The following is a 70,573-nucleotide window of genomic DNA, read 5'->3' as shown; positions in this document are numbered from 1 at the left end:
GATTGAGGTGAGAAGTAATGAAGAGGTCCTGGGACAAATGTCGAGGCTCCCAAATGCCCAGAAACACCCATCTGGATTCCCGGCTTCTTTACCAGTCAGCACCATGGACAGCGATTGTTCTAATTTTTTTTTCCCCCAAAGACTTGGAGCTATACATCAGGGAGGGTCTGAAACCCGCCGTGGAGTCCATTCTGTCCTTTGACACATGAAGACTCTGAGTCCCAGGGGGTGGAGGGGATTGTCTAGCATCACGCGAAGCCCACTTTCCCTGAAAATGCAGGATCCAGCCTCCCTGCTCTGTGCCAATCTGGGACACTTCCCCTCTGCCTGGACTCCAGGTTCCCTGAAGGCAGGGCAGTCCCCAGCTCCTGTGTCTCTCCAGAACCCAGTACAGGCCAGGGGCAGAGGACGTGCTCAGTGAACACAGCCATGACTTCTCTGCCGATCCATCCCAAGAGCCAAGCCCAGGAGCCCGCCCCTCGGAAGACAGCCCAGCTACAGCTGAAAAGACGCCCGTGTTGAGAGCTGGCATCACCGTTTCGCACACACAAACCTGTGTGTCACTGTGGCTTGTTTCAGCTGTGAAACAAACAGTTGTCTCTGCAATAAGACTTCGGATTATGAATTCATGTTCTCTGACTCCTTAATCATGGCACAGATATTTGTAGGGAATCCACGTGCAGTGCTGTCTGGAGGGAGAGAGAGAGGAACAGTTGGAGGGATGGAGACTTAGACAAAGATACTAACTGAGAACATTTTGTATCACTGAGTCACCACTGTTGTTTCTCGGCCTGCAAAGGAAAGAGGAACCACTTGAGCAGGTAGGGCTCCCTGGTCAGACCGCACCTTATTTAGTCTGATCAAAAGGAGAAAGCAAACATCTTGATTCACCAGTGGTTTAAAATCAGCGCCCCCCCCAAACCCAGGTCACAGGACACATTTTGATTCCATTAACCTCCAGCGTAGGTTCTGGGCAGAACCTTCGCATCCCCATGTAAGTCACTGGCTGTCGCGTGTCTTCAGCAGAGGAACATGCTACTCAGTCAAGCTCCACAGCAGGAGGCTTTACACCACATTTGCCGCTCCGTCCCCGTGAGTCACAGCCAGGTGCTCAGGCCTCTCCAGCAGGCAAACTCCTGGGTGCTCACATGCAGGAGCTGACCAGCTGAAGGATGGTAAATTCAGGAGAGGCAGGTCTTCTCCCACCTTTAGGATACTCCCACCTGTAGTCAAATAAAAGTCTTCTGGCTCCAAAGAGGGAGTGTGCTTTTGTAATGACACTGATCTATTGTATTTGGTTACTATTGGAGACCACCGTGGCTCTGCTTGGCTCACCAAATCAAGTCCAGGCTGCTTAACCAGAGCAGCAGGGCACCCAGGTCTGGACTGCTCCACCTTGAGCTTGCCTTTTATACCACTTCAGTCTGTGTCTTTTGCTCCAGCCCCCCAACAAGCCACTCAGGCACGGGTAGCATGGCCATTGAAGCCACTTACCTTTGCCTCTGCTCTTCCCTCCTGGGAATGCTTTTCCACCTTCTCTGCCCTCCTCTGGCTCCCCAGTCAGCTGGAGAGTCCTAGGCATTATTCAGGACCCCAGAGGGAGTCATCCATGTCTCCCCTATCCCCTGGAGGCGAGCCCTGTGTGTCCCTTCACCAGCTCCTGTATTAAAGCGATTTACTTACTCCCTCCATTTGGTTGTGGATCCCAAGGACACAGGGCCTGTATGACGGACACTGTCACTGATTGGCCAACAGCCCCTCCATTGCCCATCCCCACCTGTACAGCAGGATGAAATCCAAGCAACTGATTGCAGCTCTAGTGATGGGCTCGTGTTAGCCCAAGCTAATGAGGCAAACTTGTCCTCACCAGTGGAAAACAGTTGTGAACCCATACTAAGCCAATCGGTGCATGGCGTTGCTCTGAGGATGGTTGTTAGTTCAGGAGGAGGCACAGGAGGTGGCCCAATCAGGAAGAAGACAGGGGATTTGTCTGTAGAGTCAGCAAGGAAAATCTGTATCTATACATGTATCTATGTATCTATCATCTATCTACCTCCGCCTGCACTGGCCATGAATGGAGCAGCACACTGGCCCAATGGCCCCTCGACCACCAGAGCCAGACCCAGCAAGTCTGCAGCATTGTGGATGCCAGGAGAGAGAGATGGGAGAACCCACATCCCTGATGACACCAGAAGCCTCTGGAGCCTCCCGTCGTGGGTCTCTGATGCCAAGAGCCGTGCCTTTCCCGGTCGTGCACTCCCATCTCAGCCAGGCTGTCTGTTACTCACAGTTAAAACCCCTTAACTAACACAATGGGACCTAGTCACCTTTGTATCCCAGTGCCCAGGGCCTGGCAGGAAGCTGCTCAGACACAAAAGTGTCAGAACTGGGAGCTCCAGTTCTGTAGCTGATTAAGAGGAAAAAATGAATGGGGAAGAGGTGAAAAGTCAGCGGAGGGAGTGAGTCCGTCCACCAGCCAGGTGGGGACGGATCAAGGGCAGTTGGCAACAACCACCGCACGGAGCCAGCATCCAACCTGGTCCCCCGGGCTCCAAGGGCCTGGCTTCTCTCCACCCTTGGTCCTGCCTGGTGGCCCAGACCCCACGGAGGGCACTCTGAGGATGCCCCACACACCCTACATCCAAGGTGCTTAATCAGGAAACGCTTTAAACGTGTGCTTTAAAGCTGGCCCAAGTACTAGTTTTTCATATTCTTCTTTATGCATCAGCATTACATAAAAATATGAAACTCCGTTATCTTCACAAAACAACCAGGCATCTCTCCTCAGGGCCTCTGCTGATCATTATCACGGTGTCAACATTGTTTTTATGTCTTTGTAATCAATATCTCTCCCTGCTTCCTAGGGTTTTTCATTAACCCTTCCTTCCACAGACAGGTCTCGCCTCCTCTGTATAATTGTCACATTTATCACCCCCAAAGTCTGCATCCCATCCCGCCATGACGATAGCTTGACTTCGCAGCCTCAGGTAGTTGGGCATATGGACTGTCTGCGGCTTCTCACTGGACTAATCCAACTACATGGGAAGAGCTGCTACTGCCCTCAAGATGCCACCTGGCCAGTACTGTTCTTTTAATGACCCCCCAGGGGGCAGGATGAGAAGTGGGGACCTTAGGCACCTGCCCGCCATTGCTTTCAATCAGGGTGCATTCGTTTCTGAGGACTGAAACTCAGCTATGAGAAGTAAAGGAAGGGGAGTTTACCTTAGGGACAGAGCAGGGCAATTGGGAACCAAGAGAGAGCCCACCCAGGGGAGCTAGTAGGGATCTTCTATACATTATTTCTGCTCTCCCTCCACCCAACAAGTCTCTATGACCACCAGGCCCCAAGTCCACACTGTCCTTATGATTCTCTGTCCATCATCAGTTGACCCTGGACTGAAGTTCCCGGGGGATTGTGTTTATCTGCGACCAGATGTGGGGTGGGGGGTGTCATGTGTTATAAACCCACCCATCAACTTCTGTCTCTTCACCCAAGACGAAAGGGAGGGCAGCTTTCTCCAAAAGCAACCTCCCGAAGTTGCACCCAACTCCTCCATCCGTGGCCCTCTGACCTCAGGAAAGCTGCGCCTCGGTGGTGAGCTCCCCATCACGGGACCTATTCTACTCAAGCTTAAAAACATCTGCTGACTGTGCCCAGCTGGCATCGGTGGAGGATTTAACAACTGCAGGGCATGGCATGAGCACTGTACATGGACCAGACAGCTAGTGTTCAGTAGCCAGAGAGATGCCCGTTGAAATGAGGTATCGCTTCACATTTGTCAAGTCATGAGATGAGAAACTTGGGGGCTGTAATGAGGCGTGGGTGTGAGCAGAGTGGAGTGCTCACGCAGGCTGACCCGTGTGAATGCGTGTGTCAGCCAGCCTTTCTGGAGAGCAGCGGCCTGGGCACGTCTCTCGGCGGTGACCCGGCAACCCCGCCTTCACAGTCAAACCCCGGAGAACCCCCGACACGCAGCCCCTCAGGACCACCAGAGACATCCACGGCTCCGCCGCCGACTGTAACTAGGCTTCCGTCACTGCCGGGGACAGGGCTGAGGATGGGGGGGGAAGTGGGGGGGGCGGCGGGTGGAAAATAAAATGTCATGTCATGACAGCCATTTGATTCAAAACCAGAATGTGGAGTGAAAAATGTGAAGAGAACAGAATCTAATTTATTACCCACTTTATGAATGACACACGCATACTCTCAAAACATCGCTATGTCCTTTCCCTGTGACATGTGCGTAAATAAACGTTTGGAAAAACATCCAGTGCGTGAGAGTGGATGCACAGAAAAGGACAGGACAATTGGCCTTGGAATAGAGGGTGAAGGGGAAGAAAAACTGAAAAGGAATGATAGGAAATGAAGTAGACCAGGAATCACCCCGAAATCTTAGCTGCCCAGGGCTTCTGAGAGGGACTGCAGACCCCAGATCAGCCTGAAGGGGGCGATAAGGGGCCGGCCGAGGCCCGGCGTCTCCGCCCCTCCCTGCCACCCCCCTGAGCAGCAGGCATCTCCAAACTCGTCTGCCATGCCAGCCTGCCCCATCCTCTTATTTCTACTCTTTTGCCCATGTTTGGCATATTTAACAAACACTCAAAAACCGACCTGGCATTTAGGAAAGGATGGAAGCAGCTCACTTTTCACATTTTACTTCTCCCCCAGGTCTGGTGGCAGGAGAAGCCTAAGGGGACAGTGAGTCACCAGGGCCCCCTAACACTACAGGACGGGCGTTTTCAGGGCGCAGCTGCCCCTCTCTGCCCTGGAGGCAAAGCTCAGGGCTCACCCAGCAGGGCCGGCTCCTGCTCCAGCCCCCACCTGGTGGAAGCCGAGGCCCTAAGAGGGGATGAGGGTTGTGGTGGGGTGGATGGTGGCCCCTTCTTCAGAAGATAAATCCACCTGGAGCCTGTGAGTGGGACCTTGTGGAACCCACTCCTCCTCTGCGCCTCTCCAGTTAAGACCGCCTTGGCAGCAGAGAAGAAAACTCCGGGGCAAATGGTCTCCAAGAGTCCAGTCCCCTTCAGCACACCGGTCAGCACCCCGCTGCAGACAGGGCCCGCCCCTCAGCCAGGGGTGCAAGGTCCTGCTGACTGGAGACCCCGAGTCAACGCCCACCTCCCTGCCGCTTCTCCGGAGAGGGATCGCAGGCCTCGCTCTGGCCCAGGGGCAGCTCCGTGTGCCCTGGTCCCGTACCCTGTTCAAAGGGCACGTGTGCGCGGAGGCGTCTGCGCAATGCCTGCCTGTTCGGCCCCACGTGGGTGTCGCCGCAGCAGACAGCTCTGTCCTCCCACGGGAGCTCAGTGTGGACAGGGGCTCCTTTTCGCAGGATGGACCGTACCCCCAGGCATGGGATCGCTGGGTTAAGGTTTCATTGAACAGAGGCAGGCGATCTGCTTTCCTGAAAGGCCGTGACAACTCGCCCTCCCACCTCCAGTGTGAGCAGGAGCTTTTCCTCCTCCTGCCCCCAGGCAGCGACGGGAATTCTTAAATTTCGCCAGGCTTTGGAGGGAAAAGTGACAGTCCTAACTTTAATTTGCATGTTCTTGGCTGTGGTGAATTTCCATATGATCTCTGGCCATTGAGGCTTGCTTTTGTACACAGTGCTTCTTCATTTAACCCTTTTCCTACCTATTGTGTTTGTGTCAATTTTTAAAGCACTGTGTATATATTGTATACAAGTTAGCTGTCACCTGTGCTACAAATATTTTTGCGAAATCCACCCTTTACATGCTTACTTTTCCCATGAGGACTTTGGCCGCGTGTGTTTTAAAATTTCATATGTCCACCTTGTCTTTGGGGACGTGCAGGTTTCTGGTCTTGGTGCCGGAACATTTCTCCTACCCTCTGGATCACACGTAGAGTCTCTCTTGCACATTTTTCTCTTTTTAGAGCAAAGTCTGTCATCCAGCTACATTTTTTGTACGATCTCCAACCGAGACCCAGTTTTGTCTCCTTACAAGGGGACAGCCAACCGTGTCTGCGTCATCTGTCCTACAGTCCGTCTCCCCACCTGGCCGAGCCACCGAAGTGCTGTGTATCGAAACCTCTTACCGAAGGTACCTCTATCCCCTGTCTAGTTATCACTCCTGCCCAACCCAGACTAGTTTGGCAGCAAAGACTTCCACAGGAGAGTCTGAGGTCTGGGGAAGGGAATCATTCACCCTTCATCTCTACCTCCGATGTATCTGGTGGGTGGTCCCTTCACAGGTGCACGCCCACGTGGTGTGTGTGCGGGGCTCATCACCAGGCCCTTAGTTTCCCATAGGCATCTACATATTACGTTGTTCAATAACAAACCCCAGAAAGAACACGCGCTTTGAAGTCGTGTTCCACTTCCGAGTTGGTTTTAGTGGAACTCACGTTTTTATGATGACAGAGCCTTCTCTACCTCACTGTGTTCTTTCATTTGTTCAGATCTGGTCTTCTGCCCCTCAGTGTGATTGTCTGATGTTCTTCATGTAAACCCTGTCTCTTCTTCTTATATCTATTTCTAAATATTTTAGAGGCTTTATCACCACTATACATGAGATTTTTCTTCCTATTTACATATTATTGGAACAGACCAAGCATACCAATTCTTGTATTTCATCTTATAACCACTCCATCATTGCCATTGTCTTTGTTTTGAAGCCTTTATTGCTGTCTTAGGCACAGCTCTCTGAACACAGCCCGTGGTGGGACTTTTTTTTAAACCCGGTATGAAGACCTCTGCTGGGGGGAGGGGTGTGGGAAGGTGGAATCCAGCCATTTGTGTTTAGAGGCTGTATTCTATTCGTTACATTTATTTTATGTTTATTATTTGTTTCTCCCTGTTTTGTTTTCCTGCTTTCTAATTTCAAGTGATGTGATCGAGAAACGACCATTTGTTTTACTTTTTCCCACTGTCTGTGTGGAAGCTCTCTTGTCGCCTTCCTGCCTGTCTGTGCCACTTTGCCCTCCCTGCTCCCTTCGTCAGGTAACGTATTTGGCGACAAGCAATCGGAACTAAGACGTGAGCTATTCTGAGTCCCCACCGAGATGCTCTGCGTTGCCCCTCGCCCTATAAGATGGTTCTTGGGGATCTTTTCACCTTCCGCTTTCTCTGTGCCCTCCCCTGCCCATCCCGGAGAAGACGGTGGGGGCGCTCTCGCTCCCCCCTCCCCCACCACTCCCAACTCTTAGGTACTCCTGAGGTGGTTCAATACACTTTCAGTCCGTGAGAACCGTGTGGGGTAATGTGTCCTTTCTAGTCAAGGGTCCTTGCTGAACAAGCACATTACACTACCCCGGACAGCCTGACCTTGTGCTTCTACATTTCATTATTCACACACATGTGTGTATTTATTACACGTCGCTGCTCACCATCGCTCCCCTCCTCTTGGTCTCCCCCATTTCAAAGTTGCTCTTGGAGTTTATTTATTATTTAATGAGCATCATTAGCGAGTCTTCTTTCAGATGGACCACATGGGTATCTGCTTCTGGGGAAAGGGTGTCTTTGGTGGAGTCTAGGGTTTGGTGTCTCAGTCTTTTCACTCAGCTGCCTGGTGATACTCTTCCACGGTCTTCCCTCTCAGTGGATGGAGAGGAGGTATCTGCTGTCAGCCAGATTCTTTCTTCTTCGTAGGTAAGTTGTTCTTCCTGCCAGGAAGCTTGTAAGAGCTTGTCTTTATCCTCAGAGTTTGAGGGTATTGGCAGGATACCCCAAGTCTGTGTCTCCTCTTCCCAGACCAGTCTGAGACTTGGGGGGGGCGAGCAGAAGGGAGGCAGGAGAGAAGGACCCAGTCCGGTCACATGTTTCCACAGTCTCCTCTTTATCATTACTTACATGAAATACTAGCTAGCACAGGCAGATGAGCAAAAGGGAGAGGCATTTTGCAATTCATGAAGATGTAGAGAAACTTGGGACTAATATTTATGGAGCCTCTGTTACGTGCCTACAGGCAGACACGGATGCTTTGGGGCATTCTCTCATTTCACCCTCCCATCAAGCTTAGAATGAGATATGTTTATAACCAGTCATCTTAGTCAACTCGGGCTGCTAATAACAACATGCCACAGGCTGAGTGCAATAAACAGCAAACACTTCTTTCTCACTATTCTGGATGCTGGGGAAGTCCAAGACCGAGGTGTCGGCTGATTTGGCTCCTGGTGAGGGCCGCCTTCCTGGCTTGTAGGCGGTCACCTTCCTGCCATGTCCTCACACAGTGGAGGGAGAAAGTGCTGGGGTCTCTCCTCCTTCCACCCCACCTTCATGGCTTCATCTAAATCTAATCACCCCCCAGAAGCCCTACTTCCAAGCACCGTAGCATTTAGGGTTAGGGTTTGGGGGGAAGACAAACATTCGGTCCACAATTCAAATTACAGAAAATGATACACAAGAGACTCAAGTAGATTCAATTTGCTGCTCGAAGTCCAACAGCCAGCACAGCAGAGATGAGACTGAAACTGGGGTCTCCCTCGTTCCCAAGGTCATGATCGCTGTGCTACACCAGGCTGAGCACAGACATTCTTCTTAGAAGTTTCCTTTAAAAAGAAAAACACACACTCTCCAGGAGTGCCCGGTTATTTCCCACGGTGTCACAGCAGTTGCTTCTCCCCTCGGTGACACCGTCTGGAATGACCTTGCTGCTCCTGAGCCAGGGTGGAGGTTGTTTTCCTCCTCTAGAATCTGCCAGCGCCCAGAGTAGGCAGGGGTCGGTCTGCGCACCTGTCTGATTACTCTCCACCCTGGCAGTGCCCGCCGGAAGAAGCACCCCCTCGCCAGTGGGATGAGACTGGAGAAGGGGGGCAGGGAGGCCAGTGGCTGGGGGTCGGCTGGACTCCCCTCTCAGCGTTGTTGACCTGGCACACACACACACACACACACACACACACACAGTTGCACACGTGTGCACATACATACACAGGCACCCACATTCTCACATGCACACATACCCAATGCACGATTTAATACCTTCTCCAACTTGAATGTATGCTGGACTGTTTTGTAAAATGGCTTTAACGTGAGAATAAGGAAGAAAAACTTCCCAGCTGATGCCTTTGTATAAAAAAACCTGGTCTCTCTTTTAACTCCCGACTTCTATATTGCACCAGCAGCTTTGTGTTAGCGATAAGAAACGGGAGCAGTCGGCCAGAGCCCTCTTGTCCCGCCTGCCGCTGTGTCTTCATTCTCCCCTGTTCCTCCGCATCCCTTATGCAGATGAAGAAAGATTGTCACAGGGCTCCGATCCTGTTTCACTTAGTTTTTCCCTGTGTGGCAGATTGTTTCCAGAGTTATTGTTCTGTTCTCAGCCAGTGTTTATTTCATTAAGTGGAATTTTCTAATTCACTGTGTTGTGTGAACATCGCTGGTGCTTGCCAATTGCTTGCCATCGTAAACCACAGCACGAAGCACAGTTTCATAAAGGGGGTTCTGCCATTTCCGGGGTGTTTTGTAAGGACGATGAAAGGGTCGTTGAGTGGTGGACGGGAGAGGGAGGGCTAACGCTGTGTTTTATAAGCTTCATCTCTGCGCGGCCCCGGGGGGAACCCAGAGACGGTGCACTTGGCCTGCTGGAAAGCCAGAGCGCAAAGGGCAGGCTGAGCCGGGAGGGTCCGGCAAACCCGGGACCTCTCTCTCATCTTCGACATGTCAGACTTCTGCATTTCCCAATGAGCAGGGCACTGCCAATCACATGTCTGAAAGCCAGAGGTCAACATGAGTCCTCGGAGTATTCCTATTCCCCTCCCGCCTCTTCGCTAATGCAGATGTCCATTCGTTTAGGAACCCATGAGTGAGTATTTTCATTTGTTTCATCATTTATTCAGTTCTTTGAAGTTTTAACAAGTGTGGGATCAAAGGTAAAAACGTGAGTAGCAAGACCTGCTTTGTGGGCCCATAATGAGGAGATGGAGAGAGACACACCGGAACGCTGATCCTGATGAGGAGAACTCCTAACTCGCCCCTGTATCATCTCCTTTAATCCTCACTAGAGCCTTCTGGGAAATTCCCTGGGATACCCTGATTTTACAGATGAGGAGACTGGGGCGTAGTAAAAGGTCACCGGACTAATAAGTGCCACGCTGGACTCAAACCGATCTCTGCCCAGAGTGTGAGCTCTTAACCTCCACGCGCCCCGCATCTCTCAGAGAGGGCACGGGTCGAACCTCATGACAAGCACTGTACAGTGTACAGAAGGGGGTGGGGGCCTCGGGAGGCATGGGTGAGTCGGGGCGGCCTGGGGAGGCTGAGTGGCTCCGGCAGAACTGCACAGCTGAGGCAGAAAGGGCCGAGGCGGGGCCACAGGTCCCTCAGCTCCCGGTCCAGTGCTCCTGCCTTAGCAGCCAAGGAGAGGCCCTCCTGGCTCTTATGCCTTTGGTGAGGGCACAAGGGAGACTTCAGAGGTTCCAGTGACCCACTGGGCTGTCCAGGGCAACACAGCAGAAGTGACAACGAGGGGAAATTTTTCTGACAGGGGACGAAGGAAAGGTGGGGTTTTGAGCACAGTGAATTCTCTTGGAAAACTGGGTCAGTTCCAGATGCTGAACATCCCCTTCGCCTCGAGTTTTCTACCTGGAACAGCGTTTCACGCACCACGGACGTCATTACTGCGCCCCAGGGGATCAAGTGGTCTGACAGAGCTCCTCAAAGGTGATGACCAAAATGATGCCACATCTCAAGGAAACGAGAATCAGGGAGAATGTCCCTCCCTCCACGCCTCCTTCCTTCCCTCTGGGCTGAAGTTCTGAGACATGATAACCAATCCACGTCAACACAAGCCCCATCGCTCCACACACGGAGGAAGGGCTGTGCTCGAAAGGAGATGAGAGACGGTGAAGTGGGCCCAGGTTTCCTGCTGCTCCAGCCCCTGGAAAAGGCCACTTTAGGAGGTCAGCAACGAACACGACCGTGGGCCAGGAGACTGGGATCCAGCTTCCAGCTCAGAGTGTGGCCTTGGCCGGGTCACTCCCCCTTGCCGGCTCTCGCTCCCTCCTCATGGGTCAAGTGCAGGCCTTAGACAAGGGGTATCAGTCAGGGGTGTCAGGAGAAACAGACCAGTAAGAGGTAGACAGGTAAGTAGGTGGAAGGCTAGATAGATAGATAGATAGATAGAGGTATGAGATAGGTGGATGGAGATACAGATTTATCTATCAATATCTGTCTAGTATGTATTATTTCTGTATATCACACATTCGTATCCCTAAGTACAACAGAAATTAACAGGGGGGAGGAAGCTCTGCCGTAACAACTCACCTAAAATACGTGACACTTCCTTAGTGGTAGAGTGGAGGGCACCGGGAAAATAACACCTGAGGAGGGAAGTACGTCACCTCGTCATAACACAAACTAGCACAGCACATGGCAAAGCCACGGTCTGCAGTTCCTTGGGAAGCAGAGCATGGACTTACTGACTTGGCGGTTCTAGGACAGATGTTGGGAAAATGTGATTAAAAGAAGAAATGAGCACAGACAAAAAGAAAGGAATAAGGGAACAGTCCAGAAATCTGAGGTATTGCAGGGTTGAAAAAGTCAACTCCCTTTAGAGCCAAAACAAGAAGAAATGGGATCAGAGAGGCTTTAAGGTACGAAGTCCAGCAAACTTCCCAGGAAAGATCGAATCCACAGCAAAGATCAGAGTGAGGGTGTGGGTCGCTCACCAGCTGCTCCCCATGCCCTCAGTGGGGGGGGGCCTGGGGCCAGGAAGCAAAGCAGTAGTGTGGACTGGGAGCTGGTTCCAGTACAAACTGTGGGTGCAGCACTGATGCATGGACCGAGCCGGAAGCCTGTAGGTCAGACATGAACTGGTTGTGAAGGACATGTTACCAAAGAAACCCCACAACCTTGCACTATTTAAGTCTTAAGACAGGAGACTTCCGCCAAGATGGAGGTGTAGGTGGAACCACCTTGCCTCTGTGCACAACCAAATCTAAGAACAACTATTTTTAACAACAATAAACACAACCAAGCCACACAGAAAATCGACAATACAGAGTCCGAAGACAACGAAATGCTCAGCTAAACTGGTAAGAGGAGCGAAGCCAGCAGCAGAGCAGGTTGGCAAGAAAAAATCCCCGAACAGGGTGGTGCGTGGTGTGTGAGCAGCCGAAGGCGCAGATCGCGGGCTAGCTACGGGAGCGCACAGGGAAGAGGTGCGGCGGGCTGTCTGCGGTTGGTCGAGCATCTGCGTGCGGATAAACCAGTGAGGAGGGGAGCCTGCGCGGGGGCAGCAGGCTCGCACAATTCCGATCAGATAAACAGGCCCGGGGCGGGGTGAGTGGTGTGACTGGACGGACTGGGCTAGCGGAGAGGACCGCCATTGCTCCCTCTCTGACCACGCCCCTACACACAGCGTCACAAACCAGCGACCTGGGTCGCCCCATCCTGGTAAACAACTAAGGCTTCGCTCCGCTTACTTAACGGCATGAATAGACCAAAAATGGCTCTAGGACAACTCAGAGCCCCAGAACCAATAGATCTAAGCGATGAAGAAATAGCCAGTCTTTCAGATGCACAGTTCAAAACACTTGTTATCAGGATCCTTACAGAACTGGTTGATTTTAGTCACAAATTAGAGAAACATATGGAAGCTAAACTAATTGAAATGAATGGTAATACAAGGGAAACCAATAGTAATGGAAAGGAGATTGGGACTCAAATCAAGGGAGTGGACCAGAAGGAAGAAAAAAATGATCAAACAGAAAAGAATGAAGAAATAAGAATTCAGAAAAATGAGGAGAAGCTTAGGAACCTCCAGGACATCTTTAAACGTTCCAACATTCGAATTATAGGGGTACCAGAAGGGGAAGAGTCACGAGTGGAAACCTTATTTGAACAAATAATAAAAGAGAACTTCCCCAATCTGGCAAAGGCAATATAGACTTCCAGGAAATCCAGGAAGCTCAGAGAGTCCCAAAGAAGTTGGACCCAAGGAGGAACACACCAAGGCACATCATAATTACATTAGCCAAGATAAAAATGAAGGAGAGAATCCTAGAAGCAGCAAGAGCTAAGGGGACAGTCACCTACAAAGGAGTTCCCATCAGACTGTCAGCTGATTTCTCAAAAGAGACCTTACAGGCAAGAAGGGTCTGGAAAGAGGTATTCCAAGTCATGAAAACCAAAGACCTACAACCAAGATTGCTCTACCCAGCAAAGTTTTCATTTAGAATGGAAGGACAGATAAAGTGCTTCTCAGATAAGATCAAATTCAAGGAGTTCATCATCACCAAGCCCTTATTATATGAAATGTTAAAGGGACTTACCTAAGAAAAAGAAGATTAAAAAGATGAACAGTGAAAGGACAGCAAACTCACAGTTAGTAACAACCACACCTAAAACAAAAGCAAACTAAAAGGACAGCTAGATCAGGAGCGGAACCATAGAAATGAAGATCACATGGAGGGTTAGCAACAGGGGAGTGGGAGGAGGGGAAGGGGGGAGAAGGTACAGAAAATAAGTAGCATAGACAGTAGATAGAAAATAGATAGGGGGGAGGGTAAGAATAGTAGGGGAAATACAGAATCTAAAGAATTTGAGACACGTGTTCATGAACTAAAGGGGGAAATGGTGGGGGAGGGATATGCAGGGTGGAGGGGAATGGAGGGGGGAATAGAACAAATGTAATGGCATAATCAATAAAAAAGTTTTAAAAAAAAGTCTTAAGACAATCTCTGCACCACTGCTTCTAGGAAAGTGGGCCAGAGAGCCCAGCAGTTCCTAGGGAGGGCTCATTCCGCAATCACCATTTCCCATGACCAAGGTGAGTGGAGCAGAGCTAATGGCAAACAAGGAACAAGGAGCATCTTCCACAGGGCAGAGTAAGAGCCTGACTGTGGACCTTCTGTGGCCCAAGGATCAGGGCTTTGGTGGAGTCTAAACCAAAGGTGGGATCTCAGAACCATGATGGATAGAGACCGTGGTCTCTCTCCCACCCCTCCTCTCTCCAAGTGGGGGTGCTTATTGAGGTCACAGTGTCCCAGCTCCACTATTATATACTGGGGCTGGCATTGGCAAGTGACTTGGTTTTTCAGCTCACAGGTCCCTTCCTGATGAAAGATGGTTGAACATCATCAGGAAATCTTGGGTTTGAAACTGGATGTAGCAACTGTAAGAGATTTTGGAAGAGGGTTTAGTGAGATGGATGGATCAAAGAGATGATTGGAGCCCAGACCTTGGTAGAGATGGTGTTCACAAGTATTCTGTGTGTTTTCCTACACTTCCCAGCCTCCCTTGCAGCTAGGTTGGGGTCAATGGCCCGCGAATGAACTGACATGTGTCTTTCTCTCTTGCAGAGGCAGTATGCACCACAGAGCTACAAGGCAGAGGAGTACAATGAACTTTATATGACAATGAAATCAGAAATAAACCCTATTGCATTAAGTCATAGAGAAGCCTGGGTTTATTTATTTCTAGCACAGAGCTTAGCCTGGCTGCCATTGCTCCATTCCTGGCAGCTTCCCTCTGATTACTGAGGTTCCCATCCCAGACCCTCGATGGCTAACACCGTGCCTGGTACATGGCAGACAATGTTGGCTGGTTGGGTTGAGAAACTGGAATACCGCAGAGTTGATTTTCACAGGGAAGAGGGAAAGTAGCAGCTGCAAAGCTGAACTAGAGGTAAAAAATAAAAGCATAAGGTGTAGAATCCAGTGAACCTAGGTTCAAACCCCAGCTCTGCTATATTTGCTGTGGACCTTGATCCAGTCACTAAACCTGCAACAAGGAGCAAGACCAGCTTCCTGAAATTTGCACCGTCCGAATTGCCAAGGCTGGTCTCGGTCAAGTGTGAGACAGAGACCCAGATGGTCAAGTCCCCTTCCCATTTCAGGACGCTGCGCCATTCTCCGGTAAGGGTCTTTCTCATGCTCACAAAGCTGGCCGTTCTGCTGCCCAGTTGTCCAGAACCCAGCTGACCACACTCTGTGTTCTTTCTTCTCAGGCGGCCTGAAGACAATGGCTCATTCATTCATTCATTCATTCATTCATTCATCCAGCAAATCCTGAAGAAGTCTCTTGTGGTGCTGGGCGTCCTCGGGAAGACCCTAAGGTTACAATGACCAGTAAGACAGTGGTGCTATCTTTGGGGAGTGCAGGCTGCGGGGAGGAAGTGGACACACAAGGGCCCCAAAGGGGGCCCTATGACAGCTGAGGGGACAGGAGTCTGGACTGGTACAGTGGGTGTAGGGAAGGTAGAGTCGATGAAGTCCAAGGACGAATGACTCCAGAGAGGCTTCGGGGAAGAGACAGCAGCTCAAATGGAACCTGAAGCCTGCGCGGCCGGTTGGGTTTCCGGGAGTGGCAGTGGGCTGAGGGGCCGGTGTGGGAAACCACATTCTGGGGGAGGAGCCAGAGTGGGCACAACCACACAGGTGCACCCTCACAGTGCAGTCTCCAAAGTCCAGGCGTGGAGGGCGACAGGTCATTGTGTACAGTGTGTGGTGGTGGCGGTGGTGGCAGGGTGCACAGGGACACGAGTTAGGCAGGGGCCAGATTCTGCAGGGCTTGTAAGCTGTGCTGGAGAGAGGCCAGACTTTATCCTGTGGGCAGTGGTCTCACACTTCTCTGAGCATCAGAATCCCCTAGGGGTCGATTACATGCAGGTCGCTGGGCCCATACCAGCCACTTGGGCTCAGCAGGTCTGGGCAGGAGCCCGGGGTCTTCATGCTGACAAGCAGCCAGGTGACCCCCATGCATGTGGTCCCGGGAGCCCTGCTTGCTATGGGACAGGGGAAGCTCCAGGACCTGACCCCACGCTGGCTGACAAAGACATGAGGCAACCATACTGGACAGCTTCGGTGTTCTTGGCGACATTCACACCATCATCTCACGAAGTCAAATTCAGGGCCTCCAAGAACATGAGGGCTCAGCTCCTGTTAGGGCTTCACTCCCCATGAGGCTCAGGGAGAAGGAGTTTGCCTGTGAAGGCAATAGTGCTCTAGGGAGGTGCCCCCACTGCCAAGGCCAAGGCCACAGCACCACACACCTGATCGCATGTAAGCCCTGTCTGCCTCTCAGCTGCCTGTCAAGGGCTGAAACTGGTCTGCTGATGCAGCCCTTGCTGTTTTCCCTACAGAGCGTTTTGAATAAATAAAGTGCTCTTGGGAGCCAGCAGAATGAATCTATAGTGAGGTCAACACAGGTGTTGTGGCAGAGACTTGGGGGTAGGTGAGGGGTTTCTCCCCAGCCTCAAATCATAGCACAAGTTACTGGGTCCCTGTTGAGAACGTTTCATCGAGGAATGTCTTTGCATTTTATAAACTCAGTGCATTAGCGTGCAGACGCCCTGGGGCGCCACTGATGGTCGCACTCCGGGTCTCTGGAAAACTAATGGAAACATTTCTGGAGCCTCTAAGCCCTTCCAGCAACAGGAAACTCATTACTGAACAGACAGACTGTTCCCTGCGGGGACGATTGGAGCCAAGCACCATCCTCTCCACCAGACTCTGTAGGCACGACTCTGGCCTTTCTCACGCCATCACGCTCTCATGCCTAGGGCAGAAAGAGGCCTACCCTACAATGCCGCCCCTCAGCCCCTGCCCCTTGGCCCCAGCTAGCCTCTGGGATGTCTAGCTCTGGAATGTCAGAATTCATTTCAGAGAAAGCAAACCAAGCCTTTGGAGGAAGTTAGTGGATGCCTATTTCTTATGCACCAGAGCCCCCTGCTGGCTACATACGAATCACGACGGTTCTGCCCAAATCAGACCCTCTTAAAGTGGACAACTCCCAAGTTCAGATGTTCAGATATCTCACTTGTGACCTGAACTCACACTCAAACTCCGTGGAGAAGAAGGTGGCGTATTCTGTGAGTGGTGGGGGTCAGCGTTTTGGGGGGAGCTTTGATGAGCTTCCGCGTCCCACTCTGCTCCGGTATGAACTCCAGGTGAAGGAAAGGGCTGTGTGTAAGAAAGAGGGACTACGAAAACGACTAGGAGAAAACAGGGGTGCACATTACTCTGACTTGTGGTGGCGAATACACTGTAAATGCAGAGCCCGGGTGAGACTTCACTAAGGAAAGGGTTAATAGATTTGAAAGGGGAAACCTGTGCTCGTTTCCTCCTGGACGTCGTCTCAGGCTGACACAGACACAGGACAGACCTGCGTGCAGGTAGGGGAAGGCTCTCACACCCACACCTGTCCGGAAGGGGGTCAGGGCAGCCAGATCGGTGAGGGGAACGTGGACCTGCCACCGAGCTAGCTGATCACACAGAACTCTGGGACTGGGACTTGCTCCAGCTGTCCTGAACCCAGGTGAAGGGTCTGGCTCTGGTGTCTCGGTATGAACCCGTCACTGGGTGAGAGACGCTCAGCTGGGAGTCGTCAGTCGGAAGTTGCTTGGCTACTGGGGAGCTGGGCGCCTCTGTCCTCTGTGGGAATGTGCATGAGTGGTAATCTGTCCCCCACACACACACTACAACAATGTCTGACTGTCCATTCTCTCCCACCCGGGCAACATTACAACTGCTGCTTTTAAGTCTTTGCCAGTTTCATGGGTAAATAATTGATTACTGTTTTAACTGAAGGCATCTTTTGTCCACACAGTTACCAATGTCCCCATGTTTTGTGATATTCCTGTCACAGTCCTTGCTCCTTGTCTACAAACTATACTTGGCTTTTCTGCAAAGTGGGAGTTCAGATGACAACCCATCTAAGAAAGTAACTTGAGAGCAAATTATGAGTTGAAGACTTGTCTTCATCCATAATCATAATTACAAAGATTTAAATGTATCCTTAAGAACGTCAACTCTTCCCACCCTAGTTTATTCTCACCCTTCATTTCAACCAGCTCCATTTCCTGCAGATTCTATTCTCCGCATGTCCCTTCAAAGCCCCAAGGCAGTGTCAACCTGGATGAATGCGGACTGTCAGCTGCAGACACGATCAGTCCTTCCGAGAGATATTCACCCTCGAGCGAAAAGGCAGGTGGCTCCATCTCATGGTGCTCTAAGGTCTACATTTGACTACTGAGTCTGCTGTACCCCAAAAAGTGCACGTGTGTGCTAACCTCTAAAAGAAGCTGTACTTTTTTTTTAAGGATCATCTTCTAGGGGAAAAAAAACAACGAAAAACAAAACTCATCCCACTCTGAAGACATGAGACTTGTTATATAATGAATGTAAATTTCACACGTTGGGAACATGAGCATGATCAGAGAAACATTCTTGTTAAAATAGACCTGGTGGAGCTGAAACTTTGACAGTCACTTCCCTCTAAGTAAAAAACAACAGGCGACTCAAGAAAGAAACAATGGCTCTTCCTGTCACTGGCATTCATTTAATTCAGCATCACTAGTGACTGCTGTACGTCGGCCTCTTTCAAAGGCACCGGACTAAGCTTGGGTGGTGTGTGCCCGTATTTTCGATGCGGCATGCAAGGTCGTTCATGCGCTTGCTCAACCTACCTTTCTAGACTCTTCTCCAGCCGTACCCACCACGCCCCTTAAAGAGCAGCCTCACAGCCCCCGGATGGTGCCAGGACGTGCCTCCCTGGCCCCCACCCTCTGCATGTGCTGATGACATCCCCTCTCATGTCATTGTTCCCTGTAGGGTGACCTGCTGCAGAGACCACAAGTCCTCTTTCTGGGCCAACTGCTGACTTGCCCTGTCCCCAGAGGTCCCCCTTTCTTCTCTCAGTCCCCACAGCACTTTGTATGACACCAGCCACACTCATTCTGGAGTTTGGACGGCTGTTCTTTCCCACCACGAGCGAGGCTACAGAGTGTTCAAGGGCATGAGCTTTGCTCTCCAAACGGTGCCCTGTGCAGCCGGTGGACTTCGTTAACCCAAGGTCATGAGCAAGCAGACAGGCGGATCTGGAGAACACTTAGCACTTTACAAAACGTTTTCACAGACTTCAGGAGATTTAGTCGTCACAACAGTCCTGCAAACCTGGTGCTGCATCATCCCTTTTATGGTTGGAAAGAGGGAGAGAGAAAGAGAGAGAGAGAAAGAGAGAAACAAGTTCCTGCCCTCAAGTGGTTTACAAGCTGGCGAGAGAAGCTGGGATGTTACAAGCTGTCGACGATAAAAGAGGCCTAAGTAAGACCCTGCAGAATCATTCCTGGAGACCAAGAGGTAAAACAAATGAATTCCAATTTAATGGGGAAATAAATAATATTCACTTTGATGGTCCCATGATTTAGAAAAATTCTAGCAATAACTTAAACACACCACACAGGGGCAGAAGAAGCTCGCGAGAACTGGGATTTAATATTCTTCGGTGAATCTGTTGCTGTCCATAATCCCACACTGGGTGGAGAATGGAAAGAAATCAGGCATCTCACATTATAGTAAGTGCCCACTCTGTGCCAGGAAGTTACACAAGGTGAGTGAATTAATCCACTAGTGCAGTTAATACTGTAAGGGGGTCCCATCAGCCCCCCTAAACATCCCCACCTTCCCCACTCCCAGCCCCAGAGGTAACGTGACTTGTCCAAGGTCACACATACGGTGAGCAGGGAGGGTGGGACTCAAACCCATGTTGAATTCCAGAGTCCGTTTTCATTCTTTACCTTTCTTGTTCCTTTTTCAGGCTTTTTAGATCACACAAGTAGACCAAGAATACAGGCCGTTGTTAATAACAAACTTCAGGATAAAGCACACGGTGTCCTGGACTGCCCCCCCATCCTGCTGCCTTTTCAGGGGACAGACGCCTCTCCTGGCTGTCCACTGCGTCCCTCCCCAGACCTCTGTTCCTGCGCTCGGAGACAGAGGCGTTTGAACACGAGGGAATTGAATTACTTCACCGCTTTGGTGTATCTACTGTCTTAAGATACACCTCACAGTGACATTGTGTTTGCCGTTTGATGATGTGTAGGGTTTCCCGCAATTTCCCACTGGCAAGGGAAGAAGTGGGGTGGGCATAGATGGGGCAGGAGGGGTCTTGGGCTGACCGTGGCTGCAGCTGGCTGATGAGGTTCATTGTCTTACAGTTCACACGACAGTCGTTTAGATCCTCATAGACTTTCGCTACCGCCCTCACGTAGGATGCAAGAACAGAAACGAGGTGCTGGACTGCTCCCTGCTTTACAACAGAAATACTGGACAGTCTGTGCATTCATGACTCTTCTTGTGCCCTCAGAGAGCTGAGGTCAAAGGGCAACCAACTACTGCCCTCATAAAACTGGGGGTACTTTCAGACCCTAAAATTGGGAGAGACCTGGGTCTCTCCTTCATGGTTGGTCCCTGTGTTCCCCACACCAGCCCCAGGTGGCCACTTGTGGCAACAGGGTCCCAGCCTGTCCACTCTAGGAACACGGAAAATCTGTCTCTCACCAAGCCCAGAGCTACTCCGTGGCGGCCCTTAAAGCTCAGAGACAAACAGCCCCTCCCTCCAGAACCAGTTTAATCACGAAACACGGAAGCTGAGATGCAGGAGACGAGAGAGTTCCAACTTGGAACTCACTGGCTGCCTGTCCTGCTGGGGCAAGAGAGGGGGCCCATCCCCTTTCAACCTTCCTCAAGTGTCCTCAGCCGCCGAGGACACTAGACCCCAATTCGTTTCTCAGACACTCGGCACACCTGTCTCACCCACTGGGCATCTCTGAACAAAGTGTACCGAAGCTAAAAATGAGATGGGGAGACGATGGGAAGTGTTTGCATTTCACAGATGAGAGGCCCAGAGTGTCTTCCGAGGTCTCGGAGCCTCCAGAGAAGCTCATCGGACTTGTGGGTGTTGCCCCGCTCGCCCCGCTCCAGGCTCTGAAGGCCAGTGATTCTAGATGTTGATTTCAAGCCAACTTGAAGGCGCTACCAATGGACAAATTGTGGACAATATGAGCATCGAAATAACATGGTTACTTTGGACTATATTGTGCTACCCCCCCTAAAAATGTTGTATGTCAAACCCCTGAACTCCAATGCAATGGTATTTGGAGATGAGGCATTTGGGGGTTAATTCGGGTTAGATAAGGTCATGAAGGCGGCGCCCTTAGAAATGAGAGATCAGAGAGCTTCCCCTCCCTCTCGCTCTCTCTCCCCGCCCTTCCCTATGAGGACGCAGCAAGAAGAAGGTGGCTGTCTGTGAACCAGAAAGTTGGTCCTCCCTAGACATGGAACCTACTGGCACCCTGGTCTTGGGCTTCCCAGCCTTTAGAACTGTCCTTGAGGCCAGTGAGGACATCAGCCCCAGCAGAGACCATGTCAGCGGGGGGAGGCAGAGGCCGACGGTGGCCGGGCTGTGACTCAGCAAGTCCCCTAGTGACCCGCTGCTCCCAGGAGTGGAGCTATGCAGAGGCAGCTGTGGACAGATCACCGTCAGGTGCTGACCTCAGGCCCTGCCCTCTCACTCAGTTGGCTTTGGGGAAGTTGTTTCTCTTCTTGGAATGGCCACTCGAACACCCAGACAACTTGCCCTGAGGGGGTAGCTTAGGAGCAACCCCCTGATGGGCACCAAGAAGCTGGGAAATGTTCACAGGGAAACAGGTGGCCTGGTGGCCCCGTGACCGCTCTCATCGCCGTCATCGGTCATTGTCATTGCCGGTTACCGGAGGCAGCTGGACGAGACTGCCCTGGGCAGGCGGGGCTGGAGGAGGTGCATCTTCCCGCATCACAGTCTTGCCGCCGCCCCAGCAGACCTATGGGCCCCCACCACTTCCGCCCGATGTAATCAGCGCTTTAATTAAAATGAGTCCATCAGAGTCTGGAGGCGCAGCGAACAAAGACAGCAAAAACAGCCATTACTTCTGGGAACGGTGCCTGGAGCTTTGGAAGTTTCCTAGGAAAGGGAGCTGGTGTGGGTGGCGTGGGGGGATCCAGCCGGGGCTTTGAGGACAGGCAGACACCTTGCTCTCTGTGCCTGGATGTCTGAGGGGCTCATAGGATTTCTGAGGCTAAGCGTTCCACACCCCAGCTCCCTGTCAGGGTCCCTGATGTGGGTCTGAGATGCCAGAGTTGAGTGGGCTGTTATCTCCCCCAGATCATGAAATGATTGTGGCTAGACTTGAAATGTCTCTCTCTTCTGTCTACGTGGAGGTTATTCTGATTAAAACTGCACTCTGGCTGGAGGCAAGTGGTCTGTCCTGCTCCCTGCTTGCCCGCCCCAAACCAGCCCATCCTGGAAGGCGTGCCCAGACCCCTCTGGCCTTCCTGCATCACACCCAGCATCACAGATGGGCTTTTTGCTCCGAACTGTGGCTGCCGGTGCTCTCGATAGAAATAGAACACAGGCTATATTCGCAACGTAACATTTTCTAGAAACCACATTTAAAACAGCGAAAGACACAGGTGGCAGTGATTTTAATAATACACTTTATTTAGCCCAGTGTATCCCAAATATTATCATTTCAACCTGTAATTGATATTAAAAATCATTACTTGTTTATATTGAGTCTCTAAAATCCTGTGTGTATCTTACACACAATTCAGACTGAGCACATTTCAAGCACTCAGTAGCCACACGTGGCCAGGGGCCGCCCTACTGGACGGTGCAGGCCTGAACTGGGTAAACGTGGGTGACGGCCCCGTCTCCATTTATCAACCTGGCACCTTCTCCGCCTGAGAAACAAGGGCCCAGTGAGGGTGGGCCCATCCCTCCGGAAGCCTGGCACCCTGCCTGGCTCTTGGTAGGAGCTTAGGAATAGTCCTGCAGTGAATGAATGATTTGTGAGGCCCCTCTGCCCTCGTATTAAGAAATGGGGCTGGGAGGTGTGGGTGGGGCACACCTTGCTCTCCCCTTGCAGCAGGAGCACCCTACTTCCCAGGAAGGGGTGGGAGCAATGGGAGGGCTCTGGTGCCCGGCACTCTTTCATTTGAAATATCAGGCCTGGTGTGTGTGCCTGGGAAAGTGTAACAGGGTACAGCCAAGGGGGGGTGGCAAATAGGGATTCGTAATGGGTCCAGAACTCAGTGTCCAGGAAATATCAGAAAAATATATATGTATATAGGGTGTCCTCACCCCCACCAGTCTGAGCTGGGGGATGGGGTACATGGAGCAGGGCCATTGAGTTGTTTTGCATAGCAACAGTTTCCGCAGCTAACCTCTAGAATGGTCGTTTAACATATCTATAACCTTTAACTGGTTTCATAGATGTGTTAAAAAGCTGTGGCCATGCTTTGAGCCAGGGAGAAGGGAGTGACTTCCACCCAGGATATAACTGGAAGGCACTCCCCCCCCCCCACTGGTTACAGAGCCTGTGTAAGAGCTTGGAGATGATTGGCTCCACACCACAGGGCCACACCTGCCAGTACTTACTACGTAGCCCAGTAAAGCTGGAAAAATACGGGAATGCTGGCAGCTGTGGCCAATGGTGGGAGGAGTTGGAGATGGTGTGGCAGAGGTAGATCAGCGGGATTTAAACCCAGGAGTGGTGTTTTTTGGGGACCATGCGGCTTGGGCAGAGAAGAACCACAGGCTTCTACTTCCTTTTCTGAGATACGGTACCCTGGACTGGGCAGAGGGGGAAGGAAGGACTGTGCGTTTGTGGGTGTTCTAAAGGACTTTGGGATCTCAATGAAGACATTAAATCATTACCCTTAAGTTTGTATAACTCTTTAAATAAATAATCCCTTTCCTTTTCACCAATCTCTGGCATTGAGAATGTCTTTCCCTGGTGGCAGGCAAGGTGAACCTAGTACAGGGTGGGGGACTCTGGGAGCACAAGGGTGGGTCCATTCGGCAATAGGATATCATTTGCACGTCATCCCCGGTCTGTTCTGCAACAAGAGGAAAGCAGCTCAGGCCTTCGAGTGGGACAGCAGGACAGAAGGAGACGTCTTACCTCCTACACCCTCCCACTTCATTTCGCCCATTCTCCTAGTCAACCATAAATGCTCATTAGCTCAGTAGTTTGTTCACTTAGGAAACATCCTCACAGCACCTCACTGACGCCAGGCATGGCTAGATACTGTGCGTTTCATGGGTAAATAAGAAACCATCCTACCTCCCACTCCGGATCCTCTGGTGTGCTTGTTCTAGAAGAACTTGAACACACTCGAATAAACACAGCAGGTGAGCAACCACCATGTAAAACTCACACCTTCCTTCCCCCCTTCCATTGCCTGTGTATCTGCCACGTACCCGGGCATGTTGGGTACTCTTTCCATCATCTCACTCGACACCCCGCTTCTAGAGATGGAAAACCCAGGCACAGAAAGGTTAAGCATTTGCCTATGTCATTCTTAACGTCGGTGCTCAGTAAAGACCTTGTAAACAGAATGGAATTGGATGGTGATTCCATAACAGCATCACAGGGAAGCCTGGGGAAGAAGAGGTTCATTTTGGCTGGGAGACCAGCGCCAGCAGCATCTGGGGAGCATACGCCATCCTGATTGCACAGTCCCCTCCCAGAAAACCCGCCTCAGGGGAATCTGCCTGTCCGCAAGGTCCCCGGTGGTCTGCAGACTGATGTAGGGGTCACTTTCTGAAAGACACTGGGGGAGACCCTGTGGTGAATGGCCAGGGAAAAAAAGGGTCTCACTGAGAGATCTGACCAAGGGGGCATGTCAGGGCCGTCTCAAAGGACAGCAGGGTCTCCCGTGTACTTTGCTGTCCCTGCTGTTGCCCCCATTTTGTCTGCCTGATACAAAGAGGACTTCACTGCAGGGATGTGCCTTCAATAATCCACCCAGTCACTCAGTCAGGGTCTCATGAATTCCTAGTAAGGGCCTCCCAGAAAGGGAGGGCCTCGCCCCGAGGTCTCCGTGGCCCTTGCCCTTGCCATCTGAGTCCCAGATGAGGCTCTGAGGACAAGGCCAGGCCCTCCTGCTGTGGCCTTCAGGCTGGGAAGCTTTGAAGGAATAGAATGTTCCGCATCCCAGATCCCATGTGCTCTGTGCACATGAATTATGTATCCAGGACTTGGCACCCCATCAGCCTGGAGCCTGTCCCTGGAACCCTCGTTCTCCAAGTGGACTGTGCAAAGATGTGCCCCCTTTCCTGTCCCTGCGCCCAGCTGCCAGGACCAAAGGCCTGCAGACGGCCCGAAACCCTGGGTGCTCAGAGCCCACAGCAGGGTGCCTCTCCCAACCAGTAAATCAATTCCCAAATGGAGAACTGTTTTGGAAACGATAAAATAAGGTGCTTTTATCATCATCGTTATTATTTTGCAAACAACTTAAGCTAGAGAAGGGTTCCTGGAGGAGGTAGTTTTTGAAACTAACCCTGAAACATCAGAAGGAAGATCGTGAAGGAAGAAAGTTCCAGGCAGAAGGAAGAGCGCAGACTGTGAGCCTGAAGGGAAACACGCTCCGTGTGCGGCTGGGACAGAAGGCCCTGTGAGGCCAGAGCAGGGCGAAGCAGCGGGTTGGGGGCTGAGAGCGGACGTGAGGGAGAGAGAAGCCTGCAGCCTGACTCCTGGGTCTACCGGCCCTTGCGAGGCCTTTGGGGAACAAGCAAAGGCACCCCTCCTGTGGACGGGCATGGCCCCACCCCTGAGCTCAGCCCCGCCCCTGAGCACAGGTGTGCACCGGAGGAGCTCAGCTGGGTTTAACCAGCCCCTTGCCTGCTAGCCAGGACCCCCATGGAGTGTGCAACGTGCACCATAGTGCAACACCCACAATTGTGCAATGGGGCCTGGGTAGTGCCATTATCTGCAGTGATGCCTCCAGGTGGAAGGGGGACATCGTAGCTCATTGCTGCTGCCCAGGTTAAATCTGAGCTGCCACCAGCCACACAGGAGAAGGTGCTGAGTGGACAGGTGGCTGTGCCCGGCTGGAGCTCGGGACAGGGCTCTTCGAGTCCTCGCTGGATCGTTACATGCCTGCAGGTCACCCGGGCTCAGTTAGAGAGAAGAGAGTGACATTTATAATGTACAGATCTGTGAGGTGCTTAGGGGTCAATGGGTGGGGCCAGCAAGGCGCCTAGGCATCAAAATTTAAGGACACATGCACTCAGGGTTGCACAAGTGCAGAGTTGGCACCTGGGAGTGCGTGCCGCCTTAAATTGTGTGTCTCCTTTAATCTGGGCCTAGTCCTGGGTGATTCAGGACCATGAGGTGAGAGGAGAAGTCATTACAGTAAATGGTGCTGGCACAATCGGACATTCTTTTGGCAATGACAAAAACAGAAAAAGAACCCCAAGCTTTACCTCACGTCACACATAAAACCAAAAATAGGTCAGAGACACAAACATGAAGGCTGTAGCTATAAAACTTCTGGAGGGAGAAAATATGTTCTTGAGGTCGGCAAATATTTCTTAGGTCTCAAAAGTCATGAGTCATAAAAGGGAAAAACATCTACTGGATTTTATCAAAACTAAGAGCGTTTCTTTAAAAAACACCATTAAGAAAATGAAAAAAGCTGCAAGCTGAGGGAGAGTGTTTGAGGGACACAGATCTGATGGACGCCCAGGTTCAAAGACACGGAAAGACCTCTCACAACTCAGTCGCACACCGACCAGTGACCCACTGTTCAAAATGGGCGAAAGACCGGAGGAGACCCCTCACAGGAGAAAGTGGGCACGCAGGAAATGTGCCCAGCCCTCAGTCATCAGGGACACACGCTGAAAACGATAATGAACTACCAGTTTACACCAACTGGAACAGCTGAATTAGAACAATGAAAACATCAAGCGTTGGTGAGAATACAAAACAACTGGAGTTCTCATACACTGTTGGTGGGACTGAAAAATGTTCAGACACTTTGTAAATAGTTTGGCTATTGCTTCCAAATGTAAACCCTACTCCTACATTCCTACTTGAGAAAATGAATATATAATACCGAAACAAAGACTGGTACACAAACACTCATGGACACTTCATTCCTAATAGCTGAGACCTGGAAATACGTCCAAGGTCCGTCTGCAGGAGAATGGGCAGACCAGCCGCGGAGAACCCACACATCACAGCGCTGTTCAGGAACAAAAACAGAACTGGCAACACACGTGACAATAGGGGTGATTCTCAAACACAGCGTGCTGAACGAGAGAAGCCAAAGAAAAGAGCACGTCCGACAGGATGTCGTCTACAGAAAAATCTAGGAGAGACAAATCTCAGCCACAGTGAGGGACGCCCACCTGAGCAGAGGCTGGGCAACCTGGAGGCAGAGGTGGGGGTGGGACTACCCGCAAAGGGACAAGAGGGACCTGTAGGGCGCGTGGCGTGTTCTGCATCTTGAGCGTAGTTCCAGGTTACACGGGTGTACATATGTGCCGTGACTTTTTAACCTGTATACGTAAAGTGGTTACACATATGAAAATTACATATCCATAGAGTGATTTAAAGATACTTCACGCTGAGTTTTAGTTGGCAACTTTTGAAATCAGCTGGTCGTTCTCACTCTGAAGTGGCAACCAGTGGAGGGCATTTTCTCTCTTCAGGGACATTGTGACCAAACGGTTCTGCTCACCACCAGGACACGGCGGAATTTCTCAATGGACTCGAGATGGGCTGTGCTTGCTGCTTCTTGTAGAGACCGGGGTGCTGGGGCCCAGGGGAGGGGCTGGTCCAAGGACACACGGCTGGTTGTAGCTCAGGAGGGTTTGGGTCTAAAGCACAAAAGCAAACCAAGCAAACCGACAGGCATCCTCAGCTCTCCTCCTGTCCCCTCTCGCTTTTCCTTTGTGGAAGAGGGGCCTGGGGACCCCTGAGGAAGGACAGGCCTGCCATCTGGTCACTGTTCAAGCCCTGGGGACACTTCATCACAACGTGGACACTGAGGACTGCAGGAGTAAATGCTCTGTTTTTCAGCTGAGCCACCTCGAGCAGGTCTCTCTGCCCTCAGCAGGGCCCCACCTGCCACCCGGGGTCCTCGTGAGGAGCAAAGGAAGACACTGCTCACTGAACCTGGTCCTGGCAACTCTGATCACAGGGTACAAGACTGATACAATAAAATAAATAATGTTTCTACATACAGTAGCTCATCCACAAGGGATACAGTACTAAACCGTGTGTGTGTGTGTGTGTGTGTGTGTGTGTGTGTGTCCAGAAAGTATCCAGCATGTACTACAAAAAATAGAAACATTTATTGAAAAAGATACAAGATACAAGAAACATTGTACATCGGACAATGGTGCCTCAGGCCCTTCAAAGTAGGCATCTTGGGACCTCACACAATTCTAATCACCATTAGCTACCTCATCATGTTTTCCTGAGTTTCATCAACAGTCTGAAATCTCTTCCCTTTCAGAGGTGATTTTAGTTTTGGGAAAAGCCAGAAGTCGCAGGGCGCCAAATATGAGCTATAAGGGGGCGGAGTTACCTGGTGATTTGATGTTTCACCAAAACACTCTGCACGAGACGTGATGCATCATTGGGGGTATTGTAGTGATGAAGCTGCCAATCACCAGTTGCCCAGAGCTGCGGCCTCTGAGTCATCTGAATAGTTTCTGCAGAGGCACGTTCAAGCTTAATGCAAAATCTGATGCAGATTCATTGCTCTACTTGCTCAGTCATTTGAATGTGATGACCACACAGTACATATGCTCCCTCAACAGCATCTATCGCCCCCGCTGACTAGTGCAGTGAAGTCGTTGTTCACACATCATAATTTTGATTTCATCCAAATTTAAAACAGCTCAACAGGTCAGGCAGAGGGGGAATTCAACCTGCCTCTTCCATTTCGTTCTAATCAGGCCAACCAGGGCTTGCGTGAGGCCCTGCGGCATTGGGAGGGCCACCTGCTTTGCTCAGTCCACCAACTCAAATGCTCGTCTCCTCCAGAAGCACCCTCGTGGGCAAATTCAGAAATAAAGTTTCGCCAGCTCTCTGGAGTCCTGTGGCCCAGTCAGGTCCACACATAAAATGAACCATCAGGGCAGCAAACTCAGAATGGAATTAACGGAGGGAGGGATGAGCAACTAATGGAACAGAACAGAGGGAGGGTCAAGCAACTAATGGAACAGAACAGACAGCAGAGAAATAGGCCCGCCCCAAGACAGACACCTGGCGAGCAGAAAGGGCAGGAATGGCCAAGAAAGGTGCGGGGATCACTGACTATTAATATGAGAAAAATGAAATGGCTTCCTTAACCCATCCCAGAAAGATCAGTTACAAAAGGGCTGAAATGCAAAAAATAAAAATAAAGAATAAAAAACTGCAGGAGAGTATCTTTATGGTCTCCAGTTGGGAAAGGATTTCTTAAACAGGGGCTACTTGTACAGAAAAGTATTAATAAGCTTTGACAAAATTAAAATTAGGACCTTCTGTTCCGTGTTTCTTCCTACAGGGGCCTGGATCCCCCACCCGTGAGCCCCGCCCTCCTGACCTCATTACCTACTTCTCAAAGGCCCCACCTCCAACTAGTCTCACTAGGGAGCAGGGCTCCCACCCACACATTCTGAGGGGAACACAAACGCAGTCTCCACCACTCAGTGAGGCACCGGCAGCCCCTCACTGGGGCTGTCCCAGTCCCACAGCCCCTGCTGGCCCCCACCTGCTGGGTGGCCCTTGAACACCGCCCTCCCTCTCTCTCTGCCGCACAGCTTACTTGCCCGAGACAAAGCCTCCCAGTCCTGGGCCACCTCCCTCATGGGCACCGTGAGGCATCGCTCATGGTGACCAGGGAGAGGTCCAGGGAGGGAAACCACCAGGAAGGACCCAGTAATACTCACTGATCACCAGCCATCCCCTACCATTGGCTGTTTAGAGACACTCTTCTGAGGACACACACACACACACAAGGGAAAAGGGCCCTCTGGGCATCTCTGCTGTTGCCCTCACTTTAGCTGCCGCATCTGCCCGATTTGGGATCCCAGAGTGAGGTAAGGGAACATCCTAATAGCCAGAGTCCAGCTTTGTGGGCTGCGCCCTGTGCCATCCTAGAAGGCACCCTTCCCGGCCCAGTCTCTGTTGCCTAATTAGCCATGTTGCAGCTCACAGGTCTTGAAGACACCAGGTGTCAGATACATTTTGTCATTTAACTCTCAGGTTCTGCTGTCTTTATTTTGCTGATGAGGACGCCCAGGCTCAGACAGACGCTGCCTTGCCCCGGCCATTCAGAAGAGCAGAGCTGGCATTTCAACTTCTGCCCAGCGCCGGAGGCCCCGGCATGCGGGGCTGTGCGCTCGCGGTTGGCACGGAAACTGGGCCGCCCAAGTCCTCGTCTTCTGGCCTGAGAACCAGGCACGTCAGCCCCAGGAAAGCACTGCCCGCTGCGCCCGATGGGCTGGCCTCAGTAGCAGGGGGAGGGGGCACCAAGAGCCCTGGACTCGGGTTCAAGTCTGGTCCAGCACCGACTTACCTGGGCCAGGACGGGCCTCAGTTTCTCCATCTAGCTCACAAAGAGACGAGACAGCGAGAGCTCAGGGATTCCGCCGCCCCGCTCTTAGGGGTGGGGCTGGAGGTGGTCACGTGGAGGGGCACCCAGTTCCCCCGGAGCCCCGCCCCGCCCCGCCCCCGCACTCCGGGCCCTCCGCCCCGTTTCTGTCTCGATTCGAGAGCGCCGAGCCAGCCCAGCCCGCCCATCGAGCTGGGGACTGGCTGCGGCGCCACGGCTGCTGAGGTCGGCGCTGTAGCCGCGGGGTCCGAGGGCGCCTGCGAGCTGCTTGGTTGCCTCTCGGCCCGCCGTGCAAGCGCTGGACCAGCAGCATCAGCAGCAGAGCGGCAGCAGCAGTGACGATTGGAGCACTGGAGGCAGTAGCTGCCGCGACAACAGTGACACCATGGATCTGTCCTTTATGGCCGCGCAGGTAACGGGACGCCTTCCCTGCGCACCCCATGCCGCCAAGTTTGGGCAGGTCTGGGGCTACGGTCTCGCCCTTGGCACTGGTGCTGGGTGCGCGAGAGGGTTCGGGCTGGGCTGTGGCACCAGCCGGGGATCCGTGTCCCTGTCTTTTGTCCAGACCTGGGGCATCCCCACCTGGTGCGTGCGTCCGGGATTTCGGGCTCGGTTCCCGGGTGTTGGGGCGGGCCTTGCACTCAGAGCTCACTGGGTTCACTCTTTCCTAGGCTGCCAGGGGCCTGGGCAACGGGAGGCGCCAGGTCCCTCTCCCCGCCCCCACCACCACCTGCTGTCCCCTCAGATACCCCCAGTCCCTCAGATACCCCCAGCCCCTCAAAGGTTGGGCAGCCCAGATGTGTGCATCTGGATGGGCCGGCAACCTCTATCTTCCGGAGACACCTGGCAGTCTGCCACTTGCTCCCACTTCGCTCTCTCCTCGTTAAGAGAGACCAGATCCGGAGCAAGGTGGCTGCTTTGTGACCTGCCAAGCGCCAGCCAGAGATCATTTGTTTTATCCTGTTTTGCTTTGTGCTGAGTCTGCGGCCATCAGTGTGGGAGCCTGTAACTCTCCCCTTGATGCAAAGCAGGTTCCCAGCGGCAGGGAAAACAGACGACTCCTCATTGCTTGGTCTTAAGGAGCCCCCTGAGGTCTGAGGGTGGGCGATCTTTCTGCGTCTGTGCTGTAACTCTCCTGAACCAGAACAAAGGCACACACGCGCTTTCCCCAGCTGTCTGTGGCCTTTCCTGGCACACGGTGCCAGTCTGACTCCGGGGAAGGGCCATGTGTGCTCCGGGAGAGTAGGATCCACAGCGTCTATGAGGTTGGTTGTGTTGGGAGCCCAGACGCAGGGAGGCCACCCAGGTTCCCTCTGCCCCCTGGGTGTGTGGCAGGGCCCACTTGCTGCACCCAGGGAGTAGAGTTTGAAAGGAAACACAGTTTCCTTTCCCCCCAAACTTCACTGTGGTGGAAGCCTATTTAAAAAGTAACAGCAAAACCTAGGCTGTAGGGACAGTGAGTCCCCAGACTGGCCCCAGGGAACCCCCATCCAGTCCCTGGCTGCCTCTTGATGGGTTTTCCATAATGCTACCTGCTCCCGTGAGCAATGCTGGCTGTTTGTGCCGAGTTTTTCTGTCTCCTCTTTCTAACCCCATGTTTAAAGCATTGTCATGTGGACATAAGTGTTTGCATGGTGGTGACTTAGCTGCGTGGAGACTGTGGTGGGCTCAGTGGGTTCATTTCTGGAGGGGACAGGTGCTCACACAGTGTCTGTCTGCTTCCCCACTGGGTCCCACCGAACAGCTGGCATTTCTGCAGTTAAAAGATTAATTGATCTCTGCTAACCCTGGGGCTGGCTGGAGCAGCATCAGTTGCTATGGTAACGGGGCAACATAAACATAGGGATTTTTAGCACCTATAGGCTGAAACTGCTAGGAGATTTTTTTTTCTTTTTTGTTTATCATTGAAACCTCATGTGGTCATCTTATTCTCATGGACAGAGGTTTGGGTATTAATTACCTGCTCAGTCCAGAAAGGAGCAGAGACATGAAGTGCCACTCAGTGGGGAGAGACACTAGGGTTTACCGAGCACCTACTGGGTGCCAGACACCGGGCACGCACACCCTTCTGCACAGTGAGTCCTTGCAGGTCGGCGACTGGGGTGCTGCTGTCCCTGTCTTATAGACCAGGAGTTCGGTTATTCTCCCAGGACGCGCCGTGGGTATGGGGAAGAGCTGGGTTTGCAATCCAGGTCTGCACACCTGTGGTGCTCAGACGCTGCTTCCCACCTCGCTGCTCCACCCTGAACACACAGTACCACGGGCAGGGCAGGCATTTAAAGATGGCTCGTCCCCTCCTCTCCCCGGGAAGCGGTCTGGCCGTGGCGTGCCGTGTTCTAGCGGGTGATGTTCCCGTGTCTCCCTGCCCCACGAGGCAGGCACTTTTACTCCTTTGTCTGAAGAGTTAACAGTGCTCGGCCAGTGTGGGGGCTCAGCACACGCTCTGAGTGGGCAGGGGCTGCCAGGTGTGCGTGAGTGTCCCCACGCGGCAGCAGTGGGCGGTGTGACAGAGAAGTGGCAGTGCCACCACCCACTCGCTCAGCACGTGTCGAGTGCCTGCCTTGTGCCCTGCTCTGTGTCAGGCGAGGGGACAGGGACGCTGGGGCAGAGAGTTGAACGGGACCTGGACGTCCTCCCTGGCTGCTCCCAGGCTGTTGGAGAAGTGATGAGCCAGGCCACCTCCAGCCGGGGTGACCGAGGAGGCTGACATGTCGTAGGTCCTCCACAGGTGTCTGTCCATCAGATGGTTGGGTGAGGGCCAGACCAGAGGCATGTGCAGGGAAGGGCATTCTCAGGAAACAGCAAATTTGAGTGGCAGGTGCTCTCCTCCCAAACACCCGGCCTCGTCAGGACTCTGAGGATAGACATACTGATGGATGACAACAGACAGGTTCCCCTGCAGGCCTGGCAACGAGGGCATTTTAGGCAGAGGTGTGAAGGAGCGAGGCCCTGAACACAGTCCCAGAATCCCAGGGGGGTAGGAGGGCGGGGGCCCAGGAAAGCCGGCAGAGAGCAGCCAGGGCCAAGTGACAGCAGGTGCTGCCAGGTAGAAGGAGACTGTCACTCAATCAGTAAGCAGAGGATGCTGCTGCAGGTCACTGAGCAGGGACCAGTTTATCACTGAAGCAGTGGCTTGGGAAAACCCCAGCCCCAGGGGAGGACCCAGGAGGGAGGGCAGGTGGGGTCAGGAGCGAGCTTCTGATTGACAGATGGATGAATGGAGCAAAGAAACCAGGTCCTTCCTTAGAAGCCCCAAAGGGAAGCCTCTTCCCCTGGGAACGCGGTGAAGTGTGAGTGAGTCCTGCTCTAAGGACGTCCCCACTCTGCAGAAACGCAGAGGCTCTGAGGCCTCCATACTGCAGGAAGGAATGGACATGTAAGGTGCCTACTGTGTGCTGGGCCAGCACAGGGGATGAACCAGAGGGACAAGCAGTGCCTGTCCCCATGTCCCTAAGTTGTAACCCCTTTCCCCTAACCTGCCCCCCCATAAAACAAGCTCGCCCACGGCACGAGCTCAGTCTAGTTTCGTCCTGCACTGTCCCTTCAGTCACTAGCCCAAACCCTGGCGTGCCCAGACGTTTCGGCCATTGGAAATACCTGGGAGCTCCCAGTAGTCCTGCCACCCCGGCCCCACCCCAGGCCCTGCCTTCCGAGCCAGGCGCAGGAGCGGATGTCAGGTTTCTTTTTCATTTCCAGCGGATTCCAGTGTGCGGTCAAGGGTGAGACCTGGGCTTAAATCCTCACTGTGGGGCTGCGCCCCCTCCCTCCGTTCTCGGGATGGAACAGATCCTTGGCCCTTTGGTCCCTTTTAGAGCATTAAAGTCACGTGGTCCCTGGAAGTCACCCCAGCTTTGATTCAGCAACTTCAAACAGAGAGACCCAGAATAATGTAACCTGGGAACTCGCTCCAAAATTGAGGTTCTTTCTCCCTCCAGACCACCCCTGCCACGGTGGGGCACCCGGAGCCTGGGGTGGGTATCTTTGTGGTTCCCACGGCACGGACGGGGAGGAAATGGGGACCCGGGGAGGCTCAGCCACAGAGCAGAAGAGCTGGGAGGGGGGCCCTCGCCACACATCAGCTTCACAGACTCACAGATCCTCTGATTATGTACATTTTAAAAAATAAGTCATTAGAAGGGACGAGAACTAAGGGGGGTGGAAATGTGAGGGAGGTGGGGAGCAAGGGGCGGGGGAGGCTGGGATGGAAAAAATAGACAAAAAACTGTACTTGAAAAATAACTAAATAAAATTTAAAAAAATAAAGATAAATAAATAAAATCTTAAAAAAAAAAAGTCATTAGAGAGGCTGGCGTTCATGTCCTAGGGCTGCTGAAGCAAATTACCGTGCTGAGCGGCTTCAAACAACAGAAATGTAATCTCTTCCAGTTCCACAGGCTGGAAGTCAGAATCGTGGGTCAGCAGGGCCGTGGCTTGTCAGAAGGCTGTGGGCGGAAGGTGGTCCGCGCCTCCCTCCCAGCGCCTCGGCGTAGCCCTCAGTCCTCGGTCTCCCTGGCTTGAAGATGCCTCACCGCGATCTCAGCCTCCATCCTCACACATCTCCTTGTGTCTCCCCGTATCAGGACACCCGTCATATTGCATTAGTGCCCACCCTCATGACTTCATCTTAACTTGATTATACCTGCAGAGGTCCCCTTTTCAAAGGTCACATTCACAGGTACCTAGGACTTCTGTACATCTTTTTGGGAAACACAATTCAACCCATGGCAGGGTCTGAAGACTCATAGAAAATAGAGATCTCGGTTCTTGTGTTACCAGCCACTGGTCTTTGAGAGGCAGTGGACCGATCCCTGGTCGGAGCCTCAGTTTCATCACCTGTGAAATGGGGGCAATGTCGGCTTCCCAGCCGCTCATCTAGTCATTCAGCAAACGAGCCCTGTGTGCCAGGCCCTCCTTACCTGGAGTACTAGGGAGGGAGGGGTCATGGGCCCTATGTGACCCAGTCAGGGGGTAGACACAGGTGCCCTGGGAGCCCAGAGGTGGCACCCAGCCCAGCCCCGGAGGTCAGGGAAGGCTCCTGGAGGTTTGAACTGAGCCGAGTTTGAGGGACGCTCAGCTGTTACGGAGACAAAGCAAGAGGCCGTCCCAGGGGGAGGGGACCCATCGTGCGTGAAGGCTGGGATACGGGGCTAGACGAGGTGTCTCCTGCTGGGGGCGGAGGGTATGAGTGCCCACGTAATCGGGCCAAGGTGGGAGATGAGACCAGGGAGCCTGGGGCCAGGCAGGTGGCTTCATGGGCCTGAACAGGATGGGCTAAGGGGCGGGGCGACCCGGAGGGCAGGGGTCTGGCTTCAGCCGCTCCCCTGTGCCGCCCAGACAGGCAGGCCCAGGGCTGCAGGTCCTCCGGGTTTTCAAGGAAACTGAACATTTGATTGGTACCTGCCAAGGATTTTCAAACCTTGGCAACTAATTAATTTTTTTAACCAACCAACCAACCAACCATGTTGTGAGCCATTCAGTTACTTCTTGCTTATTGTTTCACTTACTCAGTGGCTTAAAGCAATACTTTGTTTTTGGCTCACGATTTTGTGGCCCCAGAGTTTGGGAGGGACTTGGGCAGCATGGTTCCACTCTGATGGCATCAGCTGGGGCTCCGTGGCCTCTTCACACACACACATCTGGCACCACCGAGCAACCTGACGGCCCTCTCCACTCGGTGCTTCAGCCGGCAGCTGCTCCTGCAGCAGCCAGGGCCCTCCCAGTGGGGTGGCCTCCCCTCCAAGAAGCATCCCCAGGTGGGAGCTGCGAAACCTCTTATGCTCCAGCCTTGCAAGTCCCAGGGGGTCGCTAACTCTGCTTTCCTTTGGTCAGGAGTCCTGAGGCCAGTCCAGATTTAAGGGAAGGGGATCAGATCTCACCCATCAATGTGGGGGCGGCATGGGTGTCCAGGAGGCAGGACAGAAATGGGTGGCAGCCGTTCTCGGGAGGCTGGCTGCTCCGTGGACCAAACAGAGCAGGTGTGTGGGCCAGGTACATCCCGCGGCCGCCGGTGTAATCTCTCTAGACTGGACAGTGGGTGGACAGAGCCAGACAAAAGCTTGTGGTCAACGGCCAAGCCCGGAGAGAAGTCAGTTATTACTAAGCAGTAGGCTGTGACTTGGTTAGGTGGAACTATATGAAGCTGCTGATATTTGACCATTTTTGACCCACAAAATGACCTTTCATATCGTTGGCGTAATAGGTTTTACCTGGTAAGACAGTAAGAAAGAGAGAGAAAGACCGAAAGCCCTGGGGCGTGGGGTGGGGTGAGGAGGCCTGGTGGAGAGGGGTGGGTCACTACCTGCTGGAGACCCCTGAGAAGGTGCCTCCCTCTGCTCAGAAAGGGGACGAGGGAGGACGCCGTGGCACCTGGCACATTGTGTTGACCGTGGGTGGGTCTTTCTGGAAGACAACATGTGTGGCGTGGTCTGGTTATAGCTGAGATGCTGATACGCCCCCCGCCAGCCCCCCTTTCTCCATTTCTCTCTCCTCTGGACCTTGGAAGGCTCGAGGTTCATTTGCATTTTAATCATTTTTCATGGAGAGGAAAACAACACAAAAGACATCTGGTGGTGTCGAAGAGGCGTGTGTATTATTAGCTCTTAGGAGGGTTCTAGCGACACTGAGGGACCATTCCAAGGGATCTGCACGAAACCAGCAGAACGCTGCCCCCGCTGGAGGGACCTGGCACTGCCCAGGGAAATTGGGTTCTGTGGAGGCTGGCAGTCTGCTACTTAGAGAATGCTTTCCCCCACCAGGGACTGCTCCTTTCCCTTGCAGCCAGAATTACCATAAAAATACAAATCATCTATCTCAAATGTTTTTAACTGAAGGGCCTGTCTTGTACTTCCAATTCCCGGAAAAAAGATTTAAATATTTTATCATTCTAAGTAGACCTGCCTCGGGACAGAATGTGGGGCTACGTGTTTGCAGGGCTGTGAGGAGCAGTTAAGGAGAAGGGAAAAATCTGTAGCGCTTCTTGTAGACCAGACTTGCAGGTGGTGTTTCAGGAGCCAAGGCGTTGCATTGGACTTGGAATAATCGTATCTCACAGAGCCGAGAAAACTGGGGCATCTGGGGGTGGACTGGGAGTCTGCAATGAAAAACTTGAAGTGTTTTTCAGAGCACCTGCTGCATGCTCGGCCCTGCTTGGAGGGGGAGGGGTCTGACCCCGACCTCCTCCAACTCTGAGAGGATGGGAGCGCATTTCCGTTCACTCTCTCCCGGTGTTCTGTCCCCTAAAGATGTCCCTGCACCTTCCCATCCTAGCCATCACATATCACACACTTAGGGAGTACCAGGCAGGCCCTGTGTTGAATAATACACGGACTCTCACTGCATCCTTGTAAGAGGTCCGTGGAGTAGACAACTTTACAACCCATTTTATAGATGAGGAAACTGAGGCTTATTGAGGCAGCGTCAGATCTCTGTGCCACCTCAGCCTATTCTTAAAATCTGATCTGACAATCCCTACCTCCTCATGGGAGCACTTAAACCATTTTACATTTAATGTGATGTTTTGTGCAGTTGGGTGTAAATCTACTCTCTTGCTGTTTTTTTGTTGGTCCCATCCATTCTTTGCTTTTTTTTCCCCTTCCCTCTTTTTCTCCCTTCTTTTGGGTTAAGTGACAAGTTTTTATTCCACATTATGTCCTCTGTTGGCTTATTAGCTATAACCCCTTGTTTTGTTATTTTAGTGGTTGCTTTAGGATTTGGAGTTTTAATCTGTGACTTAGCACAGCCTATCTGCAAGTGAAATTGTTTCTCTTCCCATACATTGCAAGGGCCTTACCATAATATGCTTCTATTTCTCCCCCTCAGCTTTTGTGCTATTATTGTTATAGGCTCCACTTCTATATCTGTGTATAAACCTTACAGTATATTGTTATGCCTATTAAAAGTCACTTACCTTTTAAAGAGACTTAAACAGTAGGAAAGAAATCCTATATACTTTCCCATATGGTTATGTTCCCTGTGTTCTTTATTCCTTTGTGCAGATTGATTTTTCCCCCTGCCTAACAGACTTAACACTTCTAGTTGTGCAGAAGAGTTGGTGATAGATTCTTTCAGCTCCTATGCGTCTGGGGGGAAAAATCTTTTTCGGCTTTCTTTTTTGAAAGTTTTTCTAAAACTGGGCATAGAATTCTAGCCTGACAGCTTGCTTTTCAGAATATCACTCACCACCTTTTTGCTCGCATTGTTGCTGGTGTGAAACCTGCTGTCATTTCTGTCTTATCCCTCTGAACACAATGTGTCTTTTTTGTCCTTTGGCTGCCTTTACAGTTTTCTCTGTGCTGACTTGAAGCATATTGATTATAATGTGCCTTCAGGTCATTTTCTTCATGGTTTTTGTGCGTGGGGTTTGGGAGCTTCCTGCATCTGTGGGTTTCCACCAGAAATTTTTCTGTCCTTCTCCATACCCACCCCCCAGTTTTACTGAGATATAGTTAACATTGTATAAGTTTAATGTGTTTAACATAATTGTGTATTGATATGTGTATATATTGCAAAATGAATATAAGCATAGTTATATTCGTCTGCTCACTAAGTACCGCAATAAACTTAGTTAACATTCATCTGCTCATATAGTAACAGTTCTGTGTTCTACATGTGACCAGAGCTTTTCAAATCAACTCTCTTAGAAACTTTCAGAGGACAATACAGTATTGTCAACTGGAGCCGCCCTGCTGTCCATGACATCCCCGGGACTGACTTATCTCGTAACTGGAAGTGTGTACCTTTTGACTGCCCACACCCAGCCCCCGCATCCCCAGCCTTCGGCAACCACCAGTTCGGTCTGTTTCTGTGAGTCTGGGTTTTTTAGATGCCATGTGTAAGGGAGATCATGCAGTATTTGTCTGTCTGACTGACTTCACTTAGCACGGGGCCTGCAAGGTCCATCCGTGGTGCACGGATGGCAAGATTCCCTTCTGCTCATGCCTGAATATATTCCACTGTGTGTGTGTGTGTGTGTCACATTTTTGACCCACTCCTTCCTCTACGGAGGCGTGGTTTGTTTGCACACCCTGGCCACTGCGAGTAATGCTGCAGGGAACGTGGGGTGCAGACTCCTTCTCAGGGAACTGGCATCATTTCCTGCAGACACACCCCCAGAAGTGGAGCTGCTGGATCACATGCTAGTCCTGTCTTTAAATTCTTAATCTAGCTTTTGGAGCCTCCATCCTGGTTTCCGTGGTGGCTACACCAGCGTACACTCCCAGCAACCGTGTGCAACGGCCCCTTTTCCCCTACACCCTTACCAGCACCGGTCACCTGCTCTCTTCCCGCCTGCAGCACCTGATGGGCGAGGCACATCTCACCGTGGTTCCACTTTGTGTTTCTCTGATGATTGGCGATGCTGAGTGCATTTTCCCGTGTGTGCTGGCCATCCAAGTCTCTTGTTTGGGGGAGATGACTATTCAGGTCCTTTGCCTATTTTTAATTGGATTGTGCAGGGGCTCTGGCCACGGAGTTCAGGTTCCCTCTCTCTGTGTTGTCCTCTGGGGAGTCCATTTACACGTAGGTCAGGCTGCCTGAAGTTGCCTGCCAGCTCCCTGATGCTCGTCATTCTCTTTTTAGTCTTTTTTCTGTGTTTCATTTTGGATAGTTATTGATATGTCTTCAAGTTCAACGGTATTTTCTTTGAATAGCTAAATCTCTGTGAATCCCATCCCGTGTATGATGCTGGACATTGTAGTTTTCTTGCCTAGAAGCTTAATTTGGGTCTTTTTTATACCTTCCATTCTCTTCCTGATGCAGTCAGTGTTTCGTCTAGCTTTTTGAACTTGTGGGATAGAGTTACAACAACATTTTAATGTCCTTTCTCCTAATTCTAAATCTGGGTCCATTCAGGGCCGGTTTTGCTGGATTATTTCTTCTCTTCTTTGGGTCAGCCTTTCCTGCTGCTTTGCATACCTGATAACTTCCGGTTGGATGCCAGACACTGAACTTGACCTTTTTGGATGCCGGGTGTTCTCATAGTCCTGGAAATAGTCTCCAGCTTTGCTCCGGGATGCAGTAATGTTACTTGGAAACAGTGTGACCGTTTAGGTCTGGCTTGTCAGATGTGTCAGGTGGGACCAGAGTCACCTGTAGGCTGGCACCTGTTTCCCGCCACGGAGGCAGGGATGTCCGGAGTATTCTACTCGGGCTCCGTGCGCTAGGAGACATTTTGAAGACTGGGTGAATTGGGCGCTGTGTGTGGCCTGAGCGTGTACCAGGCCGTGTTCTCTGAATCCTCCGCGTGACCCTCCCCTGTCCCCGGTGGTCTCCTCACACACATCCTCTGCTGAATACCTGCGGTCCTTCTGCAGACCTCCAGGACATTCGGTCTGGACATTCGTCTCCTCTCCACACTCTGCCCTGTGCTTTCCAGCTGCCTCAGTCTCCCCAGCTCCCAGTCCTGTGTCTCCAGCCAGGGAGTCTGCTGGTCCCTGCCCGGGTTCCCCTCCCTGCTCCACAGCACAAACACTGGGCGGTAAACTGAGGCAGCTGAAGGGCTCACCTTGTTTGTTTCCATATCTCAAGGCTCCCTGTCCTTCGTGGCCTGATGACCGATGTCTTGAAAGCCATTTTCATGCATTTTATCCCCTTTTTGTTGTTTCATTTGGGAGGGTAAATCCAGTCCCTGATTCTCCATCTTGGCTAGAAGCAAATTTTCTTTTTGAAGATTTTATTTATTTATTTTTAGGGAGAGGGAGACAAACGTTAAGGTGCGGTTGCTTTTCCACACCCCTTACTGGGGATCTGGCTGCAAGCAAGGCATGTGCCCTGACTGGGAATCGAACTGGCAACCCTTTGGTTTGCAGGCCGGCGCTCAGTCCACTGAGCCTCACCAGCCAGGGCTGGAAGCAGACTTTTCTTAAGTCTGTGCTCCCAACGCCCGTATTTCTCCCCCTCCCCCGCCCCTTCCCTTGGGGAGAAAGAACATGGCATCTGAGTCTGGCCCACGACCTCCCCTCCCAGCGGTGGGACCTGGTTCAGCACCCCCCTGGCTCTTCGGAATGAGCTCATGCGCGGGTAATGGGCACACTTACCTCACAGGGGGTCTCTGGTGCCGGAACCGGGGACCCGACCTGTGCATGGATGGACCACGCTCCTCTCCACACTGCCCCTGCCTCTCGAGTTCCCTCAGGGTGTCTGGTGACAGGATGTTCCACGGGACATCGATAGAACCTGAGAGTGATCAGGTGGGAGGACCGTGTGTCAGCGGCCAGAGGTCGGGCAGCTAAGTGACCAGGGCTGGGTTCCCTTAGGCCCTGTCCCAGGCACCTGGGCCCTGGCCAGCCTCATTCCCCAGAAGGATGAAAGCGAGAGGGTGGGGAGCAGGTGGCTCCAGCCTCACCCCCACCAGGGCAGCAGCCAATAGATGGGACTCTGTCCCCTCCGGACCCCCCATCCTCCATCTCCTCGGCATCGCACTCTGGGAGCTGATTACAAGTTCACTATAATCTGGCGTCCAGTGGCTTCGAGGGAGACGGAGAGGGTAGACTAATGAGCTTCCGGGCCCTGCACTCCCGCCCGTCCTTGCCCAGCTGTGACAGCGCCGGTCACACCACCTGGCCCCTCTGATGCCCAGGCGGTCCTTCCTCCTTCCTGTGGAGAGTCCGGTGACCAAATCAATCGGGCAGGGTGGGCCCTGCAGGCAGCATGCCACAGAGACACCCCGTGCTGTGTTGGGGTGTCACGGAGCACACAGGAGCTATCGCCAGTCTGTCTCTGTCACCCTCACCGACATCCTGCGAGCACATCACATGCGGGACATGGCTCAGGTATGCAGGCAGGTGGAGATTAATGGGGCAAAGGAGGGCAAGGCCCTGTGTGGGCAGTGTGGCTGATCACACGCCCATTTCCGAGAGGAGGAGACTGAGGGCGTGGCCCCGGTCACCAGGTGGGAGACTGAGGCCCAGGTGCCGGAGCAGGACAGCAGCTGGTGGATCACGCGTGTTGCAGTGGGAGTGAGGGCGATCGAGCCTCAGACACGTGTGGTCCTGTGTCACAAACCTCCACAGCCCAGCCATCTGTTACTTCCAACCTCTGCCCACTGCCTGTGTGGACAGAGTGGATTGTGGTTGAAGCACATTATTCCAAAGGGCAGACAGGCTGGCGCCAGAGAAGGGGCGGGGGGGGGGGCGGTGCCCAGGAGGCTGGAAGGATGAGGAGAGGTCTGGGGGAGGGGACACTTGCTCCTTCTAGAAGTGACCTTCCCTCCCCCTCCTCCGGCCCCCAAAACTGCGCCTGGCTCTCCCCCAGAGCATCCCTCCTGTCTGAGGTTCCCGTCTCGTCTATGTCAGGAGCTGCACAGGCCAGGCCCAGATCTGGTATTTCATAAACAAACCGAGAGAGGAAGAAGCAGTGAAAGCACGAGAAAAGCTGGATGGAAAATCATGCCTTAAATCAGCTTGCCAGCGTCCCTCCTGGGGTCTGCATTGCAGCTTTCCCCAAGGCCACCAATCACCAACAGCGCCCAATCCTACTCCTGCACCCACGCCCTGTCCCTGAAAACCCCCAGGTCCCAGCGCCCTTCCCTGTCCCCTCAGGGTGAATGCTGATTGCCGGACCAGGAGCTTCCCATGTAGCATTTTGGTACCTCCTCTGAGCAGGCCCATGGTGTGAACCTGCAATAACCGCGGTGTGAACCCGTGATGCCTGTAGTGTGTGAACTTATGCAGTGAGCCTCTGATAACTGTAGTGTGAACCTGTGGTGTTCCATGGTGCCGACCTCTGATAACTTCGGTGTGAATTATGATGTTCGTGGTGTGAAACCTGTAAGGACACTGGTGTGAACCTGTGATAACCGTGTACCGAACCATAATGACCATGGAGCGAACCTGTGCTCGCCATGAAGCCCCCTGTGCTGGCCGCGGGGTTGATCTATGTTTGCCCCGGTTTACTAGTGAGGAATGGGGCCCAGGGCAGTTCAGACGTCTGCAGGAGACAGTTGATGGGACTTGGGTTTGAATAGAAGGCTGACCCCTCTTGACCTCTGGACTTCACTGTCAAACTGGTGACTCAGATGTAAGGCCACCAGCCCTCCAGGTCGGCGTGGGACAGGGGTTTCCTGGGGTGCAGGGCTTTTGGTGCTGAAACCTGGGCAGTTCCAGGCAAACCAGGGTAATTGATCACCCCACTCAGAGGTCAGCTGGGATTCAGAGGGGTGTCTGATCTCTGGGCCTCGGAGGAGGGCACCTCCAGCAGTCTGCAGGGGCAGGCTGTCCGGGAAGGCTTCCTGGAGGAGGTGGTGTCTGAAGCCTGCTGTTAGGGGGCTTCCTCTCCTGTTGCTCTGCGTCTGAGCGCTTGAACCTTTCTTGTAGGTCGCAGCAGCTCTGGTGTAGCCATAGGCCCTGGAGGGAGCAGGCTGGCAGGTCCTTGAGCTCCATACTCAGGGTTCCGGCTGGTGCCAGGCGCTGTCTGGTTTGGGGCATCCAGTGTTTGACACTGGAACAGTGAGGCCCCTCGGGAAGGAAGAAAGTCGAGGCAGGGCGAGTCCACGTGTCTGTCCCACTGGGAGAAGCCAGGTGTGCATCCCCTCTGCTCACCATACCTGTGATGCACAGGTGCACTGTCCGATGCTGGCCCAGGGCCCCAGGGCTCCATGGCTGCCAGGTTCCCTCTGGGCCTGGCCCAGGCTCGTTCCTGAGACTCGTCCCTTGTGTTTAGGTCTCTGGGTGTCTGCCTGGGGGTGCTACCCATTCAGGGGTGCTGGTTCCCCATGGGGTAGGAGATGTTCAGGGGGAGAGTGCATGAGGCTCAGACCTCCACTCTCAGACCTGTGTCCCGTTGTGCTAAAGGGACGTGGCATTGGAGGTCCCTCCACACAGGGCCAGTGCGCGCCCTGTGCGGGGTGGCGGCAAGCTGTGGGGCTGAACCCAGGGCAGGCTCTGCACCCGTGTTTAGGGCCGCCTTTTTAATGGCAGCTCTCAGACTGCCTGCTGTCCCTCCGCCCCCAAATTTTCTCCAGTCTGCACAACTGTCCTGTCCTCACAATACCCTGGAAAGCTGCCCCTTTGGAGGGACATACAGTCCCCATGTCCCCTCCCCCAGCTATGCTTTTGTCTCTGGTGGAGGTCACAGCTGCCTTCAAATCTGGCTCCACTGTCTACTGCCATGTTCTGCCAGAGCCACCACTGAATGGCTCTGGATCTGTGTTCTTGCCTATAAAATCTGCCTGGAAGTGTAGAGCTGGATTAAGAAGAGCAAGGGCGCAGTGCCTGGCACTCAGCATTGTCTAGATCTAAGGAAAGGAGACCCAGGGAAGGGAACAGCCCTGTGTGTCGTCACTGGCTCAAGGACAGGGACCCAGGGGTTGGAGTCACTGGTTACCCATGCTGGGGTCTCTTGGCTCCCTGGTGCTCCCACTGACCGGCCTGGCTCCAGCTGGTGAAGTCTCGGACTCACACCAGCCCCTGCCCAGAACCTTCTCTCAGATGTGAAAATCCAGTTCCTGCTGTCTGTGCTCCTTCTCGGGGTCTGGGGTGGTGCAGGGTGGCAGGTGAGATTCAGCGTTGGTGTGGAAGCTCCGCTGTCCACCACCTTGTTTTACTTGCAAAATAAGTCTGTTCAAGGAAGCAAGAGCCTTCCGCTGTGGTCCTAGTTTGAGACTATGAGGGCAGTGGAGCCGACCGATGCTACTTCGGGGACTTGGCGGACAGTGGGCTCATACAGCCCAGACGGATGGAGGAGAGCTTCCCAAAGCAAAGGTGGTTGGTTTGTGACCTCAGGTGACCAAATAGTGTCCGTCAGCAAATATCCCCACAAATCAAAACAAATATTCATAGGCTCGAGATGACAAGTCAGCAGCTATTAGAACTGTTGGAGCGGTTCCGGTTGGAACACAGGGGCCCTGAACAGGCGGAGCCAGTGGAGGTGTGCCTTGCAGGGCGTGGCGTTTCCAGCTGTGCACACGTGCGGGTCCAGTGGGTGAACGTGTTGTGTCTGAGCAGATGGCTTGTATCTGCCACACCCTCTCTCGCTACGGCTCCGCCGAGCCACTGCATGGTCCTTTCTCCCTCATCTTCCTCACTGTCCTCCTGCCTGCCTCACTCACTCCTCCTCCTCCTCAGCCAGCCCCCCTGCTGAACCCCACCCCACGCACATCCCACCCCGGGGGGAACTGCCCACCACCGTGAATCACCCAACACGTCTGTCCGAAGAGGAACAAGCCCTACGTCCATCACAGCAAACACCACAGGCTCCAGGACACCGTCTGCAGAGGGGGCAGGCAGAGGCTGACCGGGCCGGACCCCCATCACAGACCCCCGCCCACCTCCCCAGCTCACTGCGTAGCTGCCACGCTCCAGTGGGAAGGAGAATAAACACCAAGTGCTCATAGTTTCACAGTTGGAACATGTCTCTCCCAGAGCACGCGCCCTCATAAAAGTGAAAATAAAGACACTGCCACCAGCAATTACTCCCACTAACAGTAACACTAACACGAAGAAATGTGGCAGCTTTTAAAATAATTATCCACCGGCTGCCAGGCCTTATGCCAAGCTTGGGCTCAGGTCTTGATGTCTGTCGGCTCCTGAAGTCCTCGCAGCACCCGAGGGGAGAGGTGCTCTCAGCCCCATTTCACAGAAGAGAAGAGTAAGGCCCAGAGAGGGTGATGGACTGGTCTACGGTCACACAGCTCCTTGGTAGCCAGGTCACACACGGGGGGCAGATGGCCCAGCGACTTGTCCGGCACGTTCTCTCTGGGGGAGGAGGTGGCATTATTTGGTTTTATTTGTCGCCATTGGGCGTGCGTGTGATCGCTCTGTATGTCAAGCTGTACGCTCACTCCAGGGGCTGCTTGCTCCTGTTGAAGAACCATCGAGACCACCAGGAGAGCCCGTGCACTTGTCACACACACCTGGGCTCAGTGACGGATGTGTATGTGTGGGACACTGTGTTTTCTTTCCAGTAGAACTTGTTGGTCACCGTGTAACTAGCACGTAACAGATGAGGCCTTGGGTGAGCGGCATCAGCACGGCTTTCTCGCTAACCCTCGCCGGGACAGTTCCCCTGCACCTTCGTCTTCTGGGTCCGTAACCTCACTCCCCCTTCACCAGGAGGTATGCAGACCCCCCAAGGACGGGTTTTCTGTCCGGCTGGTGCGGGCCTTCCCCGTGTGTTGAAGTCAAGAGCCCTCGCAGGCAGCTGTCTCCTCTGCTCCCCACTTTTCTCCAGCAGGTCACGCGTGTCTGCTGTGTGCACAGCGTCGTCCCCCAGGTCGGTGAGGAAATGGGCCTGGGGGAGCTCACACGTCCGTCCGTGGGGACAGAGCCCGAATCGGCCTCTGGCGGGTCCCGGCTCTCCTCCTTCTCCCTGCAGCCCTGTGACCAACACCACAGTCTCTGACGGTTCCCAGTTAACCATGGGGGCCGGGCCAAAAAGACCGACGACTCTTTGGATGGTCCCTTCGTCTCTTGTCTCTCTTCTCTTCTTTTGTTCCCTGCTGGTCGCAAAAGCTGACTGCGATTCTGGCTGCGCCTGTGCATCTTTGCCCTGACCATCTGAGACACCGGAGGGTCCTTCTCTTTGGAAGGAGGCCGTCTCTTTGTAGAGGCAGCGCCCGCTCCCCAGCGCCCTCCACAGTGACTCCTTGGAGTGCCGCCTTGCCAGACCCCCAGGGAACAGGCCCAGACTCCTCTTCCAAACTTTGCAGCTGAAACTGGCCCAGCGTTTTCAACAGAGCGTCGAAGCGCTTTCTTCGCCCCCCCCCCCGCCATTGAGCACCGCCTCTCTGGGGGGCGCTGGGCCTCCACAGTCCTCGGGGGGCCCTGGGAAGAACCCAGCCTTGCTTCTGAGATGAGTTCTCCTCAACAGACAGGTTTCCTGTGGACTTGGTTTTGCTCAAACAAGCCAGTGAGCGTCTGTCGAGGTCTCCGCTGTGTGTAGAACACTCGGGATCACAGGTGACCGCTCAGGTCCTTCCGAGCTGAATCAAAGGAGAGGAGGGTGTCGGCCCATGGCGAGGCCATGGCTCTCTTCACATAAAGAGGAAACCCTTTTCATTGATGCTCTCGAAGCCTCCGAGCTGTAGCTGAGTTCGGGATCGTCTGTCGGTGTGAAAGGTCGGTGAGCTGAGGCCCGAGGGGTTTTTAAGCCTGTGATTAGCGGCTGTGAGGGAGATGTCAGCTGTCCTAGACCCTGGCCGGGCCGGATGGTGGGTGGCTGTCCTCAGGGGTAAGAAGGGGCATCCTGCTGTTGACATGCCCCCTGAAAAGGGACTAAGGTTCTTCTTTAAAAGTCCTCTCAACCCACGGGCCTGGACTGTGGGGTCCTTTTGAGGAATCAAAAACCTCACCTCCAGTCTTTCTTTGTTTGTCTGGCACATGGCCTTTTCCACGCTGGGACTCCATTCAGGCCGACACCAAGCAGGCATGCTTTCTGGTAGGGACCACGCACAACACAGGGCTCTCTCCCTCCCGTGTACAGACAGGGGGCTTTGACGTGGCTTCCCGCACACAGACGGGGGTTGGGGGGAGGAGAAGAGTCTTTCTCTGGCTTTGGACCCAGTCGGGCACACAGAAATAAACACCTGTGTGGGCAGCTGCCTGTGTCCTGAGCGGGCTGGCATACAGCCAGCTGTCCGAGACAGTGCCCAGCACAGATGGCAAGAGATGGCCACTGAGCAGGTCCTGACTCCTGGTACCAGCAGGTGTTAGACAGAACTACCCTTCCTCTGCTTGACAGACTTCTTCCTGTCTTTCTATAAGGATACGTTTCAAGGGACACCTCCTCCTGGAAGCCTTCCAGGAGCTTCCTTGGACATTCTAGGCGTGATGCCCTGCCTTGCCTGATGCTCTGTCCTTTCTTCCTGCTCACACAGGTGTGCCTGTGTGGGCTTCCTTGGTGGGAGGGAAGAGACCCAGGCTTATTAAGAATGTTCCCCTGAGCACCTCCAGGGAGGGTCTGCCCATGTGTCATTGTCATCTGTTCCCCAGCACAACTACCACCTACAATGATTTTGTCACAGAGAGGAGGGGAGATTTAAGATGACCCAAAAGGACCTTCGCGGGGAGGTGACAACACAGGCGCTGCCTTCGCTCCAGGATGCGCGAGCTCACTGACGCACGGCGCTCTCCTCTGATTTCACCTCTTTTGTTTGCTCTGGTCCCTACTCCTCTCCCTTCTCCCTCCCTTCCTCTCCTCCTTTCTCTTCCTCTTCTTCTTCCTCCAAAACAGAGATCCCAAGATTTTTCTCTTTGTCCCTCTGGCTTTCCCAGCCCTCCTGGTAGGTAGTAGATGCTTGTTTAGCCAAAGAATGAGTGAAGAATTGAACGAACGGATTTCCCACCCATCACCCTAAGGCCCTGAGGCTTCACTCCACTCAGTGAAAGGGAACTTCGTGTGATCAGGAGGGTGATTGGAAGAAGCTGGCTCCCTTGGGACACCCACTTGGTTCCACTGCTGCCATTAAATCACCCCAAAGAGGCTAGTGGATTAATTAATTTCTGACAGCCTTTGCCAGCCATTCCCTGAGGAAGAACTGAAAAACTCCCCACTGCTCTCTGTTTGCTCTGCTGATACGCTGATGCACAGAGGCAGTGGCAGGAGCATCTCAAAGTCTCTGAACCACAGAGACACAGCGATGCCTCCACCCGCAGGGGCCGCGGCAGGTGCAGAAGCGCCAGGTGTCACCAGGGAGGGTGGGGCACGCCCAGCTGCACTTGGCTGCTTCTCCTTTCGGTGCTCCACCAGGCTCCTGTAAAACCAAGCGCTGACCCCCGACTGCTCACTGTGGACCACGGACATGCCACGCACCGTAGACATGCCGTGGAGGGCGCGTTCCCGGAGCCCCAGACCACCTCCGAATGGCAAGCGTTCCTCCACGATTGCTGATCCAATGCGCCACACTCTGCTGGGACAGCTTGTCTCCCGCTGGGTGGTGCCGAGTTGCTGGGGCAACGGTTTCAAAGGAGGTGAATCTGCTCGTTCCTGTTAGTTCTGTGATGTTCTCAGCCTTTCCAAAAATATCCTTCTTTTCCTGGGTCCTGTGTGGGCCTAGGCGTGTTTGGCCACAGAACATAGAACCACCTCATCCACCATGTGTGTAGGTATTGTATCGAATACAAAATGCACAGTGAGTTTAATTTAAAAACACGTTCTTCCCATCTGCTCTGTGAGTTCATGTGCTAGGCCCTGGGAATTGAAAGAGAAATTAGATTCAGCTGGTGTCCTTAATGAGCTCGCAAGTGCACAGCTCATTGTGATCCCCTGTAATACCATGTAACACAACGTAACGTAATACAGTGTGACGTTAGTGCACACCTAAGTGTAAAATATTGTGGTGTGGCTAGTGCAACAAGGCAGTGCAGGTGCACAGCTAACTCTCACATAGTGGAACAGGACTGTGATACAATGTAATGCAACATATACTATGGCATAAGGTTAGTACACACCCAACTGTTACATAATGTAATATAATGCAGTGTAACTAACTTAACAAGGTAATACAAGTACACAGCCGGCTATAATATAATATAAGGTAATGTAACATATTATAGTTTAATGTTAGCACATATCTAACTATCATATGTAGTGTAATATAATGTAACAAGGTAATATAAGTACATAGCTAATTATAATATAATGTACCATAACATAATGTAATATGACTACACAACTCTAACGTCATATAACATATAACATAATGTAATGTTAGTACATAGTTAACTATTGTAACATAATATAAACTAATGCAAAAATAGATAATGTAGTAAATATGTAATTTTATAATATATAATTATAATTATATAATATATAGAATAACTTTATAAGTATATTGACAGTTACATATAGCATATAATGATAACTATATATAATAACACATGCAGTAATACAAGGTAGTGTAATAACGGAGTCATTTTGTCAGCTGTCAGAACAGATTAGTGTGGGACCCAGTGGAGAAAGCCATCCATTCACCGAGAGTGACGATACGGGTTAGGAATTGGCAAACCTGGGTTTTTGTTTCAGATCAGTTACTCATGAGCTGTGCAAGCTCAGGGAAATGACTTCCCCTTTCTGAGCCCCTAGTTGCCCACCTCATGCTGGGCTGGGGTGAGAGAGAGGCGACACCACGAAGTCACGGCACCCAGTCCAGAGCTGCCCTTCATTGAGAGTCCCTGCTCACCCTTGCTCAGCCGCCCCCGGGGAAGGACGTGACCACAGACCGAGGACCCTCTGTGGTGGGGACAGGAGTGCCTGCGGCAAAGTCAGCAGCGTGAGCAGCCAGGCGGCTGCAGGACGACCCCTGCAGGTCCCTTCCGGGCAGGGGCGGAGCCAGGGCAGCCCACCCCCACCCCTGGGCACCGGGCAGCAGTCCTCTGAGAGTCACTGCAGAAGGAGACCGATGTCATCGTGGTTCAGTGTCACCAAGGGTGGCACTGAAATAAACATAGGTGTTGCTCTAGAAGTTCTTGGTGTGCGCTTCACACTGGTCACTATGTCATTGTGCCTTGTCACATTTCGGGTGCTGCAGGTGTGACCTCTGCCTTCCCCTCTTCGAGGGAACAAAAAGTCTCCTCTCTTTGCCCAGCACAGTGTCGGCCACAGAGGCCCCCCTTACAGTGGGCGAATGTGAGGGTTGTGGGGTCCGTCGCCTGTCAACCAGCATGTGATGATGGTACCACCTCATGGGCTCGTTCAGGATGAAACGCACTCCTGCCTGTGAAGTGCCCAGCCCGTACTTGGCAGAGAGCCGCTCTCAGTAAATACTAGCTTTGGTCTTTATTTCACGCGCCTCATTTAACTGAAAACTCTTCAGCGTGTAAACATTAGCCAGCAAGAGGGACAGGCTCTGACAGCGAATGTTGCCATTACCTACCTGCCACTCGAAAGAAAACACGGGGATGGGGGCTGGCTGTGGTGTCACATTTGAGGACAGGCCAGAACTGATTTTTTTCTTGGGTCTTTCAACAAAATGGCCTAATTTGGAGAACAGTTCTCTGCAGGACATTGTCCCGAGGAGTCCTGGGTCTGCTGGATGACTCAGTGAGAAGGCCTGCAGGGTCTGGGGTCCAGAAACCCCAGAACCTCTGGGGGTGCGTCTGGGCCAGGGCGGGGTTCATGTCTTGGTTCCACGCTCAGCGCCTTCCCCGAGAGTCTTTGGGTCACTCCCATGCACACCCAGCTTGGAGCGAGCCCGGACCTGTGCAGGGTCCTGCACGGAGAAGGGGGTCCCCTTTGTCAACTTCCCCCCCAGGACTCTCTGGCTCCCAGGGGCCTTCTGTCCTAACCCTCAGGCTAGAGATTCGGTGGTCCTGTCCACTTTAGTATTCTGCGCTGTCTGGAGCACAGCTCCACGGTGCCACGTGCCAGCTGGGCCAAGCGGGAGGGAAAGAGGAAGAACAGGCAAGGGAGCCCCTCCCCCGCATTCTTCCAGCCACAAGACTCCTGATCCTCTGGCCAGAGTGAAGTGTTAGGATTAGGGCTCCGGTTCGGGTTCCCTGGTCCCTGCTGCCACCATCTCTGCCATAGAAGCACAGCTCAGTGACTGGAGCCGGCCTGGGAGCAAGGCCAGAGAGTGACAAGAGAAAACAGAAATAATCAGGGATGCCCCCACCTTCTCCAGCCCCAGGAGCCTCTTCTCCGTCCTCTGTCTTTCTCTGAAGATGTTTGCAGTGGGAACTGGGAGATAAGGAGGAGAGCCCAGCACACTGGCCGGCCTGGCTGGCTCAGGGTTTCTCCTCCCTCCAACCCAGCTGCTACCCACTGCCCACAGGGCAGAGTCTCGGAGCCTCGACTGTAGTGCCCAGAGCTCCTCGTTGTTCTTGTCATGGGCTTGCTCTGTCCTGGCAGGCGGCAAGAGCCTTTCATTGTATTTTAACGTTTCCCAAAGGACCCCTGGGTCTGGGCTGAAACCGCCACTGTGTGGACAGGAAGCAGACCCAGCAGGGGTCCGTCCGGCAGGCTCAGCAGCGCTGGCAGCCAGGACTGCGCATCCTCTGGAGGGGCCCTGCCCCTTCTGGGTCCCCTCCAGGCCTCCTAGGGTCCACACCACTTAGTGGGATTGCGCAGGCCCAAGATGACCGCTCGGGGCGCCTCTGCCTCCCCGCTGCTCCCGCCGAGGGTCTGCGGCCCTTGCCTTCAGGACACACTGGCAGGAAACCGCTGTCACTTCCGTTCACCTTCTGTGGGTTTCCTATTTCTGTGCTCGTGCTCCCAACGGAATTCACTTAAAATCAACGAGATCCAAAAGGGGAAGATGGAAAAGACCAAAGCGCTCCTCTAGGGCAAGGCCATGAGGAGCAGCAGGCTCGCTGGCCGGCCCTCGGCCCTGGGTGCCTGGGGCCCACCCCGAGATGGCAGTCAGAGTGGCCCCTGCAGTCACGGTTCAGTCACTGAATACTGCAGCCGGCATCGCACCTCAGCCTCGGGGGCGCGTTTCACCCCCACAGCCCCTGAAGGGCGATCTCCACCATTACACTCTTTTACCAATAGGGAAACTGAGGCCCAGAGTGGGTCAGTCACTTGCCCGTGTCATTCAGCAGAAAGGAAGCAGCACAAAGCCCAGCCTCACTGGCCCGAGGAATCAACCCCAACCCACCCTGCGTGAGATCCCCATTTTTCTCATCTCCGTGGAAGTGCATGTCACGCCATCCTACGACTGTGTTTGAGTCCGTGTTCCTTTGCACTGTGGAGCCCTGGAGGTCAGAGGTCACAGGTGACCCTTGGCATCCCCAGGATCTGTCCAGCACCTGCCAGAGCAGAGTGAGCCCTGGAGTTTGCTGAATGAATCGGGAATGGACGCATGGCACTCCGAATCCACCCAGCCTTCATATTTGGATTGTGGAGATCCTGCAAAAATTTAGTGATAAAAGGAATTCTCTCGTGATGCTTGTGGGCTGGCTGGAGGCGGCCGGGGAATTTTCCGATGAACGAGGCCACTTGGGGAGCCTGGGCCACGGGTGGCACACTCCCGCCAGACAAGAGCGGGAACGTGGCCCTTGAATAAACTGCGGTTGTTTCTCAGACCGGCCACACACGGAGTTGCCAGATTCAGCCAATAAAAATACGGGACACCCAGTTACACTTGAAGGTCAGATCACTTTTTTGGAAAAGTATAAATTTTTACTATAGTTATGTCCAATGCAGTATTTGGAATATACTTACAGTAAAAAATTTATTTTGTTGTATATCTGAAATTCAGATCTAACTGGGTGTCCTGGTTTTTCTCTGTGGCTTGTATCCAACAGCTGTCGCCCCCCCGACTCCCACCTTTGAGCCGTCTGTACCTGACACCGCCTGCTTATATCTGGCAAGGGCTTCTGAGCACTGGGCTTGACCTTGGCCATCACTCCCCAGTGAGTGGGGCTCAGAGAGGGAGACAGGGCTCCTGTGGGTCTCCCGGCCCCAAGGAGACGGGGAACAGTTCAGATGTTTTCACTCACACACAAACGTAACTACAATCCACAGCCCAGGAGCACAGATTCTGTCATAGTTGTGGCCAGGCTGCTGCAGTGCTGGGGAGGACCTTGGGACAGCCACTGAAGGGAGGGGGCAGGGGACGGGCCAGGGTGTGGCCCGCCAGCCCGCCTCTCAGAGCCTCCCATTCTCTCTGGCCTCCCCGCCACTGAAGGGCGGCCATTATTCAGGGAAGTGCCTGAGCCACATGTGGTGACTGTGCTCTGAAGATTTCCCTGTGAAAGGCTTCTCTGTCCCTTTCTCAGGACAGACCCAGCTTCAGGGAGATTTACGTAACCTCCGTCTCCTCAGCAGGGACAGATGGGGACCGGGAGGCTGCCTCCTTCCTCAGGGCTGCTCTGCTGTGGGGGGCAGGGCGGGGACAGCGTGGCCCCAGGCACCCCAGTGTCCATGACCGTCATGCCTCCTGGAGTCCCTCCACACAGTGACCCCAACCCTGAGGGGCGGGACCCTGCACGCTGGGGCCCCATCCCGGCTCAGGGAGCAGCTGGTCCCACTGGGGTGACCCTAACCATCTAGTGTGACACAACCCAGTGTTCAAAGCCTTGCTCTTTAAGTTCTAAAGTTTAAAAATGCCAAAACATAGCAGACATTCATATGTCCACTGACCAGAATAGTTCTTTTTAAAAAAATATTTCATTGTGTTTGTTCATCTTTTCATATAATAAACAAGTATGACCTCCATGTCCCCCTTTCTCAGGGGCAGCTGCTGTCATGGGACTGGCTTATATATTCACAATCCGTGGTTGTACTTTCACTCACGTGTGTGTGGGTCCATGTGTAACATGTAGTACTATTTTGTCGGCGTGTGTTTAATGTCAGGAATGGTAGCTGAGTTTATTTTGTGACTTGCCTTTCCCCCCTAGAAAGCCTTGTTCACATAGTGAAACTGCCGTCGGCCATGAGGCAGTTGAGGTTCATTTCCCCACTTTCAGATGAGAACCCTGAGCCTCAGAGGGTCAGGAAGTGGCCCTCGGTCACATGGCGAGGACACGCTGGCTCTGGGGGATTCTTGGCTGATGGTCCTAGAACTCATTTAATGCACCAAACAGTTTTCGAGTGTCTGTGTCGTTCTAGGCTCTGGGGGTCCTGGGGGAAGGGGAAGGTCCCCAACTTCCTGGAAATCGTGGTCAGGGAGCACAGCCTTTAGAGATGGCCCTGACCTTGACCTTTGGCCATGGGTCCACTATATGCTGGTGTCCACTCTTCAATAAGAGTTCTTCTGATCATGACGGCATCCGATGGGGCAACGAGGCCGCCCTGCCTGCCCCCTCCCCACCCTGTGCCTTGCTGATTGCGTCTAACTCAGCAAGAGGGAACCTGCTGTCTTGTCCTGTGCCTCTCTCCTCTGCGTGGTGGCCTTTCCAGGGTTTGAGGTTAGGGGTCGTGCCCCCAAATCTGCTCCATTCTCAGGGCCCAGTGACTGCACCTGCCCTGTGGTGTGATATGCCTAGTTGTCACCTGGATGAGATCCCCAAAAGTGGCCTAAAAGTAGATGCGGCCAGCAGAAGGGCCTTTCTGAGGGGCCTCTGGATGCTTCTCTCACAGCCTGTTTCCACGGTGACTTCAGCCCTTGTTCTCTCAGTCTGGCCACGAGTCGCTTCCTGATCTCCGATTCCCCACGTCCACTGATGGCGCCCTGGCTGGCCTTTCAGTCCGTCTTCTATTCTCGTAGCTGGGGGGGGGGGTTTGGGGGCCCGACTCTCTCCTGTGGAGCTGCGGTGTTCACGCTGTGGGCCGGGGGTGCTGCGTCCAGGAGTCTGCCCGATAAATAACCATGCTTGTGCAAGTGTGTGCACACACCCACACGTAGGTGCAAGATGTTTATCCATGCATTACTGACAATAGGAAAAACCGAGATTCCTAAATCTCCAGGTCTAGGAGAACAGATTGTAACTTGTGTCTATGAAAGAATATTATACAGCTATGAGAATGGGATTTTGATGCACTTTTTATACAGGAATATAAACCCACATCTTTAAATGCGACTTCCTCTCTCTCACGCAGATAAGAGATAGCAGCGATTATCGCAAAGTAGTGGGATTGTGACTCTCATTTTTTTCTTTATCTTCTTTTATATTTTTTTAATGTTCTAAGCAGAGCATATAGTACTTAAGGTGGAAGACAGCGAAGGTGTTTTACAGCCACGCAGTCCTGGAGGGGCCAGGCCTGCTGCAGACCAGCTGGCCGCGGAGATGCCCAGCTGCCTGGGGCCTCGACGCTTCCCTGTGCAAAGCGGAAGCGTCTGCCTCCAAAGGGTCTATGGATACTAACTTTCAGAGATTAAAGTATACACCGTCAGTTATAAAGGCGATTATATGTATTGTGTCTTTGCACGGAGTGGCTCGACCGCCCCCGTGCCTGCAGGGGGCGCTTAACTCTCCCTCTCCTCGTTCACAGCTGCCCATGATGGGAGGAGCCTTCATGGACTCGCCCAACGAGGACTTCGGCGCGGAATACTCCCTCTTCAACTCCTCCACCAACATCCACGCGGCCTCCAGCAGCCAGGGCCAGCCGGAGGAGCCTCCGCGGTCCTCCAACGACGCCGTCTTGCTCTGGATCGCCATCATAGCGACGCTGGGGAACATCGTGGTGGTGGGGGTGGTGTACGCTTTCACCTTCTGAGGGGCGGCCTGCCGTGCCGGGCACGCGGGCGAGGCTCAGTCCCGCGTGCTGGTCCCGGGTTCCGTGGCTGTGGGCTTCTGGCTGCGCCCCCGTTCCAGGACCAGGAGTTCCTGGCGCCGGCACGGCCTCTCCGGGCGCAGTGGGCGTGCATCTGGGATTTCCGCGAGCAGCCCCAGTGTTAACATTCCGTGCTGTGGTCCAGCTGATCCCGAAAACACGGCCACACGGGCTCCCAGCCCCGTAGCTGGGGCGGGGGGAGCTCCCACCCCCAAGGCCTTTGAGGAGCAGAGTAGGGGATTCTTAAAACTGCTTCCCAAGAGCAAGAGACCTGAAGGAACGGCCAGTGAGGTTCAAAATACAGATGTCGTTGTGCAAGCGCTGCCGGCAGTGAATAATCTCTCGAGTGTCTTGTTGCCAGGCAGACTTACCATGCCCAGATCGTGGGGTGCAGGCAGGAGCCCCCCTCAGAATCTGAGTGTACCCAGCCCAGCCTTGGCCCCCGGGAATGTCGGTGGTGGTCACTGAAGGGCTATTGAAGGAACATTCCTCGTCTGACTTGCAAGCGGCACCTTCCTCACCAGAAACCTGGCCCCTTCTGAGACCCCAAAAGCGCCAGGAAGCCCAGGGGTGGGGAGATGAGTGGTGACATGCTGGGACTTTGGGGTGGCGTTTTTCTCAGCTGGATGGACTTTCTCTTCCTTTTAACAAGCGGAGAAGCCACCTTTAAAAACGAGAACTGCCGGTCAGTGGACGCACTTGAAGATGCCCTTCGTTCCCTGAGAAATCAGGCTCCTCGAGATGAATAAGGCCCTGTCCACCAGTCGCTGGGTGGACGGGCGGGAGAGGGGTGTGGCCGCCTGTGGTCGCCAGGCACGGCTGGTTGTGGAGGGGCTGGATCAGGAGGGGTGCTTGCGGGCTCCACTCAGGGCCCTCTCTGAGCAGGTCCTCCTACCCCGGTTGCCCTCGGGGCAGTGTCCAGAGGGTCTTGAACTGCCTGCAGGGTGGATGGAGCAGTCAGACACCCACATTGTGAACTTGCTTTGGCTGCCTCCTGGTGTGTTGCAGGCATGAATGTACCTACCCAAGTCTGTTCCTGACATTCTTAGAAGCCAGCGGCTGGGGGCCTGGCAAACAGGGAGCCCGCCCCACCATGAGGTCAGGAGCATGATGGGACATGCTGGGGGAGCAGCAGGAAAAGGGCTCATTTTTCCTTTGACCTTAGGGAAGATCACTGCACAGGACCCCTTTCTGGAGGGAGTGGGGGTCTTCCTCCCCTACAGGCCAGGTGGCTGTCTCCCTGCTTTCTCCCTGTGCTATACAAGACAAAATAAATGTCACGAGCCCCCGCCCCCGTAGTCGAGAAACTAGAAAGGCTGGTTAGGAACCCCTTGTGTGCGCTCGGGCACAGTCACGGAGAGGCTGCGTTGCTCACTGTGGTCTCAGGGGAGATGAGTGTACTTGACAACGGGCAAAGGGACGTCGTCACTGTCCAGAGGCAGCCACTCGCCCCTGGGAGGTTGGCACTGAGCTGCTGCGATAACAGGGTTACCAGCCCTGCCCCGGACAGCACTGGCAGATGGCTGCCAGCGTTTATTGGTCACATCTGTCATTGCAGCCATGCAGCCACCGCAAATGCTGCGGCTCGAAGGGAGGTCAGGAGTGGGAGGGGCAGGTGCGACATTGCAGAAGGGAAGAGACGTGGGACCTTCTGCCTGGATGCAGTGCCTTCTGGAATCACCACCGGGGCCCTGCTCTCTGCAGGACCGGCCTGGACACTGGGCTGGCTGGTGAGCCATTGAGCGCCCGTCATCCCAGCACACTCCACTCCATCAAGCCCCTGTGTCTGCCATGAGCAAAGTTTTCCCTAGGCAGGGAGCCCACGCAGGGAGGTCAGAGCCAGGCTGGGGAGGCAGCTCAGTGCAGGGAGGTCACTCCAGCCCTCCTGCCCTGTTTCATCTCCTGACACCTTCACCCTGACGAGGCAGGTGGCAGCTCCCTGTTCTCCAAATGGCCTGTGGAGAGGGAGCTGTGTGGGGAGGAGATAAAGGGTGGAGGACTCCAGCCTCCCAGGCCGCCCTGGGGCCTGGCAGTCTCCTTCATAAAGGCTTTCTCCCCCTGACATTCATTTTTTTTCAGTGTCAAGGCCATGGAGACTCAGCGGCTTTAGGGACCCTCTTGTCCAAACTTGGCATCGCACCGGTGACAGCGACTTGCCCAGGGCCATCGCATCCGACCTCCTGGGGTTTCCTTGTTGATTTTTCCCACCGTTTCTCAGAGAACAGTGGGGATAGCTGTGTGCGGTAAAGTTCTAGCCAGAGTGTTCTGCGCTGTTCCTCCTGTCTGAGTTGGGGTTCTGTCTTGAACCTCAGGTAAAAGGCAGAAAGAGATGCAACACCGTTGTTTGAGAGGCGTGTCCAGGCTCCGTGTCAGACTGGCGTGCACGTATGTAATGCTCATGGGTACCTAACAGCGTCATCACTCCGGCCCAGAGACGAGGAGCCAGAAGCTCAGCGCAGTGATCTTAGCAGAGTGACTGGCTGGAGGCTGCACAGCGTGGAAGTGGTGAGCTGCGGTGTGGCCCTGGACCGTCCGGCTCTAAAGCCGAGCTCTTTCTGCAGCACCGGGCTGCCTTTGGTGTTTCTTGGCCACCTTTACACCAGCCCCTGCGTCTCCAGAGGTCCTCTTCCACGGGCTCGCAGCGTGGGTGGCCTGGGCCAGCTCTGGCTTCCACCGGTCGAAGTCTCTGGCCTTGCTTGGAACAGAGCACGCTCCTCCCCTGGCCAACACTCTCCACCCGAGCTGCGGGGTGGTGGTCTCTGTAGCCTTCCCCTCCTTGAAGGCTGAGTACAGTTTTCTGTGGACGCCAGAGGAGCTCCCAGAGACCAGCTTTCCGAGGACACGTGCCGAGAGGAGCCCCACAGGGGCCCCTGAGGAGTGAGGCACGTGCCCTGCAGCTGGAATTGCTGAGGAGGGTGGTGGGACAGTCAGAGTTGCAGGTTGGCTCCGGCCAGGGCCCAGGCCTCCTGCTGAACCCCAGGGCTGCCCTGAGCTGGGGGGACAGGTGGGGGAGGGGATGGGTGCTCCTTTCTCAGACCAGCCTGGGTCTCCCGTGCTGGCTTCTCCTGGGCGGGGTGGTCCCAGCACCCACCTTAACTTGAGAAGCCAGCCCTGAGAAGGAGCAGCTGGACCCTTCAGTGGCTGCTCCTGTGAGAAGGGGTCCTGCATTTTCCAGAACATTCTCTGTGCACACTTTGACTCCATTTCCCTTTTGCAATCTGTAGGTGTCCCACACTGGCGTTTGTTTGCACGAGGGGCACATGTTGCTGAACACAGCAACACCTGCTTTACCAGGTCCAGTCCTGTGCTGTCCCTGGAGCTTGGCGGGGAGGCTGGAAGACCCTCCAGCCTGTGTTCTACGGGGATGCCACCTCCTGCTGGGGCCTGGGCAAGGGGATCGCTCTGCCAGCTTTTGCCTGTTGTGGCTGCCCCTCCTCTTTTCCATGAGATCAAGGTCAAGAGGCAAATGAGGCGCCCTTGACCCTCTCTGTCCCCCAGAGAGATGATTATTTCCCCTCTAGGGCCTCCTCCAGGATCCAGGGATGGCCGGCTGGCGGCACTGGCCTGGAGCAATAGGCTGTCTTCCCGCCATCTAAGTGGGGAGATTGGCCTCCCTGGAGACCGGAGAGGCCTGCCATCTGCACCCTGAGGCTAACTCCTGCCAGGCAGGCCAGCCCTCCTCTCGATTCCTGGTTCGGGGTGACGCCATTAATGGCCGTTCTCCCTGCTGTCGTGCATCCTGCCCCTTCCCTGTGCACCTCGTTTACTCCTCAGACCACCTCCCGCCCCCGGGGCAGCAGTGCAGGTGCGGAGGAGCGCACACTCATTGGCATGGCTGCTCTTCTCTGTTGAGGGCCTGCAGCTGGGCTCTGTGCCCGAGGACCCACAGCTGAGGAGCTGTGACTGGGTTCCACCTCTGTCGAACCCAGTCACAGGCTGGGTAGTTGTCTGACACTTCCCTGCCTCCTCCCCCTTTCGCCCCCCGCAGATGAGCCCCCTGGACCGGTCTGTCCCAGGACGGGCCTCTGAGGCCAGAATGTTGTGAACCTGGGAAGGGCTGGGCAGTGGTGCACACGTGTCTATCAGTCCCAAAGCTGTGAGCTGCCTTAGAGAGCTTCTCATCAGGGCCCTTCAGTCCGGGGAGGGCAGCTGGGGCCACACAGTAAATTAGTGGAGAGCCGAGGAGGCCCCGGACGCCTGGCCCAAGGTACTACCTTCCGGCATGAGGGGGGATTCAATGGGGAGGAAGGGGTGGCCCTGGGTTACCAGCCCCAGCTCTGAGACAGGCATCGTATTCTCTACTACCTGTCACCTGGCCCCTTTGCCCTGTCCGGGCAAAGTCCCTTTGTCCCCAGAACAAGTGCGCTGGGCTGCCGTGATGGGACAAGAGCACCGAGCTGTGCTCAGACCCGTGCATTCACCCCGCCCCCCTCTCTGGCCCTGCCCGCCCCACAGGCCCCTGGCTTGGGTCATTCAGTGAGAGGGATGGAGGAGGGGGTGCGTGGACTGAGCCCTGAGAGCCCAGAGGGACAGAGTCTATTCTCTCCCAGCAGAAAAAGAAGCCGCTCTGAGAACCCCAGGTAACCAGAATTAAGTGGAAGCCAGATGGTCCCAACGAGGCGGTTCTGAGATTCGACCTTCAGCATGTCCTTTCTCTTTGGGGGGCAGGGTCCAGGCTGGGGTGGGGAGGCAGGGGACAAACAGTGCAAACCCTAGTGATGAAGAGAGCAAGGATGGCCCAGAGTGAGAGACGCTAGCCAGCAGGAGTGTAATGGAGTGGTCAAAGGCACGTGAAATTCACTGCATACGTTTTGGAACCAAAGTCTGATCAAGACACATAATAAAGCAGAGGAAGCCCTCGGACAGCTGGACAGGTGGCCAGCATTCTGGGGTGTGCTGTGCACCTGCCCCAACCGCGCCCTCTCTGGGGGAACCAGACCCTGGTTCCTCACCGAGCCCCCATGTGTCAGAGCAGCAGCCAGTGGCCCAGCATCCGTCTGATTAGCCATCTCCCCCCCACCCCCGCATTGTTATGGAGAGTCACTGCATGCACCGCACAAAGCATTGTCCCAACGGGCCAGGCGGATGGTTCTGGCCAGGGCTCAGGGCACTGGCAGGCGGGGGCTTCCGGCCTTTCACACTGGAGGAAACTGAGTCTCCTCTGAGAGGTCTGGGAGGGTTGTCAGGTCAGGCCAGCCAGCAGGAGAGCATCCAGGGCATATGTCTGCAAAATGTCTGAACCACTGGGCCACTGCTTCTCAAGGGGGACAACTTTGTCCCCCAGAGGACCTCTGGCAACAGCTGGAGACAGTTGTGTTTTTCCCAATTTGCAGGGGAGGGGGGTGGTTCTACCGGCATCTAGTGGATTGAAGCCAGCAGTCCACAAACAGCCCCCACCACAGAGAATTCCCAGGTCCCAAGGGCGGGAAACCCAGCCCCAGGCCACACTATCTCTGATTTTAAAGCCAAGGTATTTCCCGAAGGTCCGCTTTCCCCAGCTGTGAGTCACTGAGTAAATCAGAGCTCTGCAGAGCAAAGCAGCCACCGAGGCTGCCGCCGCCTCGAGCTCAGACAGGTCGGCAGAGGTCTGGAACCCATATGTTGTCGAAATGCCCGTGACTCACCGTTTCCCTTCAGCTTGTACCTCCGCAGCCTTCGGTGTTCACGGGGAGTCTCAGCCTGGATGGCGGGTGGGTGGGGCTGAACTTGTCCCAGTAACTGCATTTCTGGGACCTTGAGGGACCTGGCCTCCCGTCAATGCCTCTGCGAAACACGGTTTGGGGGAAGCCTAGGAGGGGTGGGCGTGGGGGCCGCTGGACAGCCTTGGAGAAACCCACACCTCTCTGGCCCCGGACCATGGCCCCTCCCCCTGCCTTACTTCCCCGGTTAAATGCTCACCAACCCTCTTTCTACCGTCTGAAGTTTTACAGAAAACTTATTCTTGTAACTAGCCAGATACCAGTTCTTCTGAGCGAATCGGAAATGTTTCTGTGTTTTACTAACATTTTCATAATCAACTTGTAAGTCATTTACTGAATAAAAAAGTATTTTAACAATTCTAGCTTTGCTACTCAAACCCCCTGGCTCGGATGAGCTCACCGACTTTTACTGAAGTGGAAAGGCTATTTCTTAACGGACGGTTTCGCTGCGCTCTTTTGATGACAAATATCTAACTTTAGTGGACGTGGAAATGTGTCTGTGGGGTCGTGGGTCTTTGACTGGTAGTGCTCTTGCTGTTTTGGTCCTTTTCTGTTGTGACAATTAAAAGAAAAGAAAGCGTCCGAGTCCAGCCTGTGCTTTCTGTCCAGGGCTCAGCTCCCTGTCACCTCCACCCTGCTGGTCCTTCTGCTGCTGCACCGCCCCCCCAACCAGCAGGACAGTGCCCACCTCTCCTGCGCTGCCCCCATCATCATTCCTGTACAGAATCCTGAAGCCCTGCCCACCTGCCCATCACCCATTTCCCCCACCCTCTGAGCCATCCAAGAGCCAGGTTTCTCATAGTCAGCTTGCTACCCCCACACCTCGCACGGTGCCTGGCTCTGTAAACACCAGGCGGACGTCCAGGGGGAATGAACAGTGTCTGAAAGACCCACTCGGGAAATTTCAGCCAAGCCGGGACAGTGCGTGTGCAGTGAGCTTTATGCATTTATTTGCTCACTGATAGCAGCAAACATATAGCACTTGCCGGGTTCTGTGCAGCTCTGAGCTCTTTGCATATACAGAGACCCACTTGGCCATGACACTGGACAAAGGAGGCACTACTGTTACCCTGTTTTCACACAGGAGGACACTGAGGCTGGCGAGGTTTCTCCCCCAGCCTGTGTAGCTGGGGAGTGTCAGGGCGGGACTGGAATCCAGGGTTGGCCCAGAGTCCATGTTCCAAGGGCTGTAAAATGCCCCTCAACACTTGTTAGGTACTGAATGTTGGGGACCCTGTGCCAGGAGCAGGGCTGGGGCAACAAGCAGCCCCTGCCTTGGAACCCGTTTTTGCAGAGAGGGACACAAATAATGTCACTGTCAGTGTTACATGCTGAAAGGGCGGGGACCCAAGTATTGGGTTCTGTACAAGGGTCTCCTCTGGACAATCTGTACCAGGCCCCAACCAAGGTCCACCCGGGGGGCCAGCACCCCCTGAAGTGGGAACAGTGGGCCCAAACTCTGGGCCCCAGCTTAAAGGCTGGTCACCCTACAAGGCAGGAGCTGTCCACCACTGGGGCAGGTGCGGGGGTAGGGATGTGGTCCAAAGATTCACGGGTCATGTGTCAGGGATTTTTATAGCCAAGAAGCCATGGGCGGCAAGCTTGCCCCCCACCCCCACTGCAGCCTGGGCCTGGCTGCGGGGTGGGAAGCCAGACTGCATGCTGGAGGTCCAGGCGGTGATTAAAACCAGCCTGGAGCGGCCCTCAACACCAGTGTGGTGGGCACCGGGCTACTGTCACATGTGCCCAAGCACAATGTCTGGGACAGGGAGGTGACAAAGGAGGTGACACGTGCCTCCTGATTTTTCCCCTCAAACCTGCCCCTCCGGCCATCTTCCCCAGCCCCTGTCACTCCCTCCGGCTGCCAGCCAAGCCGCCCTCCCCCAGCACGCAGTGGCGAATGGCAGAAGGGCTTCCACAGCCCAACGGACTACCATCTCACCACTGAGGGGCATCATCTCCAAACAGCAAGGAAAGCCAGTGGCCAGGTTTTTCCTTGGCCGCCATGGTCCAGTGCTACTATGTTCAGATTTTAAGAGGTGACGGTGAAGCCAGTCCATCCTAAAAGTGTCCCCTGCTCCCCAGTGCGGTCCTCCCTGCTAACAGATTTGGTTTGTAAATACATAGGTTCGCATCCTGTTTGCCTGCTGCCAGCCAGCCTTGGTGTTTTCGTGGTTTGAAGTGGGTTCTGCGGAGCAGGCTGTCGGCACGCAGCACCGGGCCCAGAAATAATCAGTCAGACAACTGCAGGGCTTCGCCTTGGACCAGGCGCGGCCTGAGCTGGTGGGGCAGGTGTGTTCCTCCTCCTGCACAAGCCTGCCTGTCCCACTAGGGGGCAAAGACTCCCCAGGACCACCTTCGTGTGGTCTTTTGTGCCCCACAATGCCCGGGCAAAGCGGAGTGTCATACTTTGCCCAGTGGGCAAGTAAACAAAGGAAGGGAGCCGGGATGACACATGGAGCCGTTGCCCCATCACCGCCCCAGAGCTGCCAGGGCCCACAGGAGCTCAGGAAGGGGCGGGGGGAGCAGAGGGACAGGTTCCAGCATGGTGATGAGCCCCCTCGTGATTCCAGGAGCCCGGCCAGTGGGTAGTTTTCCGTTTGGCCTCATCTGGCCCCGGTTCCTCAGGCTCCTGCTGAGCGAGCGCTGGCCTGGGCAGGGCAGGGCAGCACAGCAGGGGCGGCCTGGTGACTGATATGTACGCCAGCTGGGCTGCTGGGGCCTTCTCTGCCAACCACACAAAGAACATCAACTGCCATGGGAACCGGTGACCAGCACTCTTGGGGGTGCTGCCCTCGGGGCTATCAAAGCGCTTTCCAATCCAGCGCTGATCCTCTGGGCAGGAGCGGCTGTGCTGGTCTCTCCCAGCCTACGGCCACCTGCCCCCAGCACAGCGTCCGTCAGGGTGGGGCTCTGAGGTGCAAGAGGCACGGGCACAGCCCCGGTGCTTTGTCTTGGAGGCGGGGGCAGAAGTGGGAGCACAGATGGTCAGTGAAGACGATAGGGTGTAATGCGGGGACAGTGGGGAGCCTGGGGGCCAGGGGGCAAGGGGACTCCCAGGCAGGCCGGCAGCCCAGGCCAGGAGTCAAGTCTGCAGTTTTTAGTAAAGAAAACTGAAGTTCATGTGCTCACTTACTCAATAATTAAAGATGGAGCACCACTGTGAGCCAGACACCATTCCAGACACGGGGGGTGGGGGCCGGGGGGGCATAAAGGAATAAACCAAAGTGTGTCTACCTCCTTCTGATGGTCAACATGGACGAAAAGCAAATAAAGACACAGTTAACTAGTGCCACATTGGTGACATGATGAGAAATATATGATAGTGTCTATTACTCCCAATGCTGTATTATAGGCTTAAAATTTGTTAAGCAGGTAGCTCTTACGATGTGTTCTTACAACAAAAGAATAAACAAAACAGAAAGCAACCCAAAGATACAGAGAACAAACTGATGCTCACTCTCTGGAAACCCATTCAAAATCCTGCCTGGCCCCGAAAACTCCAGTGCGTTTAATTTATTCCCCAAAATTGCCCCCAGAGGGCACCATGGCTTTTGGGACTTGGAAAAAACACAAGAGCCCCAGCCAGCAGGGGGCAGTGTGGTGTTAGAAATGTGACAGCGCCGAGGTGTCAGGTGGGTAGGGTGGGTTCCAGGCCCATGGCTGCCTCCTCCAGGAAGCCCTGCAGAAGCTCTGGAACAGCATCTTTTGGTGGTTTTCACTCCCATGCACAGAGAAACCCTGAACTGCAGGGGAAATCCATCAAGACATCCTGCGTGCATCTAGACCCTGCCCTGCAAAATAACTGTGGGTCCTGGGCAGAACCCAGCCCTCAGAGCTCGACGCTGTGGGCCGGGCCGTGACTCTGTCTTGTTTCAGTGTAGCTTTTAGTTAAAGGATGGCACAGAGACAGAGAAACACACACGTCCTACGTGGACGGTTTGATAGAGTTTCACAGAGGCCTTGCACTCATAAACGGAGGACCCGGGTCAGTAGGTGAGCGTGCTCAGCTCATCAGAAACCCCTTCACAATGCTGTCAAGTTCAATGTAACGGGTTGCTAACAGCAACAGCAATGGAAGATCTGGATTTCTGAACAAAATGAAAAGACCCACGTGAGGCTGCCTGCCCGTGGGGCGGAGGGGGCAGAGCGCCTGCCGACCTTACGGGGAGGTCATACCAGACCCAGGCGAGCGGCGTCCCCGAGCCCCACATTTTAAAGGGTCTTTCCTGTCCCCTGTACATGCCACTGACTGTGGGGCAAGGGGCCCAGGGGCCCAGGTGGGCATGTCCACCTGCATTTTTGTTTCCTCCTCTAGACAACACTTCAGTCTGAGGGACCCCAGAATTCTCTGCCTTCCTCCGAGCATGGGTGGCTTGTGCTTTTGATACCTGTTGGCATAGGTGTCTGCACCTTTAGGCCCCGGGGCGATGCCAAGGACAGCTGGGTGTGAAGTGGGGGAGGGGCAGTGAATAGGACTCAGATGTGCAGGCTGTGGGGGGCAAGACCCAGGCGCCCACTCTCCCTGGGGACCACGTTCTAGCACAGAATCTCCCAGAGTCTATATTAATCCCGGTTCTCCAAAGAAACAGAGTCGACAGGGTAGATAAAGACATTTATTTTAAGAAGGTGGCTCATATCTTTATGGGGCCTGGGGAGCCTTAAACTGGCGAGGCGCGTCATCAGTCTGGACAGGTAGGTGAGAACTGCTCTTAAGTCCAAATGCCGCAGGGCAGCAGGCTGGACGCTCAGACCGGTTTATAGTCTGCAGGGTTCCTTCCTCTTTTGGGAAGAGCCTTCCTCAGTCTTTCCTCGGAGAGCCTTCAACTGATTGCGCAAAGCCCACCAACATGTCATGGAGGGCAATCTGCTTTACTCAAAGTCCACCGATTTAAATGTTAATCACAGCTACAAGCTACAAAATTCCTTCACAGCAACATGGAGGTTGGCATCTGACCAACTGACTGGGCCACCAAAGCCTAGCCAAGATGATACATAGAATTAATCGGACTAGAGTCCAAGGTAGCTGTATGCAAATCCAGCCTTCCAGGTTGTTGGGAAGGTGTAGTTGTCAAGACAGAAGAATCAAGTATGTATTTCACTAAAAAATGCATTGATCGATTTATAGCTTTCACACATTTGGACACGTGGTAGGTGGGCTCTGTTGGAACAGTTGCCCTGCCCCAACGGGTGTGAAGGGTGATCCCCTGCGACTGCAGACTTTTTTATAGCAGCTCGCCTCAGTCCCACCCTCCTCTGCTGGTCCCTGTGGGCACTGGGTTTGCAGTCCTGGGCTTTAAAAACATCACTTTGGGAAGGGGTTGGGGAGGGTGGAATTCATAGCCCGTCTACGGGGATCGGGCAGGCCCTAGTTCTGTGAAGATCTGTGCCCCTCCGTAGAAGACCCCTGCCCCCCGCCTCCCCATTGTGTTGGGTGTCCAGGCCAGGGAGTTGAGGGTGTTCACAGTTCCATTTCCCGGGAGTGGGATGCAGGAGAGTCCTGTGGGTTTAATGAGATGATGGCAGCAGCTGGCCTTGCACACAGCGCACACTTGCGGACTGGAGCAGGCACGGCTGTCCCCCTGTCCGTGGGGGAGCCGCTCATTCAGAGGCCTCCAGGGGGACCTGAAATCGGAGATAGTGCTGAACCCCATATACACCATGCTTTTTCTGCCACGCACCACCTGTGATCGAGTTTACACTACTCTCGCACCATTGGGTAAAAAAAGGGTGGTTTCAACACAGAACTGTGAAACACCGACAGCCAATCTGATGACCAAGAGGGCTGCTAAGGACCTGACGGGCCAGTGGCAGATGCTGAGCGGACACTCCGACAGGGAGGACTCACGACAAAGGGGCACGGTGAGAAATTTCATCACACTGCTCGGAAGGGCACGCAGTCCAGAACTTACGAATGGTTCACATCCGGAATTTTCCATTTCATGTTTTCAGACCGCAGCTGGCCCCAGTTAACTGAGACGGCAGGAAGCAGAGCCGAGGACAAGGGAAGCTGCTGGGCTACCCTTGGGGGATCCCGCTGCTCCCCCGATGGACCGGCCTCCCGCTTACACTGCTCCCTCCCGGCTGGAAGAGCTGGGTCAGGGCTGCTCTGCCTGGGAGCTCCCCAAGGAGACAAGGGAAAGGAAAATGTCCCCAGACAGGGGCCAGTGGGAGCCACTGCCTGTTTCTATAAATAAAGTTTTATTGGGACACGCCCTGCAAGCCCGTTTATTTACTTCTCGTCAGCAACTGCATAAGCACTGAGATAGCATTTGAGTGGCAGCAACAGACACCGTGTGGCCAGCAAAGTTGAAAATGTTTCTTGTCTGGCCCTTTAGAAAAAAGAGCTTGTCAACCGCACCCCAGAGGGGAAGGCCGAGAGTTGGCCCTTCCTACAGAGGCAGGTCCCCCTGGCTGGCCACACAGTGGGCCCCACTCTTGGTCCCCTTTGGGGGCAAACAACACCCAGGGACCTTAGGAGGAGGCTATGCCCCACACAACTTGCCCAGGGGAGAGGGCGGTCCCACGTCTACTTGCTTCCATCCCCCTCCCCCCAATTCGTATCCTAAATAGCTCACCCATCGGCCTCAGGGAAAGAGGGAGTTTACATGAGGCAGCCTTGGTGGTCACCTGTGGCCGTTTGGGTTGTCACTATGCAGAGGCATCTGGCCTAGGGAGCATCTGTAGGCTGATGACCAAGCTCTGTGCATGGCATGGACCACAGCCAGAGAAAGGGGCATCTCCTCCTTCTCAGAAATGTGCCTGTGGCCGGGATGAGCCCGTAGGGTGGCCCTGGTGAAAGAGGGCCAGGGGGAGTCGTGAGGTGGGAAGGTGGAAGCTATGAGTGAGGCTGATGGAAGGGGGGGGGCTCCAGAAGCCGTAAAGGGCCAGAAGGAACCAGCCCTGCGGACCCCTTGACAGTAGCCCAGTGACCCTGACTTTGGGCTTTCTAGTGCCAGAACTCTAAGATAATACATTTGTGTTGTCATGAGCCACATATTTCATGGTTGTCTCTTCAAACAGCGCAGGAGCCTCATGCAAATGCCCCTCTCAGAGGCCGGTTGCAGGGAGGAGTTTGGACGGTGCCTCTAAACTTCCAGCATCTGGAGCAGCACCAGGGGCTCGGTCTTTGGCTGCTGCCCCATCCCTGCAACTGGGCTTCCTCACCTCTGTCCACCCCTCCCTGCTGGGCCTTCTCTCCCTGGGAGAGCTGTCATCCCAGGAAGCGCCTGGGAAGATAAGGGGTGACCTCTGACCATGTGAGGAAGGGCAGGAGGCCAAAGACAGCCAGATGGTGGAGGTTACAGCAATCGCACCCCCTGGCCCATTGCAGAGTCGCCAAGCCGTGGGTGCAGGCCAGGGTGAGAGTGATGTCATTTATACCCTGCAGCTACTGTAATCACGTCAGGGCCAGCAGCCTCGGAAAGCAAAGTGATTTTCAGATTGAATGTTGTTGGTGGCCGGCAGGACGGATCTTTCCCTATGAAGACAAATCGCACAGGAAACAGTCACCCACACACCGGCCCCCCACCCCACTTCCCGGCCCAACAAAAGTCCTCCTTCCTCTGGGCTTACAGGCTGCCTGCTTCCCAGGTCACGTGGATGGACACAAACCTGTCCTCAAAACTGTCTGCATCACCCTAGGCCCCACCTCTGCGTGGACGTGAGCCGGGGCAGCTGGGAAATTCCCCGGGCAGGACCTGGACAATTCACTGGAGTCCGGTCACAAAGCCGGGACACCCCGCCACCCCAGACACCCTTTCCCATGCACTGAAGCTATCCTTGTGCTCCCCGAATCCATGCCGGCACACCCACTCCTGCGTCCACAGCCAAGGTCCTGGGCTACAGCGTCTCTCTTTCCATTCCCCCATGAGATACCACGGCCGTGTGCAGGCAAACGTCACAGGAGCCCTTGGCGGGCTCTCTGGGCACTTGGCTGTGCACAGGTGGGCGGCCACTGCCATCAGGCCAGGGTGACGAGGCCCGTCCACTCTTCATGCAGACATCCCCCCACAAAGACTCACTGGGCATGTGCTGTGTGCCGGGCCCTGGACAGGGAAGAGGACAACAAACCAGTAAACAAGCTCATGTAGCCGTGGGTACCAGGCAAGAGAGCAGAGCAAGCCTGTCCTTGTTCCAGTTTTGCCTGCGCGTTCACCAGGGACAGCAGGGCCATGCCCATCGACTCCCAGGGCTTCCTCACCTGGGGACACAGTGGACAGGAACTACACACAAAGGAGGAGCAGCGCCTAGACTGTGAAGAGCTGGGGAATCGAGATGTGAGCAGGGACAGCCTGCCTGGGAGGCCGATGGGAAAGAGCACAGCCCTTGTAAATGTGCACACAGCCCTGTCCCCCAGAAACGCCAACTCGGGGCACTGACTCCAAAGAAACCCCTACAGCTATGCGCAGAAACCGTGTACAAGAATTTTACTGATAGCCTTGTTGGAAATCAGGGTGACCCGGAACTGATGGAATATGAAACAGCTGTTTAAAAGGAGGAAGGAGACTTAGATGCATGAAGCTTCTCCAGGATGTGACCCTTGGGTAAAAGAGCAAGTTGTAAGAAAAGAAGATATAATTCCATTTAGAGGGTAGAAAACCTGGAGCTTCACAAGTCAGGGGCCCTAGATATGAATGTAAATGAGAAAGGATGGTACCCACGGTTACCTCTGGAAGGA

At 53.9% G+C, this 70,573-nt stretch overlaps 1 protein-coding gene across 2 annotated transcripts; it reads left to right on the top strand.

Moving 5' to 3' along the window:
• Positions 1-30,308: 30,308 nt before the first annotated feature.
• Positions 30,309-60,121, top strand: CUNH14orf132 (chromosome unknown C14orf132 homolog). 2 transcript variants are annotated; one of them, XR_005080302.2, is made up of 3 exons: positions 30,309-30,518; positions 55,913-56,879; positions 58,274-60,121. XR_005080302.2 is itself a non-coding variant. In XM_037130119.2 (2 exons), the coding sequence occupies exons 1-2, from the start codon at positions 30,492-30,494 to the stop codon at positions 56,135-56,137; spliced, it is 252 nt and encodes an 83-aa protein (XP_036986014.2). In that variant the 5' UTR covers positions 30,309-30,491; the 3' UTR covers positions 56,138-60,121. The 2 variants fall into 2 exon arrangements, 1 of the variants encoding a protein (XP_036986014.2); XM_037130119.2 differs by having other exon boundaries at positions 55,913-60,121.
• Positions 60,122-70,573: the final 10,452 nt, after the last annotated feature.

The sequence above is a fragment of the Artibeus jamaicensis genome, unplaced genomic scaffold (genome assembly GCF_021234435.1).
Source record: "Artibeus jamaicensis isolate MK-2021 breed Jamaican fruit bat unplaced genomic scaffold, CSHL_Jam_final contig_444, whole genome shotgun sequence".
Lineage (NCBI taxonomy): Eukaryota > Metazoa > Chordata > Mammalia > Chiroptera > Phyllostomidae > Artibeus > Artibeus jamaicensis.
The sequence above is the reverse complement of the archived record's forward strand: the minus strand, read 5'-3'. Positions and strand labels throughout refer to the sequence as shown.

Coding starts and splice junctions, on each gene's coding strand:
- CUNH14orf132 (XM_037130119.2), top strand. CDS start 30,492: ATGGATCTGTCCTTTATGGCCGCGCAG. Junction 30,519..55,912: donor TGTCCTTTATGGCCGCGCAG/GTAACGGGACGC, acceptor CCTCGTTCACAG/CTGCCCATGATGGGAGGAGC.